The sequence below is a fragment of the Helianthus annuus genome, chromosome 9 (genome assembly GCF_002127325.2).
Source record: "Helianthus annuus cultivar XRQ/B chromosome 9, HanXRQr2.0-SUNRISE, whole genome shotgun sequence".
Lineage (NCBI taxonomy): Eukaryota > Viridiplantae > Streptophyta > Magnoliopsida > Asterales > Asteraceae > Helianthus > Helianthus annuus.
In genome coordinates, this window is record NC_035441.2 from 168,774,165 (window position 1) to 168,846,253 (window position 72,089).

The 72,089-nt window shown below is 35.5% G+C and overlaps 2 protein-coding genes across 4 annotated transcripts; both read right to left on the reverse strand.

The window, feature by feature from the left end:
* Window positions 1-10,405: 10,405 nt before the first annotated feature.
* Window positions 10,406-11,634, reverse strand: LOC118479240. Of its 3 annotated transcripts, none has more exons than XM_035977839.1 (5): window positions 11,404-11,634; window positions 11,233-11,305; window positions 11,040-11,105; window positions 10,868-10,954; window positions 10,406-10,754 (listed from the first exon to the last, which is right to left on the reverse strand). In XM_035977839.1, exons 2-5 carry the CDS (start codon window positions 11,287-11,289, stop codon window positions 10,512-10,514), a joined length of 453 nt encoding a protein of 150 aa, XP_035833732.1. In that variant the 5' UTR covers window positions 11,290-11,305; window positions 11,404-11,634; the 3' UTR covers window positions 10,406-10,511. The 3 variants fall into 3 exon arrangements, with proteins under 3 accessions (XP_035833732.1, XP_035833730.1, XP_035833731.1); XM_035977837.1 differs by having other exon boundaries at window positions 10,406-10,760; XM_035977838.1 differs by lacking the exon at window positions 11,404-11,634 and having other exon boundaries at window positions 10,406-10,760; window positions 11,233-11,394.
* Window positions 11,635-36,930: 25,296 nt separating this feature from the next.
* On the reverse strand, window positions 36,931-38,942 carry LOC110876727. The gene is made up of 3 exons (XM_022124889.1): window positions 38,207-38,942; window positions 37,844-38,079; window positions 36,931-37,254 (listed from the first exon to the last, which is right to left on the reverse strand). The coding sequence occupies exons 1-3, from the start codon at window positions 38,940-38,942 to the stop codon at window positions 36,931-36,933; spliced, it is 1,296 nt and encodes a 431-aa protein (XP_021980581.1).
* Window positions 38,943-72,089: the final 33,147 nt, after the last annotated feature.

Genomic DNA, 72,089 nt, shown 5'->3' on the forward strand with positions numbered 1-72,089 from the left:
GTAGAAGTTGGAGTCATATCGATTCTTGAAATAAAAGCTCTTTCTCCAACATGCGTACCCGTAATAATAACGCCCTCAATAACACGACGACTTATTTGAGTAACCACTAAACGGGTCCCATTACACAATCCTTTCTTGAGATTCAAGTTACGTAGCAGTATGATCGGTGCCCCAACCTTTAACTTTAATATGTGATTCGGTAAGCCAGAAAAATGTAAAGTATTAAGAAACTCCGTAGGATACATAGCCTGCATTTCTTCAATATTATTTGTACTTGCACAAATGGAATCGAGACTAAATAACTCATGATTGTCACCTGGCAACTTATCAAGAACATGTAGATTAATCGTATCAACCTCATTGTTAGTCGATGATAAAATACAGCGCTCCTGTAGGTAAGAAACATCAGTGAATCGTTCTTCTATATTAGGAAATGTATCTGAAACAACTGATTCAATAGGATTATCTGAAACAGGAATCAATAGATCGCGAGGTATATTAATCCAAGTTCTCTCATCTTCCCCGTCTAGCGAAATTGCAGGAAGACGACCAGACCCCATATCTAAAATCCACTTATTGAAATCTCGATGTTGTATTACAACATCGTCATTAACACTTGAACTATTCAACCGCATATTAATCGTTAAAGAAAACACCTTACACGAACCCCATATAGTCGATGACTTATTCACAACCGAAGCAACAATCTCACTACGCGGAGCAAGCGGAATAACAGGAAGAATTTGCCGAAAGTCTCCTCCAAGAGCGACACATTTCCCTCCAAATACTCGACGGTCTGCACCAGGTATATTATTTCGACAAATATCTCTAAAAGTACGGTCAACCGCTTCAAATGCATAACGATGTTGCAACGGTGCCTCATCCCATATTATAAGCGCGGCATCATTAATCAGCCCAGCAAGATCCGTCCCAACATCAATCGAGCAGCAAGAATCCTTATCAAGTTCAAAGGGAATCTTAAAACGCGAATGCGCTGTACGACCACCAGGTAGTAGAAGAGAGGCAATCCCAGAAGAAGCAACAGACAAGACGATTTGGCCACGTGAACGAAAACAGGAAATGAGAGTCTTCCATAAATACGTTTTTCCCGTCCCTCCACTACCAAAAACAAAAACAGCACCACCCGTCCGTCTATCAACACAATCACATACATAATCAAACACCTCCCTTTGTTCAACATTCAATCCACGAAATAAATCATGAAAAAGCGTCATTTCTTCTTCAATATTGAAGGTGCGCTCAGCCATAATCAACCGATTTTCCATAGTATCAACCAATTGACGATCAATTTGAGGCAAATTAGGAAAATCTAATAAACTTTTACCATGACCAATTAAAACTCTTTCAATCTCAATCAATGTATAATTGAGAATCTCTTCATCTGTGAATACCACATCATCATTCTGCAGCATTGTGCGTCGATTGTAAGCAATATCATCTGATAAGTAAGGTAGACAATCAAAAAATAACCGCCGTTGATTGCTAACCGTACAAAACAATAGAATGCAAACAAATAAATCACGAAGTTGATTCCCCAACTGCCATTGAGAAGCTTCACGTATTGAATCTACCCACTCAACATCATCTCCTAACAAACCCAACGCATTGCAAGCAGACATATAAGTTGGATGCTCAACACCATCAACCGTACGAATGTCTTTAAAGCTTAATGGCCCACGTTGAACATTTAATAACATACGGAGGTAATACTTTTCACCCATTGATGGGCTCACATAATAAATGCGGCCAATAGAAGTCACCCTATGTCGTGGCAACCACTCCTTCTCCTTTTCATGCCAAGTGAACTTTGTTGGAAATTCTACATATGTCAAAGAACGACCATGCGGAAACCTTTCATTTGCACGAAACCATTCAGTAAATTTTGACATGCTAGCCGTAGCACGTTGGGCAACTTCCTCAACCTCATCATTATCATGAAAATACACTCTATTACACCCTTCCTCATGAAAAGGTAACCGCTCAACAGCAACATCACGGTACTTCATTTCAAATTCAAAAATCTTCCAACATGCCTCAATAGAAGATATATACCGACAATTTAAATATTCCTCAATTTCATTTTCATTATGTAATAAGGACGCAAACGTTGTCCTATTTTGAGCACCTTCCAAAACCACAGTTGCACGATCTGGACCTTTGTTTATATAAGTAAAAAGATACTTGACTAACATCCCTTGGTTGCACCACTCCACATTAATGTGACAACCATATTTCACCAACAATTCACGGTTATACGGAACAACATACCGATTATCAAGCTTAATATCTTGAGAACCAACTTTAACAACTCTTGAATTATTGGGCCTCTTATAACACGGCCAACCATCATTTCGGATGAATGTCTCCTCACAATAATTCTTTGGGTACCCTTTACTACATACACCATTATGCATACAAGGGCTTGAAGGGTTGAGCAAACCACATGGACCATGCATCATTTGTGAACGAACAATAGCGAAAGCTATAGGGTCTTCCACCTCCGAAGGAAGCTCCGCAGATATATATTTATCGATATTGTCAACCGTATTTATCTTATCTTCAGGTTGTAAAAAAAGCAGAATATGAGAGTGTGGAAGTCCTCGTTTCTGAAACTCGATTGTATAGATAACTAAAAAAATGACCAAAACAAATATTACACATAGCTATAGAATAAAAAACAATCGTATAATATTTAGACAATGGAAATGCTAGTAACAAACCTGCTTTCGTGTGTCCAAAAATATTCCTTTTCCTTATGTCTTTGATAAGTTCATCAAGTTTAATTTTGAAAACACGGGCAACAATGTCAGGGCGGTCGGACGCACTCATACCAGGGGTTGTTGCTTGAATGTGTCGGGTAATTTCCGGCCATTTTGAATTGCATGTCATAGTAATAAAAAGGTCCGGAGCCCCAGCCCAACGACAAATAGCCATTGCATCCTGATACTGTTGAATCATATGTCTTGGCCCACCGGCAAATGTAGCTGGCAGGATAACACGTCGACCAACTGCTTCACAACTTGTTTCACCATCAGCGATACGATCACATAAACCATTATACAAATCCGAACGAATAGTGTTTTGGTTTTGTTTATACCAATTCATCTCATGTTCAAGGATAGCTGAATAACAGTCCACAACATACGTCTGAAATAAACGGCCAGATTTGGGTAATGTCTTACCTTCATTCCTCCTAAGTTGTAAACGGTAAGAATAATATTCTCTTAATGAAACCGATTGCCGCCTACTTGATGGAGATATATTACATAGAGGAATATTAAGATGGAATCCATCTTCTCCATACGGAAACAACAAAGGATACTGCAACGCCATAAAACTTGGGTGCAATTCAGATATACGCTTTGCACTACGACTACCACGTTCTTCAATAATAATATCACGTGAGTCCGTAGGATTTCCATCACCTGGAATCAGTGCAGCCACTTCAGGAACAGTAGGCAAAGAATATTGTCCTTCTCTTCTATTTCGCGTACCAAGCAAGCGAAGCGTAAGACGTTGCATTGAGTTGTCATTAAACCTTTCACGTGCCATCCTAAAAGCCTGCACTAATGCATTGTTCGCATCAAGCATCAACAGCAAGTCATTCACTAATGTGCGCAGGATGACTTGATCAGACGTTGGTGACACACAATTTCGCAAAGCATAAAAGCGATTATCAATCTCATTTTCCGTGTCATAAACGTACAATTGAGCAAATCTAGGGCGTCCATCAGGATGCATAGGCAACAATGATCCAATATTATGATGGTTGTGGCCATTCAAACGAAATGTATAAGGCCCACGACCATCATTTAAATCCGTAGATATTCTCCCACCGGTTGAGGTAAATGCAAACATCGCATTTAAAAGCTTTATGTTTTCTCTAAACACGCGAGATCGTGTTTCCCCATTGTAATCAAGAAGACGACCCAATGTTTGAGGAGGATGTCGAAGAAATGGCAAGCAAACCTTTCCTTCACTACAACATAATGAAAAACTTGGAACACGAGGAGTTAAACTTTTATAGTTCGTTCCTCATACCAAAGCATAGCTCCACAATGAACACAACTATGGTTTGCATCACCGATATCCCAATACGACGGACATCGCCCTAAAAAAGGTAAGTGAAGTGTAAGCAAACACTATCAATGTCATATAAGGTGTTCATATATACAAAGTGTCACAAGAAAAAAATGATGTTTACAATATCTATTTTCGTCTTGAAAGACACTTGCACGGGAAGGTACTTCAACTTGATTCGAATGTAGACATCCAGATGTTTGTGAAACCGTTGAACCTAATGAAGATTGTGCAGCTCCATTTGTTCTACTGGTATAATGCACAACACCTCTGTTGATACGATCAACTAAAAAAAGCAAAGATAACAATAAACCTATTCAATTTAAAAGGCTTAACCGACATAATATAAAATCATGGGTGCTATTGGGTGAAAACACATAACAAACACGAGAACTCAATCAAGCGTACCATTGCAACGTCTTTGAGTACTTGTAGCCTCACTTGTTAAATCAGAAGGGCGATCACGTAATCGAGGACGACCCATTTGGCCCGTCCGTCTACGCCCTACTTCAGTCGTTGCATTAGAAGATATATTTTCCTGAGTGGTACGTATAACCGCAAATGAATCCGAAACTGAAGGGATCGGAGAAGGTTGCACATTTTCATTTGACATACGCATATAGCGTACCACACTTCTGCTAGAACTACCAACTGCATACACAGCAACAGTAGCACTAACAGGTTTAAAGGGTTTACATGGTAAATATAAACATGCAAACCCCATAACAAACGGACAATAAGGGGTATTAGTATATGAACAAAATCATAAGAAATACAAGAACATAGATAACCACACCGTAAGAACACCGTTGAGAGGATGCAACATCAGGCGTCACAACAGGAAGTCGCTCCCGCAATCGAGGACGGCCCATACGTCCACGGCCCCTACGACATTCAACACGTGTAGATGCTGACGTCTCATGCGAAGGGACCGAAGAAATTGAATCGGAATCATTTGATATAGGTGCACTCATATCAACACCTTCAGATACATATATCTTTAGAAAAGCATGACAAGAGTCAATTATAATGCCACTCAAAACATAAAAAGCTAGAAACATATATAATATCTCAAGGACAACCAAAACTTTAAAAATTGCAACATCAAATTACCAAAATAGAAGCAACAACAAAAGTAACATTATGACAACTACAAGGTACCACTTAAACTCAAAGTTACGAAAATTACAAGATAAAACTTTCTCAAACTAATAATTCGGGGAAGCTATGGTCTCTGTGTAAACCGCACCATGCATTTGCCTATAGAAAAACATACGGCAGAAATAACCTAGATGATCCCGTTGCAAATCAATTTCAATCACTTGTCCAAAATTCGTTATCACAAGACATGTCCCTGGCAAATTGTAATATGTGAAAGAACACATAGTTGATAATGGCATCCACAACTTATCAGGATATGCAAAAACCTTCATCCAACTTTTATTTTTAAGCCTCCACAATACAATTTCTCGTCTATAGTCATAGTTTCCGATACAAACATACATATGAAGCTCCTCGTTTATGTTAACTAAACTTCCACTAACTTCATCGTCATATACATTGGGGAAACACAATTCAGAAAACGACTTTGAATTCACATCAAAACGAATAACCGACAATCCATCTGAACGACCACGACATTGGGTAACGACAAAATACAAACCACCACCACACAAAGTTGCTGGCGACCAAAGGTACGTATAATGGTGGTACGGACGGTGTTTTAGGAAGCGTACAGTACTCCATGAATTCAACTCCATCGAATAAATATAAACGGTCATTGTACCTCGTCTACGTTTAATATGTAAAATGTTGTAATCATCAGAAGAGTCAACAAAAAATCCTAGAGCATCTCTATCAACTTTGTAGAAACCTTGCGAATTAGAATTTGCCAACTTCTTGAACTTAGTCGTCAATGGATTCCAAACAACCAACTCACAAGTGTTTTGCAGACAAACACACAACATACCATCCAAACTTGCCAAAAAAAACATTCTAGAAGGATGAGCATAGAACGGGCGGGCAACACCTCTTGGTACAATAAATCCCGGGGACTTATAATTTAAGGAATGTACTTCGATAGTCTTCCAACCAACCATCAACAATTTTTGATCAGCCGATGCACGCATGTAATGACAATGAGCCCTTACAAACTTACGATCTAAAATGAAATCTAACCACTCCTTGCAGACAAGCTTACATTGAGCAACATTTTTTGGTGGAAGTCTTGCAATTATATCCAACATTACTACTAAAAATGGAAGGCACGACATACTGCTTTTATCTAAAAACACAATTTACAAAAAAATAAATAAATTAAATCATCGTAAGTTTCAAGCATAAACTACATACTAATAATAGGTCTTGAATATTCATATAAAATATAACTAACAAAAAAACATGTATTATCACAATATAGGATAATAAAAATATTAAAAATAAAAATAAAATCAACAAAAATATGTTAACTAATAACAATAAAACAATTATTACAAACTAAAGTATAAATTTGTATCAAAATGGGCCAGATATATCACATTAGCATTTTGGGCCAGGTTAACAAACTGGATGAGGTAAACATGAGACGGGCCGGTTTGGATACTGAATATGGACAATCCAAATTAGGAAACGGATACTACATAACGGCAGTTAACTCAACCCTAACCACATATGCGATGAATTCATCCCTCTTTCTGGTCCAAGTCGCTCCTCTCTGCATCCCGTATTCATCGAGACATCAACAGATTGCACGGCCATTCACCATGGTTATACTTGTGTACACTCCATTCTTCTCCGTCATACGTATCAGCAGTTCAATCGATTCAAAATTTCAAGGTATTTACCTCTATAAACCCTAGCATATTATACATCATACTATTTTGTTCGACTAGGGTTCTTCATATTCGATTAATACATTCTTTGATTATCGATTAGGGTTAATGAATGTGGATGTTCATATTTGATAAATAACCTCCGGATTTTAGGGTTTGAGTTATTCAAACATGTCAGAACTGTATTAAGGCAATTTTAGGGTTAACGGTTGTGGATTGATATTATTATGCTTATTCATATTCGATTAGAGATATTCGGAATTTAGGCCTTCAGTTATGCAAACATGCCAGATCTGTGTTTCGGTAGATTGATGGGCTTAGGATTTTTCGTTGTCCTCAATATGTTACAACCGAGTTAAAGACATGGCATAGATAAGCTCTAGAACATAAACAAATGGGGGCTGGGTTGGATCCAAAACTTGGCAGACACTTTGAAAGTTTTATTTGTTATGCTTATGACAACATCATTGAATCAGTAGTAAGGGTTTCTCTGTTTTAATGGGCTAACAGGAGGGATCATATGAAAGACAGAAGCTAGGCTTATCCCTGACAGTTTGAATCAGCTTACGGACATATTGTGAATCTTGCAACCCATGCTCTTAATAAAAAATTATGGCACTGTAAGTCTTTCTAACCACTGATTCATACTTCTTATTATGCCTATGTGTTTGCTTTAATAAAACATTGTTTAAATTTAAAGGTATAATTTGCACAATTTATGTTTTTCATATAAGTTATAGACTGCGTTTTAGATATAACACTTGAGAGTACTTAGCTTTGATCTGACACTGGTAGAATGTTCACATTTAATAAGAAATCGGTCTACATGTATTTGAACATATAGCAAACACCTAAATGGTTTTGATTCTATTGTTTAAACTAAAAAAGCAAACACACAATCAATTTGATTTGTAGAAAAAAGATGAATTAAAAAGATTAGGAAAACATACCTTAATTCTCCAACTGGCTCTCCAAAGCTACTCAATATGATGATTTTTATGGTAAACAAAATTCGAAGAAAGAAAGACACTGTAAGGTCATAGAACTACATTATATAGAGCTAATATCCGAATTTTTCTCATGGAAGTTAATATTAATTCAGACAGTTAATAAATAATGGGATAGTGGGAAAGTGGGCTAAACTGAAATATATTTAAAATAACTGCATAATCAGTTACTAAACCTATAAGTTTTATATACCAGCTAAATTTTCATTTGAATTTTTTATAAACAAAGCTGAACTTCTGTAAATGTATCAACAAAAATATCAAAATATTTGATAATTACACTAATGAAGACATATTTATTAAAAACTTTTATGTGTACTGACAATGGAATACAATAACAATAAAAAATATAATTTTATATTTATCTAAACATAATATATAAGCAATTCTTTATAAACAAATAATACACAAACACATAGTAGAGAAAAAAGCAAACATTAACTAAAAAAAGAACATTACATCCGATGAAGGAATTTTTCAAAATTCAACAAACATTTCGAAGCAAAAAAAAAAAGGATTACCAAACAACATGTATTACTGAAGACTTGCTGGCACAATAGTTTCCACATACATTGCTGTCCGTATAGCATGATTCCAATCGCTTGGTATGAAAAGGTCACACGTCTTCTTGTTCAAATCTATTTCATAAACCTCACCCCAATCTGTCATCACAAAACACTTTTCTTCTGAACTAACATGTGTAATTGAGCACCAAACTGGCGTTGGAATATAACTGATCTTCGGAAACAACATGACCTTCGACCAATGCTCATCTTCATAACGCCATAGATCCACAGCCATATCTATAAACCCATGACTAACAAACACGTGAAGTTTGTTATTCATATTAACCAAGTTCCCCTGACATGTTTCACCATTGCCAACATATGGAAACCCTATTTCTGAAAACGTCTCTGTATTCACATCAAATCGAATTATGACAATATCACCAGCAAGCCAAAACTGGAATACAGTAAAATATAAACCATCCTCACAAAAAGTCCCCCCCCGACCACACATAACCATTAGTATGGTAATGCCTTTTTTGTAAAAACGGTATTCTCTTCCAATGACTGGTCCTCCTTGAATAAGCCATAACATCAACTGTAAAACGACCACGTTTTATATGTAAAACTCTGTAATCATTAGAGGAATCGATGTATAGGCCAACAGCATCGGAATAGATTTTGAAAAAACCATAAGACTTAGAATCAGATATGTTGATGCAGCTACGGATCAACGGATTCCAAATAAGCATTTCAAACGTATTGCGTAAACAAACACATAAAAGCCCATTCAAGCTTGATAAAATCCACACATCAGAAGGGCGAACATGAAACGGTAGGGTAATCATGGTTTTCTCATCGACTAAATCAACAGTAGTGCTGGAAATAAAGCATGATTCCTGTCCAATACTAAGAATTTTTTGTCTAGACCCCTTACACATATGTCTACAGTGCATCATGACAAACTCCTTCGACGATATACATGACAACCATTCTTTACATACCTTCTTTGCACGACCTACACATTTTGCAGGAAGTCTTGGCAGTATCTCTGACATTATTAAGTCAGGACCAAGGTCAGGCAACTTAGTGTTCGACTCAGAGGCTGAGTAGAGGCACCCCTTCAACTTTTTCATAACTCAATAGTTTCTGATATTATATCTAGAAATACAGTAATACACGAATTTTAGGGATATTAGTGATATCTTATATAGAGCTACATGTCCGACTTTTAATGAAAACAGTTAATTTATTGAATAAAACATAGGTAGTTATTCAATCATGGGTTAGTGAGCAAGGATCATGACAAGTGGGTAAGTGGACTGACTTAGAAATAAACTTAACATAACCGAACGATTATATTAATTTCTAAAACCCTAAGTTAGTTACTTGATCATCGCTTAGTGGCCCGATGATCATGGTAACGTGACTAAGAAGGCTGACTTCAATATTAATTCAGTATAACCGACTATTTATATGTTTTTTTTCTTCAAAATATCTTATTCTTTTCCCCTTGTTATTTATATAACTGAATGCTATTTTGAATTTTCACTCTAAATAATACAAAACTTATTATTTTAAAAAAACCTATAAATGACTAAATACTTTTTAAAATACCTAAATAGGCCTCTTGTTTGAGAACACGGAATTTGTTAACATGAAACAGGATATTATTGGGTACTAAATTTTTTTAGATTGTTTTTCTATGACTTATGTGTAACTACTTATATAACTGTTGAAGTTATGCATATCTGGAATTTTATTTACGTATTTTGAAAGTAAAAGAAGATTTAACCTTTATAAACATACATACAAATTGGTGAAAACCACTACCTATATTTTCTTTTTTTTTCATAACAGAAATATTTATTATTAAATAAACAATTAATCATCAACATATATGTAATAAGTAATATAGTTAACAGATAAAACATAGAAAAATAAATTGAAAAAAGGAAACTACAATTAAACTAAAAATAGATGAACAAACAAACCTTAACAAACACTGACTTGAAAGGCAAAACATAAAAGATGACTATGACAAACAGGACTTAAACTGAGTAAACTTAAAATTCAACCCATCCAACATGATCGTTGCAATTTTTAGATATACGTGGAATCTTTGATCTTTTCAATGGACTATCCAAAGAGTCTGCTGTATCACTTAACTCAGACTCCAAATCATCTTGTTGTTTTGCCTTAGAATCATCTTTCTGACCATTCGAATCTTCACTTTGGGTAATATCAATGACCTCATCCCATTTCCAAGTTAGGAGCGCATGCTTTCTTTTAGCTTGCTTTTCTATGTTCTGAAACTACAAGAACTAAAAACATTAGTATAATACATTTTAAAAAAACATAAAGGTGTGAAACAATCATTATGCACTTATGCAATGAAAACTTTATTAAAAAAAAACACCACCTGTTCAATAACCTCCCTATGCATTTCAGATTTGAATGGACTAAAATACTGTCCATATGAAATGATCTCTACACTTCCACTGTCCGTCTGAAACAATAAATTGATAGAATTTAACAAATCAGACTAAATATCAAAACAAATTTTATACATTAGTTGTGACTTAAAACGTTACCTTCGGAGAATCTTTCATTGGGCTGCATATTTGATTCTTCTTCGGTGTCATTGCATCAAAACCCAGCTGAAAAAATTACAATTGCTACCATATATTAGAAGACTAAATATTTGGTGCAATTCACAAACAATTAGAAACCATCCACATGCTTTGCTAACTAATAATTAACATTCCAACTTACATTCCAACTTACTTTCTTTGCAGGCTGATCTTCTTCATAAATGTCCACGAAGTCATCCGAGATATCCATTGCTGCAGATGTGTTGCTGTATGAATACAGGAAGAGCGAAAAAAATTCAGAAGATTACACTACCTGAACTTGTATTATATAGGCACCAAAAAATGCAGTTAAGTGTCCACTAACCCACTAACTCCCTGAAAATAAGGAACACATTTTAAACCGCATTGCAACCTGCATTTCTGATTGGTACATCTTGATAAACTGCAGAAAACCGCAAGATCATGGGTGAGAGAGTGCTGAACTGCCGAGAACCGCTGCTTCTAGAAGGAATTTAGAGACTTTAAACGGCTGAGATTAAAAGTTGATGACTTTCTACGGCTGTAATTAGCCCAAAAGTTGGTTAGCATCAACGGGAACAATATAATATAGAATCAGTCCTAACAAATGAGACATTACATTGAATACGGTCTTCACGCGGGAAAATCAAATTCACTTATAAATAAGACATTTCATCAGTCCTAACAAATGACCCAACAAATTAATAACATTTTTAAAAAATGGTTTGTATTAGTGGTTTGTGTTTTCCCTTGGATCATGTTCAACCAACAAAAACATGACGAAATTGATGTTAACATTCTTCTGTCATTATAGGGGGCTGATTGAAACCGAAACTATTAGGGCTGACAATTCTGACACGAACACGATAACACGACACAAAAGTTAACAGGTTTCGTGCTTAACCTTAACAGGTTTCGTGCCTATAATAGGTCAACACAATAAGACCTGTTTAATTTCGTGTTGTGTTCGTGTTTACCTATTTCGTGTTCGTGTCTTACCTCTTCGTATCCTAACAGGTCGTGTTCGTGTCGACTTGTTAAGACTTAAGACCATTATACAATACCTGTTAATGGCTAAATATCAAACATATGTAGTAACAGGTCGTGTTCATGTCTTAACATGTCGTGTTCAGTCTTGACAGGTTGTATGATACGTTGGTAAATTCTTCATTTCTTAACAGGTCGTTTCATGTAACCTGTTTATTATTAGGTTCGTGATCATGTTTGAAAAATCTGACACGATAAGATTTCGTGTCGTGTTCGTGTTTGTGTTTACTTGTTTTGGGTTCGTGTCTTATCGTGTTCAGGTCTTAACAGGTCGGGTTGACACGATATTCCAACCTAGAAACCTTAATCACAAACCCTATGGATCAACAAAACGATTTGGTATAAACTTCCAAATCAAAATCCCCAAAAAGGTTCACATAATCACCTATGCAACAAACAAAATTCTAGGAATTAGATGGAGGGGAAGTAGAGATGTGCTAGGGAAAAGACTGTTCTTTTTCTTAATTACCCATCCTATGGACTTTTCTTTGGTACCCATCCTAACCCACCTGCTTTCTTTTTCAGTTTTAAATCAACCCATCATGACCCCATGAGAATTAAAGTTGACCAAAATAGCCCATAAGTTTCTATTTTAAGTCCAAAACAACCCAAACTTAAGTAGTTGGGTTATGATTGCCAGGTCTACTCACAAGTGCTTGTAGAATACAAATATGTTGGGCTTTCAATGAAATAAAAGAAACAGGATTAATTTCTATTGGGCTGCATGTTTGGGTTTTTTGGTGGATAAGGGCAACGCAAAAGAGGAGAGTTTGACAGCCGAATGAAAAAAAAAAAAACAATAATATAAAAGGAATCATCGCACAAGAACTTTAGGAGGGGACTCACAACAGACGACAATTTGGACGGCTGAATTCTAGTTGTAGGAATTTTTCTGAGACGGAATAATTAGAAACTATCATGTAACCATATATAGTAATCACATAACATCAATGTCTACGGTATATAGTAATCACATATCATCAATGTCTACAATCTACACGTAATATATCACGAGTGAATACATACTATCACCGTTTGAACATTTTATAATTGTGTGGTATCTTAATAAATTACACATATTGTGGCATAGATTCTTGGAGTTCGCATAGATTAATTATCTTGAGTTCTGACGTATAGGTTATTCGAGATCATAGATTGAAGCTATGATGATGAGCATGAGCGGCTAAACATCTCGTGACTTCCCCCGGATGATTGATTCCTAAGTTTTTACACTTTAAACTTTGTTTCTTATTCTTGTAACTGTTACTTTTAACCACTTGTGTTGATTTCTTGGTAAACATTTTTTATATTTGAATTGTTTGTCGTTTATCAAACGTATTGGCGATTTCCTTGCATCGTTAGCGGGTTAGTAAATTGGTGGGTAATTTGGTATAATTAAACGGGTTGTTAGTTGCTTATAGTTTATTTAAAAACGGTCCCTAATAATTAATCAAAGTCATTAATTCCAAGGTATGTCTATGTGGTGTTTTGAATCAGTAAACGAGTTTTTGTGTTAAAATGGGGAATCGGGATTCCGGGTGATTACTTTTTCTCATTGATAACACTTTTCGTGACAAATCGTGTTTTTTTTTTTAAAACAATCAAACCAACCCCCAATTAGATAGTTTTAGCTTCTAGTTACATTCTTTTACACTGACCACAAATTCCCTAAGAATACGACCTTACTTACCCGTATTGGTATTTTAGTTAAAAAAAAATACTTTTGATTAGCTAATGACAGCTACATCAGCTATGGTTGCTCAATCATACAAGAAAAGGATGATAATGAAGAAGTTGTTATTGGAACCACGAATCAGGAAAATAAGAAAGTTACAATATCGTTTGAAAGCAAGGTAAAAATCACTGCACATCCTTCTCTTCCATTCCCCTTAAGACTACGAAACATAAAGAGGGGAGAGATGGCAAATAGATTATCGAGGCATTCTGAAAGTTAGACAATAGACTACACTTAAAGTGTAAAGATGTAGTGCTAAACAAAAGTATTGATGAGCAATTTCGGTACAGTATTAGTACAATACGTGTGCTCGGTATAATTTGCGATACAAAAATACTTTATATTTAAATTTAACTATGTGTTTAAACTTTTTAAAAAACTAAACCAACATAATTTATTAGAGAAATTTCAACTTAAATGATAAATAAAATATTATCGAAACCAATCATTTTCGATTGTTTATTTGCAAAAGAAGATTGGGGTTCGTTATTGGTACCAAATATATGAAGGTCGAAACTGATACAGGTTAGGAAGTGCAAAAGCACTGAAAATACCAAAACATACTCGTATCTGTATTTCAATTAAAAAGAAGGCTACCTGGAAATGGAATTGTGGATGAGGTTTAATTGGTTGAACTTTGAAGTCCATTACAATTAAGGTGGGCTAGGGATTAGACCCAAAAAAGTCCATTATAATTAAGGGGCACGACTTTGACGACGGTTGAAACTGATCGAGGAGAAAGAAAGCAATTTGTTTTTGCATCATTGCATGGCGAGAAGAAAGCAACTAGATTTCTTTAATTCGAGTTCAATAACATTAATCTTTTTTTTTTTCGTAATTTTTTTATTTTTATGTTTTATTTCATATTTGTTTTGATTGATTTATTAAATCAATTTTTATTTTAACGCTAGGGTTTATTTTTTGGTTATGATCCGCAAATTCATGTGAAATGATTATGTGAGATCCAATCAATGGATAGCTTGTTCGAATAATCTCTTGTTTGAGTAAACTTTCGTTTTGCTCCCTGTGGTTTGGTCACTTTAACGGTTTTGCCCCAAACCTTTAAAAATAGCTATTTTACTCCCTAATGTTTTGGTTTTGTTGCCAGTTTGCTCCCTGTTGGGAGCAAAATGGAAAAACAAACAATTTGGATGGAGTTTGAGGCGGAGAGCAAACTGGCAAAAAACCGAAACATCAGGGAATAAAATGGCTATTTTTAAAGGTTTGGAGCAAAACCGTTAAAGTGACCAAACCACAGGGAGCAAAATAGAAGTTTACTTCTCTTGTTTTTTAAACGGGATCTAATACGAAAATATATAAGTAAATTAATGAACCTGGTCCCTTTATTTGTTTTTTAACATAGTTTTCTCGGATTTGAAACCCCCAATAAAATTTTGTTTCTCAATAATATGAACATTTCATGTTGGGCTAGCACGCGATGAGGTTACGCTGGTTTTGGGTCAGCACCCTAAATCACACACCTACATATACAACAGACAAAGAAGGGCTCATTTAAATGTCAGCACCTTGTCGTCTTAAGGCCACTTCACCTACACCCAAGCATGGTAGGGTTTAAGGGTCTAATCAAGGGACTGGAAAGTTACTACAGTTGAGACGCCAATGACCTAGGTCTTGATCGAATTCGGCTCGTCAGATTCACCATGCGCGTATCATACACGATAATCTTTCATAAATCCTTGTGAAGTTAGATGCAATCAACAACGCCTCTCGTCTTGTAGTAATGGGCTTTGCATGTACTACACAGACATCTAATTAGTAATTTTTGGACCCTATTTATAGTTTCCCTTCAATGTTATTTGCGTGTTTGTATGTAAAATCCAAAAAATAATATTGAAAAGGAAAATTTATAGTACTGTCTTTATTGGTTCTCATCCAGTTCATCCACTCTCTATCCGACGACATTTTTTATCAATCTATAACTAAAAGCACAATGGTCAGCATTTTAAAGTCCAAAGCCACCACATACAGACAGAAGAAAAAAAGTTCACTAATGACTACTAATGAACATGCTATTTCTAAGCTTTTACAATTGTAGACTATTCTAATCATCTTAATTCTCAAACCACCAAATGGGCCAGGTAGATAATATTCAACTAAATTACCAGCAGTGACAGATCTAGAAAATTCTTAAAAGGGCAACATTTCAAAAAGAAAAGAGGTAACATAATAAAAAAAACGTAAAATTATTTCAAAATTTACACTATTGCCGGAGCGTCAAGTGGTAGCGAGGGCTACCCCTATTAACAAGCTAGGTCTGCCCCTGATCAACAGGTCAAATGGGCTAAATAGATTAACAATTCTATATCCCAATACGCCAAATACAAACAAGGCAAAAAAGATGTAACTATTAGCTATATTGATCAACATGCTATTTCTAAGATTTATTTAATTCAGAATATTGATTTTGGACATTAATGCACAAAGCCAGATACCTAATAGAGCCTAGTACTCAACAAAGTATAAAGATTAGTTGGAAATAATATATTAAGAAAGCTTTATTAAACGACTGGTATATATGTTATAATATATAAACATTAAAGTAATTTAAATAACAATTTTGAAGTGAACCTAGTAATTTCCAACATATAAACAACTAGAGAACTTGATAAAGAAATCATATTCGAACCTAATGCAGCTTTGGTGTCTAATTTTCGCGGAGTGGTCCAAATAATACAACCCTTGAAGTGTCAAAATTCCATAAACACCAAAAAAGAAGTTGTAAGCAAATAATAATAATAATAATAATAATAATAATAATAATAATAATAATAATAATAATAATAATAATAATAATAATAATAATAATAATAATAATAATAATAATAAACTTTAGTGTTATTGTCATACTAAATGCTTGAGATAAAATTGAGCAGGAATATAAAAGATGAAATACAAGTACTTGTTGTAAATGAGCGCCGACTACAAACACCAACTCCAAGCCTAACGATGGATGGAAACCACAATTCCGAGCCCAGGTGATTCGAATTTTAGAGAGGGTTAATGGTAATAGAACGATTAAGAGGGGGAATAGATGATCAACACCTAATATGGTATAACAACATATAATATGGTGTAGTATAGTATAATACCATATCGTGTCCTATAGTATAGGTATATTATAGACATAGTATAGTACAATATCATATCGTATAGTATATATAGGTAGGTATTAATATAGGTATATTATATACATAGTAGTATACTATAGTATCGTATAGTATAATATCATGTTGTATCGTATAGGTAAATTATATGCAGTGTATAGTATCATGTACCGTATGGTATAACACAGCACAACACATCACAGTACAGTATAGTATAGTATATAGTATCATATCAAATGGTAGGGTATGATATCGTGTTGTATAGCACAATATTGTATATATATAGTATCATGTATGTATAATATAGGTGTAGTATCGTATAATATAGTACAGGTATTAGTGTAGATATATTTAGGCATAATATAGTAGGGGAAGGTTCATTTGAGAAAAAAATTTAATTGAGAAGAAAAAGAACAAAGGGTAATTTTGTAAAATATTAAATAGTTTTTCACTTATCTCATTTATTATCATTTTTGACTAATTAATTAGTCATAAAGACTATTATCCTTCACATTAACTTTTTTTGCCTACACACATCAAAAAGTTATTCTACATATTTCAAAATTCATCCTACACGTTGAAATTTATCTTACACAACTCGTAATTTATCCTACACAACTTCTAATTTATCATACACTTTAAATTATTTTATTTAATTTTTTTGAAAAAATATATATTTTGAAGATAAGTTACAAAAAATTTAATGTATTAGCTATTAAAGAGGAAGACTACAAATTAATGACCTATGTAGATTTACCAATGTACCCTTATAGTAACATTAAATACTTATATTAAATGAAGTAAAATAAAGCATTCTTATTGGTTGAAATTTGTTCTTTTTTCTTCTTACAAAAAATTTTTCTCATTTGAACTCTCCACTAATATAGTATAGTACTATATATATATATATATATATATCGGCATAGTATAGTATAGTATTAAATCATATCGTATTGTATAATATAGTATCGGTGTAGTATAATATAGCATAGTATAGTATGGTATGGTATATCATAGTATATAATAGTATAGTAATAGTAGGCTAGGAGTTGGCTACAAAGTCTAAATTTCCTAAAAAGTGTAAAAAGTCATAAAGCACCAAAAAAATCAACCATAAAACACACCCAAAACCTACAAATTACAAAATGAAATTTACTAGAACATCATATATGTGGGTTGTTTTTTGTGTTTTGGATGATAAGGCTCTAATTATTAAATGACAAACATTATTGTGTTTTACGTTGATTAGCATGTTGTGTTTTATATGCTAGGAGTTGGTTTCAAAGTCCAAATTTCCCAAAAAGTGTAAAAAGTCATAACACATCATAATGTCAACCATAAAACACATTAAAAACCCACAATTAACATAATGAAGATTAATAAAAACCATGTATGTGGGTTTTGTGTTGTGTTTTGGATGATAAGGCTTTAATTATTGAATGATAAATATTGTTTTATGTTGATTAGCATTTTGTGTTTTATATTCATAGTTCTACGACGGTGTGTTTGAAGTTTTTATGGATTAATAGGGTTTGAAAATAGTGTTTTAATAATCTTCAATCCATTATATCCATTATTTGTGGGTTTTAGGTGTGTTTTATGGCTGAAACTATAATGTTTTATAACTTTTTACACTTTTTAGGAAATTTTGACTTTTTAGCCAAACCTCACCCGTGTTTTATATTCCTAGTTCTACAATTGTGTGTTTGAAGTTTTATGGACTATTATGATTTGAATATGGTGTTTTAGTAGTTTTTACTCTGTTATTTGTAGGTTTTAGATGTGTTTTATAGCTATTATAGTTTTTATAACTTTTTACACTTTTTAGTAAATTTAGACTTTATAGCAGAACCCCACCCTAGTATATATAGTATATACTATACTATACGTACACAAACACACATCTACGCCAACTTCAACGTTTAAGTTATTTGATATATTTGTTAAACTAAACTATCAAATAACAAAATAAATAATGAAACTATGGTTTTATTTTGTTGGAAATCTGTATCAACTTGTTACAAAATTAGTTTTATTTTTTTTTTCAATTGTTTATTTTACTAAATTAAGAAATAACAAATAAAATAAAATTTTTTGTTGGACAACTGTAATAAACGGGATCAATTTGCTACAAATTTCTAACAAATTTAAAATGTTAATTTTTAAACTAATTATTTTACTAAAACTAACACACTTATAAAATATAGACGTCACTTGTGGTTGGCGGAAAGACCATAATCATTTTGGGAATCCCAACCAATCCCAATCAGAACATAGCGTCGTTGTTAGCGTCGTTGCTGTTAGCTTGAGAACAGTAGCCGGAAAGGCTCCACCTGAAAAGTTGTCGGCAATGGCTGTGCTCCTACCTTCTCTCACTCTCCGACAACCTTTTGTAGAATGGGATATGTAATGGAAAAGAACACACATTGCACAACACGTGTAATGCTAGAAAGGAAACAACACACAAACCCTCTTATGCTGTTTTTACCACATTACCCCTCAACTGTTCATTCCTTGATCTCCTATTAACAGATATCAATTGAGAAATAACAAATAAAATAACTTTTTTCGGAAACCTGTAGCAAACGGGTCCATTTGCTATAAATTTCTGATAAATTTAACATTTTATTTTTTTAGTTTATTTTTTTTACTAAAATTAAGAAATAACAAAGAAAAAAACTTTCTTTTATAAAAAAACTGTAGCAAACGGTGTCAATTTGCTACAAATAAAATAACTTTGTTTGTTGGAAAACTGTAGCAAACGAGGTCAATTTGCTACAAATTTAACATTTTATTATTTTAATTCATTTAATTTACTATTTAAGAATTAACAAATAAAATAACTTACAATTATTGCAGATTTGTAGCTAGTTGCTATAAATTTCCGACAAATTTAGAAATTTTATTTTTTGAATTATTTATTTTGCTTTAGTAACAAATAATATAAAATTTTAATTTATTTTGTCGGAGTTTTGTTGCAAAGGTCATAACTTTTGCAACAAAATGCTACAAATGCTTATTGTGTGGCAATTTTGTCAGAGAATTGAGAACTGTTGAAAATCTTGGTTTTTTGTTTTTCTTTTTTGTCGGAAAATTGTAGGAAATTTGTAGCGAAATTTGAGTTGTGGGAAATTTGTGAGAAACTTTTATAGAAAAATATGTAGTTTTCTAGTAGTGACGTCGTTGGATCGAGGCTAAGGATATCGCTTTGGCTACGAGTTGTTTGGATACTGTTGAGTAAGATTGCCTTTAGATTCGGCTTAACGTTGGAGTAGGGTTATGCCCACATTCTATCAACGTGTAGGTGAAAAATGTTCTTGGAAGATATCAAATTTTAGGAAGGTTTATGTATCTACAAATAAAGTGCACACATTTTGAGAGATGCTATGTCATTGCGTCGAACCGCGATGAGGGTTTACTCGAGGATTGAGCACTTGCCGCGCCACATACCAAGTTTCAAGCACTGCACCACAGTCGTTTGATAATGTTGCGGCTTGGAGGATTTTGAGAAACCGGCTTGGATAAATTTAAATTTCATACCTTTAGTTTTAATACTTAAAATTTTAGTAGTTTATGTTTGCAACTCTCTCGTTTTAATATTTAAATATTACGTTTTTACGTAACTCTTTTATTTAGTTTAAATTGTATTCTTTTTTAAATGTAATGTTTTTTTTTATTTTTTATTTATTTAAATGATATAAATATAAAAAAAATAAAAAACTAAATAAATGATAAAGTAGTGATTGAGGAGGCTTTATCTTATTAATTGAGGGTTGTTGGAATAAGGGAATAAAGCCCTCTTACTGGCGTGACGTTGAGGTGGCTGAAGTTTTATTACATACCCAGTAATCTTATAGAATGTAGATGATATCTAAGCTATATCAAAAAAAAAAAAAAAAAAAAAAACATGAGGATAACCTATACAGTTTACTGAAATAAAAAAGTAATATGATGACGAAAAAAGGAAGGTAGGGGCCAAAAGGCCAAAAACCCATTTCTCTTACGTACTTTAAGTAGAGGTAGTATAGCTCCAAGTTGTAGAGTTGGCCCTCGACCCTAGTGATAATTACTAACTAGTTGGAAAGTGTAAAAGGCTGTTTGTTTTTGCTTAAAACGTCTGTAAGAAGTTTATGTCTGCAGGCAGACAGACATAAGTTCTTGAAAACTGTTTGTTTTTTTTTTTAAATAAGATCTGAAAAGTGCTTTTATTAACTTAAAAAAGAAGCCCATATCTAAAATCTTCAAGACCCATCAGATCTTCAAACTTATCAGTCTCCAAACATATCTTCCTCCTCTCTCTCTCCCTTTTTAAAACCCAACACCACTTCCACCTCCACCTTCAACCCACCTCCACCGTCACCTTCAACCACCACCACCACCACATATACAATGCGTGAACTTCTCTCGCAACCGTCTCCGCCGTTTCACAGTCGTACCAAAACTGGCTTAGCCAACAGTCTTCCGTCACAAACGCCACCTCTTTCTCCTCCGTCGCCAGAGTGTCGTCGTCATCGGCGCCGGCGATAGTGTTGTGATTAATCTCGCCTTCCATTTGCTAGGGTTTGCTGAATACGGTAGTCTGCTACCGGCGGTTTGACAGAATTCTAAAAAGGGTTAGACGAGTACACTTTAATTTTCTTTTTCTTTTTTCACTCTTGTAGCCCAGTGGTTCAGGTTTACCCACCCCTATTCTATCCAACCCTGAGGGGAAAACTCACCCGAGCCCACTATAGGTGGAACTTAAATACCCGTGGCCACCACTAGAGCTGTAGTGATGGTTTTCAAGGAGATGAGCTACCAACTATTTATGAACTTCGATTACTTAAACATTATTACATATATAAATTAGCAACTTTCTTGTGCATCATAACTTGTACTCCATGCTTAGGGTCTTTTTCAAAAAAAAAAAAAAAAAACTTTATTTTTCACTTTCAACCTTAAAGTTTTTACTTTTACATTTTAACCCATTTGAAATTGAAATTTTTACTTTTAACTCAAACTTTTTCATCTTTTATAATTTAACACAACACTTTATTATTTACAACTTTGGTCCCCGATACTTTTTTGTCTTTCGTAAGTTTTTCGTTTTACGTTTCGTTCTAAGTTTTACGTTTCGTTCTAAATTTTGCTCTATTTTTTCATATTTGACAGACACGTCGCAACATGTTCATTTTTTCCGTTTTAAAAACTTCCCTGCAACGGGCGGGTCCTAGATCAACTAAGTTATTATTTTGTACGTTTTACGTTTCTGGTTAATCTCTTCGCATTAAGACACTGTAACGGGTGTGCGTGGTTCGACGATTTTAGTCTCCTTTTCGTTCAGTGTAATTTTTACCATTTTATCTATTTTATTTTTACGATGTTGAGAGTCGATGTCGTTGTGGCATTAGTGCTACTTGACACGATTTTACGAGCGTTTTTAACCTATTATTTTTTTACTAATATTTTTTTTCGGTTTACCCCTATACTTCCTTTACATAAAAACTAATTTTTATGTGCATATTTTATGTACGGGTTTGTATAAATATGATTTATTCTACATTCCGATGTAAACTTTTTTTATAGACGAGTAAGGTCAAATATAATACGTTTTCGTTTAAAGAAACCATTTTTACGTCCATATTTTTATGTACGTTTTGGTATAAATTCAAGTTGTTCTACGTTTCGGCGTAAATTTTTTTGGGAAATGATTCAGGTCAAATATAATATGTTTTCGTATTTATTTTATGTATGTTTCGTAAAGTTTTTTCGAACTGAGTGGAGTCAAATTATGGTTTCTTTTTCTCTCATTTTTTTCGAAAGCTCTAATTAATCCCTTTCGATTACATGTACATATTTTCCTTCATACCCGTTACGTTTTTTATGTATGAGTTGGAACACATATAATATATTATGATTGTTCGATATGAATTCCATTTACTTTACGTTTAATCCAATCACAATGCTTATACAGGTTACACTGAGCTCAACTGGATACGTCGAAATGTGTGTTTTCATATGGTTAATGCATCATATAACGTTTGGACTAATCCATTCAATGTTTACGATGTACCCGCGCCGTAACGCGGACGGGTCTTAACCCTAGTTTAATACTAATGCGCAAATATTGGTGTTTTTTCATACATGCATATTGCATTCATGTACACATGCCCCATACTATCAGGGTGCAACATATTTTTTTTTACTCAAACGAGTATACCCTAGTTTCGCATTGATTACTAATTAATAGATAATGAGTGTATTTAGAAACAAGAAAATGGTTACTTCTCATTTCGTAGGGAAAAAAATCATTATGAAAGGAGAAATTACAAAAGATAAATTATATATATATCTATGAAACCCATTAAGTCTAACCGCCTCTCAAATCCATCTCCACCGTCGGATCATGCTGAGATTAAAATCTCAGCCCGTTTAAACTCACAAAAATAACCGCTCTAATGACGGTTCAGGACGGTTGTTTGCGGTTTCTCAAGTAGATGGTTACCTCCACATTTTTCTGCCCATTATCTCCACAACTTTGGTGGTTAATTCCTAAATTTCCCGCCCATTATTATACTTTTGTTCCCAGCTCATTAACTCCCATTTTTGACAAGAAAAAAAAAACTGTTTTTGAGATGATACCGTCCCTCCATTTAAGGTAGTTATTTATGAGGTTTAATCTCAATAACCCAAAAATTTGACAGTTTTTTTACGTGCAGGAGTTGGGCAGTTCCCCTGTTTTCTCGCCACTTTCCCACAACTATTGCAGTGGTTGTCTTTCTCTCATACGCTCCCCTCTCTGTGTATAAAACTACCACCAAGACATCCTCTCGAATTTTCTCTGCTCCTCTCTCTCCCCAATAAAGTGCTAAAGGTGTTTTCTGTATCCAAAGCCTCTTAAAACACTGAGTTACAATCAATTGAGGGGCAGATGATGGCAAAAGCATCTGATATTGATGAAACAAGATTAGAAATCGATTATACGTGATGTGGTGGGTTCACCGGATGTACCATTTTTACAACCAAGTTCATGTTTTAGGTAATGTCGACTGTATTTGCCCTAATTTATGCTAATTTGCATTTTCTTTATGCAGATCGATATTTACATGCTAGCACAAGCTCTATTTCTTGGTCTCCATTACCGTCGTGCTTTCCACCTTCTCAGTGCATCTCAGATTGTGCTCAGTGATCTTCGATTTTGTTATCTGTCTCATCAGTATCATTCTTCTTGCCCTAATTTGTATCATCTTCTTGCCCTAATCTGTCTTAACAATCATCTAAACAATTCAAAGGTACCGTTTCAAACCCCAAAACACGTCTTTCTTAATCCTTTTTTTTTTAAACAGGACTTGGATTTCTTCTTTTTGATCATCTTCATCTCCTCTTCGTCGTTGGAGTTGTTGAGATCTCAAATTCTACACTGTGTTACATTTTGGTGTGTTAATCCACCTATTCTACTCACTACTGCAATTATCAATGGGTCAATTTATGTTTATGTTGATTTCGTTGTTTTGATGTTTCAATTCTGAGCATATGATTTGGAATTATTGATTTTCAATCAGATACATGTTGGATAACTGTTTTCTGTTAATTCCATTTAGTGTTACAATGTGTTCATGAATTAGGTCAATTTTGTGAACATAAGGATGCGATTTACGATTTAATTTTAAATTTGATTTTAGAAGAGTATTGTTGCACGTTGTAGATGATGACACCCATGAACACCCGCTGGAGTGAAGCCCTGCTGCAATCACTGTTGTCGCCATCATGGTCTCCTTTTGTTGAGATTCATATTTGATTAAAGGTATCAGGAAAATTTTTGTTTTGTAAGATCTAGGGTGCGATTGTGCACTAGAATCTTTACTTCTTCGTCTGATCTTCTCCACCACCAAATTTTTAGATTGTTATTTTTTTTTCAAATATTGTTTCTAATGTTTACTTGCTTGGTTTTAGAGACATTGTTAATGGGTTCTTTTTTGTGCCGAATCATTCAGGCCTTTTAGTTCAAGCATGGAAAGGCTAATCTCTTCAGTAAGGCTGATGTGAATTTATCTTATTAATCCACAATAATTTCTTCATCACTAAAGAGCTGGTGAAATAGAGAGTGTTGTTGAGTTGTTTGAACAAATGCCAGATATCTATATGGATACCCAGTCATGAAATTCGATAATTGGGGTACTCAAAATGGGATGTTTTCGGAAGCTATTTGACGCCACCCTTACACGGGCAAAGTTTGAAGAACTATACTCAGATCTTCTTCTTCTGGATAGGTACTTATCTTTTCGTAACACCAAAGTGGTTATTTTCGTTTAATAGCTAAGTATTAATTAAAAAGTAAAGATGTTGGGTTCGGTGAAGGGAGAGGAAGGTGGAATTGAGAGGAAGGTGGTGTGAGGTGGAGGATGGGGTGATCGGTGGGCAAGCAACCACACCCCATAGCCTAATTGTACATTATTTGAGCCATTTCATAGGTTTGTTCAGTTTTCTTTCTAATAACAATTTTGCAGGCAGCAGTGGGCTAAAGTTTCTGCTCTTGAACCTGGGATCGTCATTGAAATGCGGGACCTTCAATACGAAAAACGCAGGCTAAAAGCCGCCTGTGAAAAGAATAATGCTTGAGTAAGAATTATGAATTTCGATTACACTTAATACAGGTTAGCTTACTGAATTTTTGAACTTTTTTAAGTTTCATACTAGCATGTTGCTGATTTAAGCTATGCACAAAGCTAAGAATATGCTTTTTATGGCTTAAGAAATTTTGATTCTCTCTTGCTTCATGGATCCCATGAAAATATCAGCTATTTACGGGACAATAGCTTATGGGAAATGTTTGATTACTGGGTAATTTATTAGATGCGGATCAACAAACAAGATAAGTGAGCTTTGCATTTAGAGATGATCTGTTTACCAGTTTGACGGGTTAATATTTTTTTAATCTCAAACGGGTCAACTAAAAGAGAGTGTTGGCCACTTACCATTGTCTTTTTTCACTTGAGTAGAAACATAATCCTTGATTCATCTCACAACAGTTTGGACAATCCGAAATCAACAACCTCTGCATTAAAATGATCATCTAGCAAAATATTATTTGATTTCGTGTCCCTGTGGATATTTTCATTTCATTTACCTCTGTCTATATTTGCATATTTAATATCACAAACACCTAGACTTGAAGTCCTTGAGGGGGGACAGTGCCTCGGAATCTATCAAAATATCAAATCTCAAAACTGTCACTGAGTTATAACTGACAAGAGCAAATCCAACCAATTGTTTTTGTTTAATTTCAGGTATATGTCAACTATGTCAAGAAATAACCTATGTGGGCCGGTTCAAAATCTGCAATGAATGAACTCACTCTTTTATATGTAAGTTGGTTCAATTTTTAGTTGGTATTTTCATTTTCCACGTTCTGACATCACATACCTAATCACTTGCAGGGACATGAGCAACAATAGTTTTGTTAACCGATATCCATACATGGTTTACACATTTATTATTGAACACAATATAATGGTTCTTTCTATATAATTTGTCTACATCGATGACTAATAGACGTGGCAATTTTAAGCCATTTACTTATGAACGGGTCGGTTTGTGCTTTGTCACACATCCAAGCTTAAAGATTGGCTAAAAGTATTATATATATATATATATATAGGGAGGAGCTCATGCGAGAACCACCCTTATTGTGAGAACCTTGAGAACCAATGTGAACACAACCTAAAATAGCTAAAAAATCTAAAAAAAAACCTAAAAAAACCTAACCCCCAACCCCCCCCCCCCCAAAAACCTAAACCCCCCACCTCCCCCCCCCCCACCCAAAAAAAACCTAACCCCCCCCCCCCCCCAAAAAACCTAACCCCCCCCCCCCCCCCCAAGCTAAAAAACCTAAAAAAAACCTAAAAAAACCTAAAAAAACCTAAAAAAACCTAAAAAAACCTAACCCCCCCCCCCCCCCCAAAAACCTAAACCCCCCCCAAGCTAAAAAAAACCTAAAAAAACCTAAAAAAAACTAAAAAAAACCTAACCCCCACCCCCCAAAAACCTAACCCCCCCCCCACCCAAGCTAAAATGCTAAAAACTAAACCCCAAAAAACCTAAAAAAATCTAAAAAAAATCTAAAAAAATCAAAAAAAAATCTAAAAAATTTTTTTTGATTTTTTTAATATTTTTTAGGTTAAAATCGCTACTTTTCGAAGCAAAAAAAAAAAAATTTTTTTTTTTTAAAAAAAAAATTTTTTTTTTTTTAAAAAAAAAAAATTAAAAAAAAAAAATTTTTTTTTTTTTTTTTGCTTCGAAAAGTAGCGATTTTAACCTAAAAAATATTAAAAAAATCAAAAAAAAATTTTTTATGTGATTTTTAGCTATTTTTAGGCATTTTTGGTGTGTTCACATTGGTTCTCGCGGTTCTCACAATAAGAGGTGGTTCTCGCATGATCTTCTCCCTATATATATATATATATATATATATATATATATATATATGTTAAATTGGATGGGAAGTGAATAGTGATTTTACTCTTTTGCATAAATTATTATATTTTTAACATATTGTCAAATATAAAGATTTCATGTCATCAAACTGCCACTCTGTTCTGTCTTTTTTGCATGTCTGAATCTTCAAATTGTGCGCCTAATGCGCGAGGCGCACAAGCTGACCAGGAAAGCACCTCAGGGCCTTGAGTCATCGCCCATGCACTCGTATACATGAAGTTCTCGCCTCACGCATTGCGCCTCCTCTTTCATGGCCCGAACGCCGCGGAGTGCTTCACGTTTTTCTTTTAAACTAAGGTATGAATTTTGTTGAGAGGACTAAATTTTTAGGTGTTTCTTAATCTGGACTTAGCTACTTGATTTGCCATTTAAATACGAGTCAAAGCAATCGGGTCAAGTTGACCCGTTAAAGATGTGTTAAGTTGCAAGTTTTTCACATTTTTTTCCACGTGATTTCTTATTTTTCGCAATTGATATTTTGAAATTGTCAGGTGGTTGGGAAGTTTGGATTGTTCACACCCTGATGTTGTTGCTTATGTATAAGAAGCAGGTTCAAACCAGTAAGTAATTTTATTCTAAATTTAAATGGGTCAAATATAGAAGCTTAGACAAAAATGAAATGGGTCCATGAGTTGTAACAGATTAAATGGTTCAAAAGTCGAGCTAACATGTGTACAACTGGATGTGTTGTGTAGATTTTGGTTGGGGGTCAATTGTCGAGCAAAAAGATCCAATAAAAGGGATTGCAGAACTATTTGGAAAAGATCCTCACAAATGTGCATAACTCGGTTGTTAAAACGGGCAACATGCAGGTTCATTGGAGATAGACAATTATGCCCACTTGGTAAATGAGATCAAAGGAGGATTAAGCAGGTTCTTGATCATTGGTCATATATCAAAATGTGCGATTTGACATTATCAGTTAACATATGGTTCAAAACTCAAGTTTTATACAATGTATGAAATTGGCATTTCATTTGTCGCGATAACAATATATGCATACAATTACTTCTTTTTTTTTTACATTTTGGTAAGTTTTAGTTTTATTAATTTGGAAAATTTGGACCGGCGGCACACATAGCTATTTTGGTGTACACCATGAATTTGTTTTGCCTACAGTTTGCAATTAAAATGACACCATTTCATGTTTTAGTAATCAATTTTTTTCTATCTTTTTGTGGTTGTAAACTATTAATGATCCTTTTCCTTTTATAAATTAAAGAATGACACTTTTGTTTGTCATGTTTAATTTTTGAGTACACTTAATAAAGGTTAATTTTGTTTGTCATGTTCTTTTAATTTTGTGTAATCTTACTCTATTTTATTTCTTTGTGTTCATATGTTTATTCATGTTATTACTATATTATACATCAACGTAACCCCGGCCAACGGCCGGGTATTAAACTAGTTTCATATGGTTTGTAAAAGGGTACAAAAATTGGTCCATGCTTTCAGTAACTACCCTGCACATGCTTGTGTTTTATAATTATTATGAATATGAATTTCATCCCTGTCGTGATGGTCGTTATGGAGACTTCTAAACTATTTTACATGCTAGACATGAGTTGGCATTTGTGCACTTTTTACTCATGAAGTAAAAGAAGAAGAACCCAATTCTTTGAAAATCGATTATCAATGTGTGAAGACATAAATATATGAATAATAACAGTGCCATAAAGCGAGCAAAAAAGGAACGAAAAATACATATGATTTGTGTAGTCTGTCCTACTTGTGTGACCGCTTACACTAGAGTTTTTCTTATTGATCATGAATTAGATTTTATAATTACAGTAAGTCAAAAATTATAAGATCTGACATGTATCTAAAGTTATACATAATCGATTGTGGACCATAATTCTAACTTATGTTTGTGGACCGATTGCGAACACTTGGTACACGAGTATAGTTAAAAATCGATCTCAACAACAATACATTTCACATTTAAGGGTACAACAGTATAGAAAAGAAAGGACAAAAAAACTGAAGGACCATACCTCTTGCTCATCGAACACGTATTAGTTATGTATTAATGCTTATTATTTCTGGTCCATTATATCTTCTTGTGACTTTCTGGTCCACTATATCTCCTTGTGACTTAAACTTTCAACATCCTTGCATCGATCTTTGATGGCTCAATTTTGTAACGAGAATTGATCTCGCTGAGTTGCGGTGTCCGGGGGCGGCCTCTTTAAAAATTTAAATTTAGTGTATTTTGTAGGGCAAAATACCGATCACCCCCTTAAAAGTTCGATTAAACCCCAAAGCGTCTCCCAAAAAATAAATCTTGGATCCGCCAAGCACTAGGTTATCTATATATCAGATGATCTATTCTTTTTTTTCCTGTGCTGGGTAACATAATAAACATTGTGTAGTGACAAACCTCACGAACGCACGAGATCATGTATCATGATTCATGTACATAGTAATTGATAACTCGGTTGATGTAATATTATCTTTATTGTTAGTGACGGATCTAACATATATTTTTTACCGCTTATCTTAATAGTTTGGTAACAAGCGAATGAACCAACCAAGAATAAACAAACATGTTATATGAAAACATCGAGTCATTATCTAAACATACTAAACCATTTGAAAGCTAAACCAGTGTACATAGAAAATAGAAATATTTGTTTTTATCTTTTGCAGTTGCTATACTGTGTTTTGGTACTGTACCTATATCGTAATCTACCGACTTGCTACTGACCAAATTGCCATTGCAAGTTACAGAGAAATTCCACTAGCTTTAGATGGATAAACTTGATGAGTAAATGGTTTTTAGTAAAGGTGTTAAATATTTGTACAACACTCGTAAATTATTAAATTCGGTTCCAATTGGAACTGCAATCTCAAGCTACGTTTTCTAGGTTCCGAATTGAATTAGAGGAAAATGAAGTTCTAGAAGAAACTCCAGTACCGAACAAACATGAGATCTTAATAAATCAAGTATAAAATAGTGAAATGTGGAACCGAAGTGAAATACGTATTGACAATATATTCGCATATACCATGGCTGCACATGTAATCAATGCAACTTTTTACGTATCCAAAACTCTAAAAGAGCATATGTATATAAATGATTGCCCAAAATGGCAAGACGCATTAAAGGCCGAGTTAAATTCACTTGAACAGTTCATATCGTTACGGACTTGTAGTATGACCCCTTATGCATATCAACTAATAGGCTATAAATGATTGTTCACGGTAAAAAAAGTAACGAAAAGAATGAGATTATGTTGTATAAGGCACGACTTGTAGCCCAAGAGTTTTCCTAAATCTCAAGAGTTGATTATGGATAAACATATTCATCTTTTTTAAATGCAATGACCCTTAGATTTCTAATTGGCCTTGCGAGAAAATTTTAGAGCAAGACTAATGAATGTCATGTCCGCATAATTGTACATGACACTAGCAAGATACAATTTGAACCCAACATCGAGACACTAGAGTGGAATAAAGCACATATTTCAGTATATTTTCAAGTTGCGAGACTAGAAAAATGAAGAGTCCCAAGCTGTTGGGTGTGTTGATGTCATATATCTATCTAATCAACAAAAAGCACCGTCTTAGATAGGTCAGGCATTCACATATGGTAGCAAATCGATTTCTTGTAGGTCGATAAAGCAATCAACATTACCAAATCATGTCGAACTAGTAACGATATACTATGCCGATCGAGAATGCGTGTTATTGAGATTGATGATCAATCACATTCAATGAACATGCGGTTCAGAACCAATCAAGGACATGACGATTATTTACAAAGACTATTCAACTTACATAGTTCATATTAGAGAAGGCAACGTAAAACCTGACAAAACATTGCACATCTCACAAAAATTCCTATCAACTTTTGACCTACAGAAATTATGGGAAAATTAATCGATGTTCGTGAGATAAAGTCAAACAAATATACATCTGACATGTGCACAAATTCTCTAGCTAGGAGAAGTTTTGAGCAACTCTAACAGAAGATCATACTACATTGAAGTATGTAGTCAATAGTTTATAATAAGCAATGATATGTTGGAGGAACAGTGATACTACAATTGTTTCCATGTGTTGTCACATTTATCTCATTCACACACAATTATGTCTTAGTGAAAGATACGATGAGTAAGTTCTTGAGCATTCTTTTTTGTTGTCACATTTAAAAACGAACTTAACGTGTTGTCATATAATATTTATAGAAACAAAATTAATAACATATTACTAAGATGACGTTAAGTTGAGATGAGTAAAATTAACTAGTAGCTACTAACATATTTATTTTAAATTCTCAAGACTACAAAGAGGATAGCAATTAAAAATTGAAAATATTCAAAACATACATATAGTAGATATAAACTTTTTTGTAAGTTTGTGAAAGAACAAGAAAAGTAGAAAACAAAATAGACAAGGGGCAATCGTTAACGTCGTGGGTAGCTCACATGAGCCGAAGCGGCGCTGATTCCGGCGATTCCTTCATGTCGTTCTTGTCTTCTCCTCCACAGTTTTTTAAACCGGAGAGAGAGACTCTAACCTCACCAATAACCATAAAGAAACTAATATTCTTCTGAATATTATACCACTCATGCAATATAATATATTGCAGTAATTGCTAAAGACAAAAGCTTAGAATAATTCAATTCAAGGCTTATTCACACGCGAATGCCCGATTTCTATCTTTATTTGATTTAAAATCTTTTAATATGCATTTTAACTTTATTATATTCTTATCTTTATATTTCATTTTTCCTTAGTTTCAGTTTTTTTTTAATTGTTAACTTAGAAATCAATTAAATGAAAAAATAGTTAATATGATGGACATATATACAGCTTTTATTTAAAAAACGAAGTTCATTTATAAATTTTACATCTCTCTGTTTTTTTTCCTTCCCAAATTCCTTTTTTTTTTCACCCTTTTCAAATATGTTCAGGATAACCAAATTTAACCAGTTATGTTGAATAAAAGAAGCAAATTGAAAATATTGTAAATTTTTAAATCAAAGTATTTTTGCTTGTTTACTTTTAACAAATGATTTAATAGGTGTCTAAGAATATAAGCTTTAAAGCTTGACTTTTTATTCTTTTAACAGCGAGCTCGATTTGTTTATTATTTTACGTACTTAGTTATTTTATTTATTCTCATATGAATTTATCACTATAATGGGTATATTTGGTAAAAGTAGCTGGTGGCTGATAGCTGAAAGCTGGTAGCTGGTAGCTGGTGGCTGTAAGCTGGTAGCTGTAGCTGGTAGCTAGTAGTTGTAGCTTTTTAGATATATTTGGTGTTTGGTAGAGTAGCTGGAGCTTTTAATAAAATGTACAAAATTACCAAAATAGACATAACTAAAAATTTAGAAAGTTGGTGTATTAAAAAGTTCCTTATTTTGAGAGGTTAAAATAGTCATTTTTCCATAAAAGCTTGTAGCTACTTCTAAACGCTACTACTAGTAGCGTTCAACCAAAAGCTTCAAGCTCCTAACCTAAAAGCTTAAAGCTCCTTCAATCAAACAAGACTTTTTATTAAGTATGAGTTTTTTCTTAAAAACTTAAAGCTAGAAGCTCCTAAAAGCTGCTAAAAGCTCCATGCCAAACATACCCAATATGTTATCTAATTAAAAATATATTATTTATTGATTGTTATCATACTATGTAATTACGTATTGGTAATACAGAAAACAATATATATATATATAGAGTGTGTGTTAGAATTGTGTAAGAAACATTATTATTTTGAAGCAAACATTTTTCCTAAGCAAAACTGCAAAAAAAAAAAAAAAAAAAAAAAAAAAAAAAAAAAACCCTTGAGGATGAGATAAGACTTAGGGACCTTTAGATCATGGGTTCGATTTTCACAAGGAATGTTTTTCCCAGATTTATTGGGTTTCCTCCTAAATTGGCGTATAGGCATTGTTGCCTGGTGGAGTTAGATATGATCGTGTGGTCCTGCTGGTGGCACGATAATTCTCCAGTGGTCAATCTGTTATCCAAATTTGTTATTCAAAAAAAAAAACGTAAAAAAATGCATTTTTTTGGGAAAAATAAAAGATTTTTCTGTGGGTTTTTTTTGTTGGATATATACATATATGTATAGTCGATAATACAAATGTGTATATTTCTAATCTTGAACAATACATATATGTATATACATGTTTAAAATTGAAACATAGAGATTGTATATTATGTTTGAAAATATACATTCACGTATAGATGTGTATAAATAATTGTAGATATATGTATATAAAGGAAGATTATAGTTCTAAATATGTTTTTCTACTGTACATATGTGTAAAGGAAGATTATGGTTCTAAATATCACATATGTTTCATGCTAAACGCGTGGAGAGATAGAAAGAAAACTCATATAAGTTATAAAAACTCCGAAAACCTCATCTCCATCATCCATTTAAAAAAAAATCAAAGGTTGAGATTGATTCTATTACACTTTTTGCTTTTCAAAAAAAAAAAAAAAAAAACAAACTGAAAGTCTGCAAAAGCTGTTACATGTTACACGTGGCAGTCTCTGACTAAAAAGTGTAATACGTGGCAAAAAGAGTTCCATTCAGTGTGTTTCATAGTTTTTGTAACTAACATGGATTTTTTTCTCTATAATTGCCCTACTATACATATATTTATAGTTTAAGAATTGACAATATACATATATGTATATATTAAAAATAAAAAACTCTTTAAACTGTGATTAGAAGTAAAAAATATATTTATTTGTGTGGTTCAGAATGTTTCTTAATTAGCAAGTACTTCTCTTAAGATCTATATATATATATATATATATATATATATATATATAGGGTCAGAATTTAGAGAGAACGGTGAAAAGTGTGAGAACGGTGAGAACAATTTTGGTGGTAACATGTGGCATTAATGTTAAATTATACTAAGTGGTAATATTGTCAAAAAATTCAGTCACGTGAATTGGGTGTTCAAATAAAACGCCATAACAAAAAAAAACTATTTTTTTGAGCTATAATTTACAACAGCTCAAAAAACTTTTTTTTAAGCTAAAAAAAGGCCATAAACTCGCGGCAAGAAAAAGCTATTTTTTTGAGCTATTATTTACAATAGTTAAAAAAAAATCCATTTTTTTAGCCATATAGCTTCCATTAAAACGCCCTAACAAAAAAGCTATTTTTTAAACTATAATTTACAACAACTGAAAAAAACCATTTTTTTAGCCGTAAAGCTCACAGCCAAAAAAAAACTATTTTTTTGAGCTATACTTTACAACAGCTCAAAAAAATGGACAACAGCTCAAAAAAAACTATTTTTTTGAGCTAGCTCATTAAAACGCCATAACAAAAAACAAAAAAGAAAAAACTAAAAACTAAAACAAAAAAGAGCTATTTTTTTGAGCTATAATTTACAACACTAAAAAAAAAAATTTTTTTTAGCCATATAGCTCAAAAAAACGCCAAAAACCATTTTTTAGCCATATAGCTGAAAAAAAACGCCATAAACTCCCAGTTAAAAAAAAGCTATTTTTTGAGCTATAATTTACAACTTCAAAAAAACCATTTTTTGAGCCATATAGCTCAAAAAAACATTTTTTTTGTGTCTAATTGCCTAAATTAATATCTTTTGAGCTCAGAAAAATCATAATTTGTACTGTAAGAAACGCCATAAAACACCTAGTTCAGAAAAACGCCATGAAAAAACTCAGTTGAAAAAGCCATAAAACACTTAGTTCAGAAAAACGCCATGAAAATAACTAGTTAAAACGCCATAAAAACACCTAGTTCAGAAAAACGCCATGAAAATAACTAGTCTAAAACGCCATAAAACACCTAGTTCAGAAAAACGCCATAAAACCCAGTTAATTTTTTTTCAAAAAGTATATCAATAGTATACTCGTTGGAAATAAAAAAAAAAACACTGAGTTTTATGGTGTAATTTTTTTCGAAAAATAATCACGTATAAAAAAGTTATTGTCGTTTAAATATGATGGGGAAAAATGGCTTGTGAATTGATGTCTGTCGTTAGTGACATGCAAAAACCGAAATAAACTAGTATCTAGAGAAAGTCGGATATCGAACCAGAGGAGGATTGTGGAAAGTGTTATTGTGCTAAGTGTTAATTAACTAACGCTAAAAAGTAAAAATCAATTGAGAGTTTCATTGTTTAAGAGAATTGTCTAAGTTAACGAATAAAAACTAAGGTTTAAATCAATAGAAGAGAAAATGGCTCATGTGATGTAGCCGACTCCCAGATGATGAACGATCTGAATGATGATGATGAATTGATGTCTTTTTTTTTTTATAAGTTTTAGTCTTCAGCCGGCCTTCTCATGACTATCATTCGGTCGTATACTCCGGTGAACTTGCAAGAAAGCTCACCTCCTCTGGTATCGGGTTAAGGTCATCACCGTCCAAGTACGGTTTCAATCAGTGACCATTCACCACTTGTCTCCTTTGGTCCTTCGGGTCTTCAATCTCCACGTCCCCGAATTTCCCCACTCGTGTGATAACAAACGGACCAGTCCATTTGCTTCTCAGTTTTCCTAGAAATAACTTAAGACGTGAGTTAAAAAGCCATACCCATTGACCTACCGCAAAAACCAGACGCCTTAATTTCGCGTCATGCACCGCCTTCATCTTGTCTTTATATGCGGCAGCGGTATCATATGCCTCATTGCGTAATTCTTCAAGCTCACTTAGCTTCAACAACCTGTGGGCACCTGCATCAGAATAATCAGTATTGACTTGTTTAACAACCCACCATGCATGATGTGCGATTTCCATGGCCTGACAACCCTTCCCATACACCATACGATAAGGTGTAGTGCCAATAGGAGTTTTATAGGCGGTGCGATATGCCCATAAGACGTCATCCAATTTGGTCGACCAATCCTTACGGTCAGTTCGCACCGTCTTTTGCAAAATTTCTTTTATCTGCCTATTCGACACTTCAACCTGTCCACTCGTTTGTGGATGATATGGTGTAGCAATTCGATGGTCCACGCCATACCGTTTCAGCAGTCTGCCAAAGTTAAAGTTTTTAAAGTGAGACCCCCTTTCACTAATGATTACCCGGGGAGTCCCAAACCTAGCAAAAATGTTTGATTGGACAAACTTGCGAACAACGGCATGGTCGTTCGTCTTAGTGGCAATTGCTTTAATCCACTTTGAAACATAATCGACTGCCACTAAGATGTACAGATTACCATTAGAATTGGGGAATGGTCCCATGAAATCGATTCCCCACACATCAAATATGTCGACAACCAAGATTGGTTGCATCGGCATCTCATCCCTTTTAGATATCCCACCCATCTTTTGGCAATTAACACAATGTTTAGCGAATTCAAAAGCATCTTTAAATAAAGTTGGCCAATAAAGACCACTTTCAAGCACTTTGTGGTCCGTCTTTTGGCCGCTAAAGTGACCACCAAATGCAGATGAGTGAGCGTGCTGTAACACATCCAAAAACTCTGTCTCGGGAACACATCGTCGGATGATTTGATCAGCCCCAATCCTAAACAAATCTGGCTCATCCTAGATATAGTTCTTCACTTGCGTTAGGAATTGTTGCTTCCTCCGCTCGTTCCATGCATCTGGCACCGTACCCGAAACAAGATAATTTGCAAAGTTAGCATACCATGGTCCAGATTTAACAGACATTATAAACTCATCTGGGAACTGTTCATTGATCTCCGGTGTGACATCCTCTATTCCAGCCAGTAGTTGTGACAGGTGGTCAGCGACTACATTCTCACACCCTTTCTTGTCTCTGATTTCTAGATCAAACTCTTGCAATAAAAGGACCCACCGAATCAGCCTCGGTTTGGCATCCTTTTCTCCATTAAATACCTGACTGCACTATGATCAGAGTAAATGATTACTTTGCTTCCAAAAATATAAGATCGGAATTTATCTAAGGCATAGACAACGGTAAGCAACTCTTTCTCCATTGTGGTATAATTCAATTGGGCATCGGAGAGAGTTTTGCTTGCGTAGTAGATAATGACCGGTTTCTTATCTACCCGTTGGCCAAGTACAGCCCAATAGCAAAATCGCTTGCATCACACATGATTTCAAAGGGTTTCGTCCAATCAGGTGATTGCAAGATTGGGGCTTGTACTAGTTGTTCCTTTAGCACATTAAACGCATTTAAACATTTGTCATCGAATTCAAATGGAACATCTTTCAATAATAGGTTACATAAAGGTTTCGTTATGACACTAAAGCCCTTAATAAACCTACGGTAAAATCCGGCGTGTCCTAAAAAGGAACGAACGCCCTTCACATTGGTCGGGGGAGGTAAAGTAGAAATGACTCTCACTTTTGCTCTATCAACTTCTATCCCCTTACTTGACACGACATGTCCTAACACTATACCCTCTTGAACCATAAAATGGCTCTTTTCCCAACTGAGCACTAGATTCGTTTGGACACATCTCTCTAATACCCTAGATAATTCATCTAAATATGTATCAAAGGATGACCCAAAGACCAAAAAATCATCCACAAATATCTCTAGGGCGTCCACGACCATATCCAAGAATATGCTCATCATACACCTTTGAAAGGTAGCCGGGGCATTGCACAACCCAAATGGCGTTCGCCTAAATGCGAATGTGCCACAGGGGCATGTGAAGGTGGTCTTTTCTTGGTCATCGGGGTGGATAGCAATCTGATTGTACCCTGAATAACCATCAAGAAAATAGTAATATTTCTGACCTGATAGTTTTTCGACGATCTGGTCAATAAAGGGCAAAGGAAAGTGATCCTTTGATGTGGCAGCGTTCAACTTTTGGTAGTCAATACATACCCGCCACCGGCCAGGTGGCTATCTGCTCACCATTATCACCCTTGATAATTTGAATGCCTGCTTTCTTCGGCACCGTTTGGGTTGGACTTACCCATGCACTATCTGAAATGGGATATATGATCCCATGGTCCAACCACTTGATTACCTCCTTCTTTACTACTTCTCGCATGTTAGGATTAAGCCTCCTTTGTGTATCCCGTATAGGCTTCGCATCTGCATCAGTAATAATTTTATGCATACAAACAGAAGGAGTTATACCTTTTAAATCAGCGAGAGTCCACCCGATCGCTGCTCGATGGGTCTTCAGCACCTTCAGTAGTGCTTCTTCTTGTTCTTTCTCCAAATTAGCTGCAATAATTATCGGGAGAGTCTGATCCTCTCCTAAGAACGCATACTTTAGATGCGCGGGCAGCTCTTTCAACTCTACCTTTGGTGGGCTGATTAGTGATGGTTTCAACCCTGAAGAAATCTCAGCTGGAAGGCCCTCCACTTGATGGGACCATGGAGGCCTTCTCTCTTGCACCGCTTGTGCCTCCAACTTCTGAACTTCCTCTTCCAAATCACACATGTGATTTTCTTGTACCCTGTCACAAAAAAAACAACACTCGGGCATCTCATCCTCGACATGAGGATCACATCCATCTATAATATCTGCCATGAAACATTCATCACTTTGAAACATGTCAGAAACATTAGAAAACACATTCAATCGGACCTTTCTATTGTCGAATGTCATGTCGACTGTGCCGGTGTGACAATCAATCTGAGCATGTGCAGTGGCTAAGAAAGGTCGCCCAAGATAACATTTGGTTGATTGACTTTATCAGCAGAGACATAGTCAAGCACCAAAAAGTCAACAGGGAAGACGAACTCTTCAACCTTAACTATCACGTCACGAACTATCCCTCGAGGAAGCTTAGGGGTCAAATCTGCCAACACAACAGTTGTGTCGGCACGACGTAGTGGACAAAATCATATTTGTCGTACAATCTTCCCGGAAGGATACTCACGCTAGCTCCGAGATCCAACAACGCCCTACTCATTTTAAAATCGCCAACTTGTATAGAAATTAAAGGCGTCCCGGGATCTCGTAGCTTGGGTGGAAGGACCCCATTCAATACAACACTAATTGTATCAGTGAGATCAACTTTTTTAGGGTCTTTGTGCTACCGTTTTTGAGTGCACAAGTCCTTTAGATACTTAGCATAAGCCGGAACCTGTTTAATAACGTCAATTAAGGGTAAGTTGATTTTTACTTGTTTAAATACCTCTAAAATTTCCTCCGGTTGAGGTCCCCTTTTATTGATTATTTTTGTATTACCCGGATCCTTCAAGGCTTCGGGAAACGGAGGTAGAATCGGTTTGTGACAACCTGAATATTTAAGGTAAGCACTACTTAAACTCCACAACCTTTGGCGTGTGTCTTTACATTTAATTGCTTTTATATCACGATCATACAAGACTTAGTAGGTTAAACTCGTTCTTCGCTAAATGTTATATGTGTATGTTAACTATACGTGAAACCGTTAAACGTGTTATATGTTCTTGACTACTTATGACGCAATGGAGTATTCGTACGTGCGTAGTAGAGTAAGAAACTGTAGTGGGCTTCGTTTAATTACATAATTTGGGCCGGAGACCATGCGCCCCACTTGAAACCTCCCCTCACACTTAACCCGCTTATGCATCCTTTTAATAGCCCAAGAGCTGGCCCAGTTTCCCTTATAATCAGCCCAAGGTTAGCCCCGGTAGTGTTGGGGCTCATATATTCGATTGGGGGGGGGGGTGCATGGCCATAAAAGATATCACACAACTATTACATAAACTAACCCTAGACACTGATTTCCTTCCCCTCGAGTGTGCTACGGCAGCAGAATTGATCGCAGGTCCCTTTCATTTCGCTTGCTCGTGTCTCTATTGCAGTCAGTATGTCATCATGACTTTCGTTAATGTTATACTTGATATTATGTGCCGTCGGATGTTGTGCTTAGACATTAGAGCAGGGACTTTTGTAGGAAGTATGGTTAGATTTGTGAACATACTGATTGTTATAATATTCTTGTGTGAAGATGGTTTTAATTAATGGTGATAGTGTGATGACAATAAATTAGGGCTGCATAGTTAGGAATATATGTGGGCTTTATATCGTTGTGTGTGCATGTAGTCAATGTGGGATCCATAATTAACTGTGATGTAACAGTAGTGGATATCCTAATCAATTATGATGCTAATTAGTTCTAACGGCCCAATAGAATGGAAGGTACATGGTTGGATAAAGCTTGATAACTTTGAATAAGGAAAATGGCGGCCATGTGTGGTAGTCTTGACCTAATCAAACAAAGTGGGTATCCTAATAATATTGTCAATGCTTTGATGTTATGTGATGCCGATAGCTGTTGGGATGACATAATAAACATAGAATTTTAATATAATTGGTAGCAAGCTTTAGTCCATGGGTTAGTTATACATGATAATGAACAATTATTGAAAGTATTATGTTATTTGATTTGATTGATATTAATTTTGATGATAATTGATTGTATGTTAATATTTAGTGGGCCGAATAAGCTGGTAGCCGCCCACTCGATGTGGGCCACCCTCTAATGGGCTGCACATTTCCTTCGGACCCTAAAGGGCCGGGTAATTTACGAACCGCACATTTCATGGTTGCGTCCGGTCGCACAATAGACCGCACACCTGGAACGTAGTCGCACACTTGAATGTTTGACGTACTGACTATTAAGTTGTTACATGTATGTGAACTTGCATGATTACTTGAATGTAAACCAAACTGCTTGATATGCGCCATTGTGAAATACGAACTTGTGACGTGAGTAAACTTATGGCTCGATCACTTGCTGTAACTTGAGTGAGGATATGTGCCTTACTTGTTCGCTACTTGTATAATGTGTACGAAGAATATGTGATTTATGTGTATACAGAACTGACTGTCATTGGTAACCATACTAGGACGTGTTTGATCAACTGTTAAACGAGTAACTAATCTTACCGAGCAAAACAAAGGTGAGTTCACTGCTCTTTTTCCAAGCATGCGTCCCGGGTTGGGACATCTGGTAAACGTTCCGGGGAGGAATGTCGGGTAATGGGTTTGACTGGAATGTTAAACCTGGGTTGTTGGTTAATACACGTCTATATCTATCATTCAAGTCCCTCCTACCGATTGTTGCTTGTAGGGTAACGGGGTATTAGTTAATAGCGCTACTTAGGTTTGGCACCCTCACACCGCACCGGGGAGGTCGGTGATGAACTAATGACCCCCATCTTGACCATTGCTTTGATAGAGGCAATGGGGTTTAGGGCAAATAATCTGGAGCCATCTGCGGTAAGCGTGTGATTAACAACATCAAATCTGTGAAACGTTTTAATCTGGTAACTGGTAACTAAACGCGTTAACAAAACTTTGAACTCACCAGCGTCGTCTGACACACTTGTCTGCATGCTTGCAGGTCTATAGGTTTATATCATTGGGACTTACTGTCTGGGATGCTGGAGTGGTCATGGGTCGAGATTCATGGAATCGCAATACAAGCCCAATGGTTTATGTACACATGGTTTATAAAACACTTAACAAATGAGTTATGCTTCTGCTGTATACAATGAATGATATGTAACATTTTGTAATACTTTATGTTAATGAATGAAAGCTTTATTTAAATATATGTATGAGTTCAATGTGATTGGTGGCTAAGATCCTGGTACGTCACACGCCCACGGTGTTTCCGCAAGGGGTATTTTGGGGGTGAGACAGTTGGTATCAGAGCCACTGGTTATAGTGAACTTGGTTTTAAAAACGTTTTTATAAAACCAAACTATAACCGAACAGTTTCGAATACGTGAATACGACCATGACACTCAGCTCCAGATTGCAAGGTTCGTCTCTCGTTTACTCATTGTACTGCATAACTAGTGAACACTTACATATGATATTGCATGTGATTGCACGTTTAGCACAACAGTATGGATTCATGTGTTACTTGCATGTGTTAAGTGGTTGATAGTGTGGTGTTACCTTAGACATTCGTGACTCATGTTTTGAGATGCTCTATGTTTGCTATTCGAGTCTGAGGTACCATTTGACATGAGTTAGGAGGAACTGAGATGAGCATGCAAATCGCAATATTATTGTGGGTGCACAGATAATAATAATGTGGGGTGCATGCGAGTCCCAGTGAGGCTTAACAAGTGAAAAAGGGGTTCTGTTCCGTTATTTGATCAATGTGAAACGTAACGAGTCTATAGGGATCATAGGAGTGAATGTCTCCTACCTGAATGTGACCTTTTCACCTCTCTGAATTCTTACTAATCTTGATGCTATCAAGTATTACCTGAACACCCATCTGAACGCCTAGCGAACTGTGTAGAATGTTAGGTGCTTGTACGAACATCCCTGAGTTGGATGTTGCAGCGTCGAACGATTGGTCGATACCTTCTCACTCCTTTCATTGGTTGGAACTCTGTGTATTGACGCCTTAGATTCCGTAAGTGCGATCGTTTCTGCAACACCCTAGCAACGTACTGTGTATTACTCGACCAACTTGCAAGTTTGAGGGGCAAGAGGATGATCGGAGTATCTCACCGACCTCGGTATTAGAACGGCCTTGGTTTCTGGCAACGAACATCAGCAATTTGACTTCAAAAATCCTTAACACTAGACAGCGACTTATGGCGGTTAATTCTTATGAATTAATCGGGACATAAACGATGACCATGGACTATGGTATGGAATGTGTAGCTGCCAACACAATGAGTAACGCCTTAGGACGTGACACGGAAATGTGACAAGATGGACCCAGTTGGTGAAAGATGGTAAGGCTCCAACTCAAGCAATGACGGTAGAGGCAACGTCACGGCAACATCAAGGAACTCGTAATCATAGCCTACAGTATGGAAATGAAGATGACTATGACATGGGCTGGCCGTTGTTAGGATCAAGACGACAACAACCAAGGGAACGACGACAACAACAACACTGGAAATGATGCTCGTGGTAGGGCATTTAGGATTTGCGTGAGCGACGCCAAGAAGAATAGCAACATGCTAGCTAGTATGAGTAGCTAATCGCTTCGTATCTGTTTTGTTTAACCCTGATGCTTCTTGAATCTGAACCTGTGGTGGGATCGGCTGATGGCAAGACAATTGAAACTTCCTATGCTTGTTGGGATGCAAACTCGACCTTGTGGGACAAGTGTTCGAAATTGACCTTTCTTCTACTACCCTTGATGCTTTCAATGTAGTAGTTTGTGTGGATTGGTTATCCAGAGATCGCGAAGATATACCCTGTGAGAAGAAAATTTTGCGTATCCTTCTCCCTAGTGGAGAATTGTTATCTGTTCTAAAGCGTCAGAGTGGTGCAAAGGTTAGCGCCATGTCAGCAATGAAAGTCCAGAAGTATTCACGGAAGGATTACCCCGCTATGTTAGCACTCGTTACTGATATTAAGATTAAGGAAGAGAGGATCGAGGATCCACCAATTGTTCATGATTTCTCCCTGTGTGCTACCTGAAGAACTCTCAGGTTTACCTTCACATCGTCAGGTGGAATATCAGATCGGTATCCTGTCAGAAGCAGCTCTTATTACTAGTACCCCTTATTGTCTCACATCAGGAAGGTTGCAGGAACTGACTAATCTACTTCAGGAACTGTTGGATAGGAGTTTTATCGGACTTAGTTTTTCGCTCTGGGGAGCCCCAGTTATATCCGTGAAGATGAGCCTTTTCGTATATGTACTAACTATTGAGAATTCAGCAAAGTGACAGTCAAGAATCATTCGCCTCGACCATGTATTGACAACATGTTGACTAGTTGCAAGGGTTAAGCTCCTATTCGAGGATTGATGAACGAGCGAACTATTATCTGATGGAAGTCCAAGGGGAGAATGTTCCTAGAACGACATATTGAACGCAATACGGCCATTGCGACTTTGTTCACCATGACCATTGAGTTAATTAGCACGCCAGCAGCATTATAGATCACATGAATCGACCGTGTTCCTTGATGATGTTTTGAATCACCTCCAGGAGAAAGGAACACCATGGGTGGCATATGCATCTTATCGTAGAACTCCTGAGGGAGGAGCAACTCCATACGAAATCTACCTAAGTGTGACTTCAGGATCCGAGAAGTACACTTTCTTGGTCGTGTAAAACAAGAAGTGGGGTTACATGCAGATCTCGCTAAAGATCTATTTCATTAAATATTGATCGACACCAAATAGTGCATCGGGGATAAAACAATTCCTTGGTTTCACTAGATACTATCGCAGATTCATCGAGGGATTTTCGGAAATTGCGCCGCTGTAACCTCTTTAGCACAGCAGGGTGCTGTGTTAGTGGAAGACAAAACAGGAGGACGTCTTTCCAGCTTTTGAATTCCAACTCTGCAATACACTGAGCATAGTCTTTACCCGAGGGTGCGGGTGATTTAGTGGTATATCATGATGGTTCGAATCAGAGTCCCAATTACACATCGATGCAACACGAGAAGGAGATGGCCTACGTGGTGGGTTTACAAGAAGAATTGCACGACTCACAACCTGGGGTGGAAACCATGGTCTTGGATTTAAGTAGGAGGCATTACTTGGACGGTACCAAATGTACTGCTTAGACCGATCACAAGAGCCTCCCGTGTACTCTGACTTTGAAAGAGCTAAATCAGGTAATGGCATCGCTGGATGGGACTTTTGGATGATTATGACTGTGAACTTGAATGTGCACGAGCTTTGCAGCTCACTATCGACTCTAACCTACCGGATCAGACTCGATCTATTCAAACTGGAGAACTGAAGGAAGAAGATTTCAAGTTGAACTCATGCGGGGCATGGAGAAGCAACCTTTGGCGAGTCGGACGATATTCGCTACCTTGCGGAACGAATGTGGATATCACTATGTAGCAACCGTAGGGAGCTTGTATTGAGCAAAGCACACTAGCCTCAATGCTCTAGCAGACTAGGGTTTTGATAGGAGATATTAGGATTTATAAGCCTTGTACTGTTAACCGAGCATGAAGATTGAGCCTTACGTTTTGATGCCCTTGCGGTTCTTTCTAAATATTCCCAATCATCCTCTTCATAATTCGTTCCAAAAGTACCATTGGATATTGAATTTACATCCCTTGCATCTTCATTTGTTAGGCCTTCGTGGAATGTATTCATAAGGTCCCACAGATATATCCCATGACGTGGACAGTTCTTGAGCATCTTTTTGAAACGATTGAACGCTTCGTGAAATAACTCACCGGGCTGTTGTCAAAAACCACAAATATCCTTCCTTGCATTGTTAGTACGCAAATGAGTATAGAAATCATCTAAAAATTGTTGCTTCATTTCACCCCATGTGAAGATCGAAGCTGATGGTAACGAATGATACCATTGCTGCGCTTTGTCTTCAAGTGTGAATTTGAAAAGTACCAATTTCACATCATCAACTGAGAAACCTTGGCTGCTGATTGTGTTGCAACATGCATCATATGCAGCAATGTGCAGATATGGTTCTTCATGTGCGTGACCCTGAAACTTGGGCAGACTGGATATTGATTATGTTCGTACTTCGAATGACCGCCCTCCTTGTAGCTGTGGAATCACAACCGGTGATGGGTTGTTAGCTATAGCAGGTCTGAAGTGGCTCTCTATACCTCAAACTGGACCTCGATTATTTCGTCGTGGAATTCCTTCGGGTAAAATCGCCGGTCGATGTAAGTTTCGTGGCAGCGGTCTTGCCTGACCCTGCATCTGAGGTACCGGTGGTGGTAATGGAATATCCACCACCGGCCTTCTCGGAATAGGCTGCTGATTGATTGGGTCAGGTTGATTATATTGCTGCTGCATCGGTATCGGTTGCACCTGCGGTTGTTGATATGGAACTTGTTGTTGCTGTACAAACGTCTGATAACCCAAATTCACTTGATTAATTCCTTCGAATCCACCTGCCCCAACTGTTTGCCTCTCATAGATACCCGTATTGACCACTTGTCTCTCGTTTTGACCCACGTAGTTATCATATTTCTCATAGCCATCGTCGAAATCCCCTGAATTATTTCCTTGATCATAAATGGTCGATCTATAAAGATTTGGCATTGGCTGACTTTGCTGTGAAATGACTGGTAGGGCGGCTGGCGGAATTGATGTTGCATTAGGTGCTTGAGTTTGACTTGGTAATGGAGTGTCATCAGGAATGATCCTAACCTAAGGAGACGACTGCTGTAAATTATCAGTCTGGGTCGTAGTTGGGTGTTGAAGAGATGTTGCTTGGGTAGAAGTTGGTTGAATGTTATCAAGGTTTGGGAAAAAGGTTGAGAATGATGGTACTGGAGATGTAGAAGTAGGTTGTGGAGACTGTGGTGGTGGTATGGTAGTGTTTGGTGAAGGTTGGGTAGGTGTTGGTGAGAATTGTTGCGGTTGTGAAGTTGCGGGTTGTTTCTCCGGTGTTACTAAGTTCTCCATTGTTTTAGATGTTGGTATAGATGATTGTAGAATCTTGTTCTCACGATGTAGTACTCGCTTTGTATGCTTTACTGTTCTCTCGATCTCTGGGTCGAACACTAATGGTGATGACTTCCCGGAATTTCGAGTATGATGCATACACTTCCTAAATCACCTGCACAAACAAAAACAAGAAAACCTCGCGTAAATCCGAACAAAATAAAAAGACACTATTTTTGGATTTTTGTATATTTAACTAAAACTAGAACTTAACACTAAACACTTTGCGCACGCCTCCCCGGCAACGGCGCCATTTTGATGTCTATCGTTATGGACATGCAAAAACCTATTTAAACTATTAGTATAGAATAAGCAGGGTATCGAACCAAGGGAGGCTTGTGGAAAGTGTCAAAATGTTAAGGGTTGATTATCTATTGCGTAAAAGTAAATCTTGATTGTGGATTTGTGAAATTGCTGAAGTAAACGAATTAAATTGAGGTTTTAATCAATAGGAAGAACAATGGTTCCTCCGGAATTCATATTTCCAGTTAGATTCGATTATGTGTTTTATCATAACACTCACATAGACATAAGTGTTTGACCTAATCAATTGATTGTGATATTCAACGACTAAGTATTCCGATCAATACATAATGGGAGGTTATCAAATGAATATCAATCGCAATTACCATCCCTAATCCCGCCTCAAATATATCCCGATTACTAGAACTCTCGGGAATTGAATAATTAAAGATTAACGATTAAATAAAATGTAATTGTTTACAATCAACCAATCAAATCATAGGTGAAAAGCATTAAATGCTTAGATCACCGAGTTAATAAATCTCAAAAACACATAAAGTCACCTAACATACGAAAATCATCCATCCGGAGGAAACCATGAAGGAATTAGCCGCTCATGCTTATGAATTGATCTTCAATCTTGATGTTGGAAGGCATGATTGATGATGGAATGATGATTAGATGATGTGGAATGGTGGGAAAAACTCAAGAGAAACCCTAAAATTCGTCCCTTTAGTCGTGCCTCCCAGCTGGAATTAATAAGATATCGAAACCCCTATGTTTTAACATATTTTACTCAATTTTCGTAACCCAGCACCGTAGCTTACACCAGAACAGACTGAAGCCGTAACCTACTGCTAACAGATTCTTCACAACCCTGTTTTCTTCGTAACTTCTTCGTTTAAAGTCCGTTTTCCTCCCCGTTTGCGGCCACGTCTTCATAATTCAGCCCTCTATCATACCATATCCCAAGATCTTCAATTCCACTCCACTTATTTTCCTCGAAACACGTCCAATCTTCGTGTTTAACCTACAAAACATCAACTTCTCGTATTTATTCAATTCCAAACATTTAAACATTTAAACACATAAAAACTCATAAAGTTAATCATTTAAACATGTTAAACACCATTCCAAACCCATTCCATCATGAATGGCATGTGCACCTTTGTTTGGATCTTCCTATTTTACCCCTCCTGGAAGTTCCAAGGCCCCTATTGTTTACAAAAATGCCATCGTATCAATCTCAGCCACAAACCACTAAGATCTTGTGGCTGAGAATCGTTCTCACCGTTCTCACACTTTGAGGGGTTCTCTCCTGATCCTGTTCCTATATATATATATATATATATATATATATATATATATATATATATATATATATATATAGGGGATGGATCATGAGAAAACTAGTTTAAATGAGAAAACCAAAAAACTAACTAAAAAAACCTAAAAAAACCTAAAAAAATACCAAATTTTTTTTACAATTTTTTAAAGAAAAATCGCTACTATTTATGTATGGAAAAAAATTTCAAAAAAAAAAATTGTTGTACTGCACATGTGCACTAATACGGAAAGTCTAAACCACTTAACCCACCACCACCCACCCCCCCCCACCCCCAAAAACCTAAATTCACCCTCCTACCAAAAGCCTAACCGCCCCACCCCCCAAAAACCTAAAACTAAACCCTAAACATAAACCCGAAAAAAACCTAAACCCCCCACCCACCCCCCCCCCCAAAAAAAAAAAACCTAAACCCCCCTCCCCCCACCCCCAAAAACCTAAACCCCCCCCACCCCCAAAAACCTAAAACTAAACCCTAAACATAAACCCGAAAAAAACCTAAACCCCCCACCCCACCTCCCCCCCCCCCCCAAAAAAAAAAAAGCTAAACCCCCCCCTCCCCCCACACCCAAAAACCTAATCCTAATCCTAAACCTCCAAAAAAACTAACCTAAAAAGCTAAACTAGACTCAAAAAGCTAATTTTAAGCATGTAATGCAATTATAGTACATGTTATATTGCACATGTGCACTACTATAATAATAGTGTTGAAAACAAGACGACACCATAAATCTTTTTTTATGTCATAAAAAATATGCTCGAATATACTTGAATGAAAGATAAGAAAATTTGTGATCTTATGGTGCCATTTTTGTTTTAAAATGATAACGTATGGAGAAATGGGAAATGTTTGAAAAGTTATATATTTTTTTTTCCAATTTTACCCCTCCTTCATTAAAAGTCCCCTCTCCTTCATTAAAAGTCTCCCTCCCCCTCCTTTTTAGTGGATTTTAGTTAGTTTTCTAGTTTTCTCATTTATATTTAGTTTTCTCATGATCCTCTCCCTATATATATATATATATATATATATATATATATAGGGGGCTGCTAGAATGAGAACCACCCCGAGTTGTAAGAACCGCGAGAACTACACCCCACGGAGCGCCGTTCGCCATGATTTTTTTTTACAAGTAGATGTGTGTATTATAAACACAGCCGTAAAAAATCATGGCGAACGGCGCTCCGTGGGGTGTAGTTTTTTACACCACAAGTTTGGTGTTTTTTAATTTTTTTTCTTTTTTCTTTTTTTTTTCACCAAACTTGTGGTGTAAAAAACTACACCCCACGGAGCGCCGTTCGCCATGATTTTTTTACGGCTGTGTTTATAATATACACATCTACTGGTAAAAAAAATCATGGCGAACGGCGCTCCATAGGGTGTAGTTCTCGCGGTTCTTACAACTCGGGGTGGTTCTCATTCTAGCGGCTCCCTATATATATATATATATATATATATATATATATATATATATATATATATATATATATATATATATATAGGGTTAGGTTCATTTGTGAAAAACCCCTTAATTCTGAAAACTAGTGAACTAATCTTAGCCCTTAATTGTCAATACACAATTGTAAATCAACGGCCAGGATTTGATGATGAAGAATACTAGTGAATTTTACGATTTGATGATGTAAATCAATAGTCAGGATTTGATGATAAAAGTACACTAGTGTATTTTACGATTTGATGATGTAGCTCTATTGTTAGGATTTGTGCACTAAGTTCACAAATACACTACTGTTCACTCTAGAACCTCACCTGATATATATATATATATATATATATATATATATATATATATATACGGGAGGGTTATCTTGAGAACGCTAAATATTGCGAGAACCGTGAGAACGAATGAAAAAACCAATCAAAACCAATTTGTTAATACAAACCTCATTGTAATTAAGATACAACATCAAAAAAAGAATTTACAACATCAAATAATTCATTTCTACTTTCAAAATCACTCTTTTTAGATTTTTTACACATGTGTAAATATAACAGATTTACACATGTGTAAATGGCAAACTTATACATGTGTAAATTTTCTTTATTTACGAATTCACGTAAATTTAAAGTGTAAATTAAATTTCTAACATTGTATTTGAATAATAATGATAAGTGCATAATTTTTTTTTAATTTGAATTGTTTTTGACCAAGTTCTCGCGGTTTTTTCATTTGTTCTCACGGTTCTCACAATATTTAGTGTTCTCATTTAAACCTCCCCCTATATATATATATATATGTATATATATATATATGGGTTATTGGAATTTATTACCCCCAACTATTGGCTATTGACCGCTGCCACCTACAGCTATCACTTTGACGACCATCACCCCCAACTTAACAATTATTGTGTTCTGTCACCCCGTTGTTAACTGATCACTAACTTTTGATCCTGTTACTATACTTTTTTGGGGTGTCATAGGGATCTTAGGAAGGTTCTAGGGTTCTTAGGATACCCCCAAAAGCATAGTAACAAAATCAAAAGTTAGTGATCTGGTGACAGAACATACTAAATGTTAAGCTGGGGGTGGCGGACGTCAAAATAATAGTTGAGGGTGGCAGCGGCCAATGGCTAATAGTTAAGGGTGATAAAATCCAATAACCCTATATGTGTATATATATATAGGGTAAGGTTCATTTGAGAACCACCTTTATTGTGAGAACCGCGAGAACAAATATCAACACAAAATAAAATCTAAAAATCAAAAAAGCACTCAAACACAAAATACACTACCTTTTACATTACCAATATTCAAAATGCACATGTGCATCATTATGTATAACCATGATATAACGTGTTTTGGTACAAAAAGTTTGTGATTTTGAATGGAAAAGTAGGCCCAAATACATGTTTTTTGGTTAGTTATATCTAGTGGTTGATGGTTTGGTTATAGCTGTCAATTTATGACGTAATATGTTGATTGGATGGTATAAATGGTATTTATATACATGTAATAAACTGAAAATATTGGTAATGTTATTGTATTATGGATGGTAGGAGGTAATAGTATTGTATTATGGATAGTAGGAGGTAATGGTAGTGTATTATAGATGGTATGATAGATGAAAGGGAAAGTGTATTCAAAGAAGTGTACCAAAACACCTTATTTCATGTTGATACATATAGATCCATATGTGCATTTCTAATATTGGTACTGTAAAAATTAGTGTATTACATATGGTAGTGTAAATGAAAGTGCATTTGTCTAATATTTATTATGAATTACGGAATTTGTCAAAGAAATGACAAAAATGCACATGTGCATGTTTGTGTATTATGGAAGGAATGATAGATGAAAGAGAAAGTGTATTCAAAGTAGTGTACCAAAACACCTAATTTCATGTTGATACATATAGATACATATGTGCATTTCTAATATCGTTAACGTAAAAAGTAGTGTAATACACATGGTAGTGTAAATGAAAGTACAATTGTCTAATAGTTGTAATGAATTACAGAATTTGTCAAAAAATGATACATATACACATGTGCATGGATAAATGTTACTTGAAATTTTTTTTATTATTGATGAAATATAATGATTTTTCCAAAAAAATAGTAAAAAAAAATTGGGTGTTTTTTTAGATATTTTTAGGTATTACTGTTTGTGTTCACACTGGTTCTCGCGGTTCTCACAATAAATGGTGATTACTAACGGATCATTATCCTATATATATAGGGAGGGGCTCATGCGGGAACTCCATTTATTGTGAGAACCGCGAGAACCAATGTGAACACAACCTAAAATAGCTAAAAAAAACCCTAAAAAAACCTAACCCCCACCCCCCCCCCCCAAAAAAAAACCTAAACACCCCCCCCCCCAAAAAAAAACCTAACCCCCCCCCCCCCCCCAAGCTAAATGCTAAAAACTAAAACCCCCAAAAAACCTAAAAAAAAAACTAACCCCCCCCCCACAAAAAAAAAAAAAAAACCTAAACCCCCCTCCCCCACCCCCCAAAAACCTAAACCCCCCCCCCCCCCCCCCCCCCCCGCAAAGCTAAAATGCTAAAAACTAAACCCTCAAAAACCATAATAAATCTAAAAACATCAAAAAAAAAAAAGATCTAAAATTTTTTTTTAATATTTTTTATGCTCAAATCGCTACTTTTAGTGGGCAAAAAAAAATTAAAAAAAATTAATTTTTTTTACTTCGAAAAGTAGCGATTTTTTTTATAAAAAATATTAAAAAAAATTGTGTGACTTTTAGCTATTTTTAGGCATTTTTAGTTGTGTTCACGTTGGTTCTCGCGGTTCTCGCAATAAGAGGTGGTTCTCGCATGATCTTCTCCCTATATATATATATATATATATATATATATATATAAATGAGAAAACTAGATATAAATGAGATAACTAAAAAATTACCAAAAAAGCCTAAAAACACACCAAAATTTTTTATTTTTTATAAAATTCGTTTTTTAAATGTATAAGAAAAACTTGTTTTTTCAAAAAAAAATATTACTGCACGTGTGCTTATTTTAGGAATTGGTGGGTTTAGGTTTTTGGGGGCTAGGGGTTTAGGTTTTTGGGGGTGGCGGTGCGTGGATGGGTTAGGGGGTTTACGTTTTTTCGTATTAATGCACCTGTGTAGTACTTATGTTTTTGTTAATTAAAAATAGGGAATTTTAGGAAAAACATTTGATGTGTTTTTTAGGCTTTTTAGGTAGTTTTTTGGTTTTCTTATTTCTACTAGTTTTCTCATGATCTATCACAAACACACATATATATACACCCAATCAAGCCAAAACCATCCCGAATTGTGAGAACTTAGAAAATTCTGTCTTCCCATGCGAGTTTTTGCCACATTTTTTTGCACAAACGTAGATGAACATATTATAAACATACCAGTAAAAGAAATTCGAACAACATTTTAAGTTTTTTTACAACACTGTAAAAAACTGTTAGATTTTAAAGAAATTCGAACAACATTATAAAAGTAGTGATTTTTTCACAAAAAGTATTAAATCCTTTTATGTGTGTTTTTTAGATTTTAAAGATTTTTTAGGTGTTTTGGGGGGTTTAGTTTTTAGTATTTAGCTCGGGTGTGGGTGGAGGGGGGGGGTTAGTTTTTTTAGGTTTTGGTGGTGTAGTGGGTTTATTTTGTTGTGTTAACATTGGTTCTCGCAGTTCTCGTAATAAAGGTGGTTCTCGCATGAACTTTACCCTACATATATATATATATATATATATATATATATATATATATAGGGGAAGGTTCTATGCAGAACACTAAATATTGCGAGAACACGCAGAACACAATGAATCACCCATATTTTCTGTCCTAAAAATCCAAAAAGTAAATGAAAATATTACAAATATAAGATTTATTGTTTCTTACACTAGAACTCAAAACAAAACATGGAGAATTTTCACTTTTTGTATAACCTACACATATGTAGTTTATGTGTAGGTTAAATTACCAACATGTCTGTAGACTATGTGTAGGTTAAAATCTTTGGTTTTTTTATGTATATATAATACATATATGAATGTAAGAAACATAAAATTTTTAAAAAATGTGCTTTAAATCCCAAAATTTAGTGTTTTAGAGTTGTTCTTTTTGTTCTCGCAATAGTTAGTGTTCTGTAATGATCCTCATCCTATATATATATATATATATATATAGGTAAAGAGTAAAATACAAATGCGCTTATCGTACGATACGTACGCGATCATCCCAGCCGTTCGATCACGCGTAGATCTGGTGCGAATTCAATACATATCGCATGTGAAAAAATGGTTAGCATGGGGTAGTGTGAAAAATGACATGGGGTGTGTAGATGGACAAAATCGCATGTGGAAGATTTGAATATCGCATGTGAAAAAATGGCATGGGGTAATGTGAAAAATGGCATGGGGTGTGTAGAATCGCATCTGGAAGATTGAATATCGCATGTGAAAAAATGGCTAGCATGGGGTAATGTGAAAAATGGCATGGGGTGTGTAGAATCGCATGTGGAAAATTGAATATCGCATGTGAAAAAATGGCATGGGGTAATGTGAAAAATGGCATGAGGTGTGTAGAATCGCATGTGGAAAATTGAATATCGCATGTGAAAAAATGGCTAGCATGGGGTAGTGTGAAAAATGGCATGGGGTGTGTAGAATCGCATGTGGAAAATTGAATTCGCACAGCTCGTACAGTTCGCATGGAGGTATTAAATCGCATGGGAGATGAAGATCTGACGGCTAGGGTTATCGCGTACGTAATGTACGATAAGCCCTATTGTACGTTAACCGGCCTATATATATATATATATATATATATATATATATATATATATATATATATATATATATATACACACACATATAGGGTGAGGATTTAGAGAGAACGGTGAAAAGTGTGAGAACGGTGAGAACGATTTTGGTGGTGACATGTGACATTGATGCTAAATTACACTAAGGGGTAATATTGTTAAAAAACTCACTCACATGAACTGGGTGTTCAAATAAAACGCCATAAAAATACCCAATTCAGAAAAACACCATAAAAATACCCAGTTAAAAACGCTATAAAACACCAAGTTCAGAAAAACGCCATGGAAAAACTTAGTTGAAAATGCTATAAAACACTCAATTCAGAAAAACGCCATGAAAACACCTAGTTAAAACGCCATAAAAACACCTAGTTCAGAAAAACGCCATGAAAATACCTAGTATAAAACGCCATAAAATACCCGGTTTAGAAAAACGCCATAAAACCCAGTTAATTTTTTTTCGAAAAGTATATCAATAGTATACTCATTGGAAAGATAAAAAAACGCTGAGTTTTATGGTGTAATTTTTTTGAAAAATAATCACGTATAAAAAGTTATTGTCGTTTAAATATGATGGGGGAAAATGACATGTGATTAACATGTGCACCTTTGTTTGGATCTTCCTATTTACCCCTCCTTGTAGTTCCAAGACCCCTATTATATACAAAAATGTCACCGCATCAATCTCAACCACAAACCACTAAGATCTTGTGGTGAGAATCGTTCTCACCGTTCTCACACTTTGATGCGTTCTCTCCTGATCCTGTTCCTATATATATATATATATATATATATATATATATATATATATGACTTAATTGATTAGGTTCGTGAATCTAGTCAAACTATGTATGTGAAGGTCGGGCTCGCTCGAGCTTAGCTTATTAAATGAGCTATACTTTAGATTCAAGCTCAAGCTTGTTTAACTTTGACTTGTTTCGGGTTTACGTGAATCAATCTTGAGTAATCATGAGTGGCTTGCTAGCTGTTATACCACTATCTCCAACTGAAGTACTTAAGTAATTTGGCCTATCTCCATCACATCATCACGTCCCGATAAACCCTCACATACCTTCCCCTCTCACATTCTCCCCTTTTACCATCCATTGTCATTCGTAGGGCAAACTTTTGCTTTGGAATCACATAGGGGCATCCTTTGCTTCCAACTCAACCCACATACGTCCGAGGCTTCCAACTCAGCCGACTAACGTACAAAACACATTAAACTTGATTGCCATTTTGTATGTGAAAAACTGCAAGAAGGATTGATTAATCTGTCACATAGTCAAACTGCTAATCAACTAGCTGATTTGTTCACTAAGAGTTTGGCTCCTCCTGTTCAAAACAATCTTAAAGACAAGTTGGGACTTCATCAGCCTCCAAGTTAAGGGGGTCTTAGTTTCGTTTTTTTTATTCATGTTATTTTTGTTAGCTCAGTTAGTTCAGTTAGCAGTGTCAGTTAGAGGTTGTTATTTTTTCGTTTGTTAGTTAAGGGTAGTTAGTTGAGCTTAATATGTATTTAAACAAGTTTTGTAGTTATGCATTAATCAATTAGTTTAATCTTTCACATTTTCAACACTAAGACACAACTGTATTTCTTTCTATCCAAGACTATGTCTTTAGAACACTACATACGAGTTATTAAACGACCCACATGTCCCCCTTAATTTTTGTAGGTCGTTTAATGTGTTGGTGCATACATCTGTCGACTTCGTCTTGTATCGAGTCTTGCATTACAAGTGGCATGAAGATCGAGGAATCAAGTCATAAAGTAATTCCGCATGAAGACCTAATTCCGCATGAAGTGTTACTAGGTAATTCCGTACGGAATTACAATGAAATTCCATGTGAGTCTTAATTCCGCATGAATGTAATCTCGTGTGAAGCTTGTTTCATACGGAATTAGGTGGTCTATAAATAGGTCTGATTTCGTGTCATTTTGTACGAAATTACTTTGAGATTTTCCGACCGCAAAGCTCTGTCGAAGTGTCGTCTTGCTGTAGTTGTGTTCCAGATCAATACAAACGACAATTTAAGTGAAGATCTTGCTGAATTCATGCATTATGTCTGTTTCCGCCTTTCATAGTGTATAGAACACCTCTGATTGACTCAATTCGGGTCCGCAAACGATCCTACATCTGGTATCAGAGCTCAGGAGGAGGAGTTCTGCAAAATTCAGCCTGATTTCATCTCAATTTCTTACCTCTACACCTTCTTTTATCAATTGAACAACTTTTAACGGTTAAAAAGTTCTGAATTTCACACATCTTAATCGGAATCATGTTTTAACAAAGCCTTGAGAAAATTGGACCAAAATTCAATCAAAATCTGATAAAACAAGTATTTTCGTTTCAAACATGCTGACATCATCATTAATTCCGTTTGAAAGAGCTATATAATTTCGCACGGAATTAACACTAGTGCCTAATTCCGCTTGAGATTGTTGTTTAATTCCGCATGGAATTAAGTGTGAAGTTAATTTCGTTTAAATCAAAAACTAATTCCGCACAGAATTAGTTATTCCATTTGAAACTCTGTTCAGTTCAAACGAAATTAAGTTTTTTCGTTTGAAAGTTCTAATTTCGTTTGAAAACTTAATCCCGTTTGAAGTTGTGTGCAAGTTAATTCCGTTTGACAGAGTAATCTCGTTTGGAGTAATACCCTTTGAACATTAATTCCGTTTGAAAATGTCCGACGAAGATTTTTACAACGCGTTTGCCACATCACCGACTACTCCGGCTGCTATTGCTCAAAGCATGAATATGGAAAATGAAACCGGAACTTTGCAAAAGCCCCCAAAGCTTATGGGCATTGAGGAATATTATGGATGGAAAGATCGATTCGAAAACTGGGTACAAGCTAATCACTTGAGGTCTTGGGAATGCATTGAGAAAAAGATGTTAGACCACGTACTGAGTTGTGAGTCACAAAAGCTATTTCTGAATTGAATGACAAAGAGAGAGACATGTATAAAGCAGAAAAGATGATGATTAGTCTTCTACAGCAAGCTGTGAAGGAAGTCATTTTTATCTTGCTTCAACATGATAACCCTGCGCGTTCAATCTGGTATGCTTTGAAGGTTAAATTCGAGGGTAGTGAGAAAATGACTAAAAGCAAGAAAGCACTGCGAAAGAAAGAATTCGATTTGTTTTCAAGTTTAGCAGGAGAAACATCAAAGAAGCTAATTGAAAGATATTGCCACTTAGTTCGATCTATGTATTTGTTGGGAATAGAGAAAACTCAAGATGAGTGGGTCGACAAGTTAGCTGACGCTTTACCTCAAAAAGAGTGGGGTACATTTTTGATGATCTTGAAGAACACTGGGGAATATGATGGATTGACTATTTCACAGTTCATTGAAAAGATTGAAAGTCAAGATCTTGAACAACAAAAGATTGCGAGGATGAATAATCCGAGTAATCAACAAGATGTAAGAATGTATTACAAAGGTAGTGTTCAAGAGGTTGAAATGAGTCCTAAAATTCAAACCGCTTTTAGTGCTGGAAATTCATCTGATTCAGTAAATCAAAGTCCAAACAGCGGTAGTGGAATCTCTTCATATCCAAATGTGAATCCAAAGAGTTCAACTACAAGCTTTCAGCACCAAAGTTCAAAAACTGGAAATGGTTGTGTGATACAGTGCAACATTGCATTGAATCTCCTGAATGGTCAGAGTATTTCTGAAGAAGTTGCAAAAGATCACATGACACTACTTGCTACAGTTTTGGAGACCTATGAGGGACTGGTAGCTGGAAGGATCGGAAACCCTATGTTGACGAAAGAGGATTACGATCAGATAGACGCTCAAGAGATGGAGCTCATGGACATCAAATGGTGTCTAGCTAGTGTCTTGAGGAGAGCAGAAAAGTTTAAAATGATTACAGGGAGAAATGATTTTCCGGATGTACATGTTTCTACTTTGGGTTTTGATAAATCTAAAGTTATGTGTTTTCGTTGCAGGGAGAAAGGTCATTTCAAAAGAGAATGCAAAAATCAAGAAGCAAGTGAAGCAAAGAATCCATTTGGAAAGGATGACTACTATCGGAAAGCCATATATCAACAAGTTGCTCATCAATCACAACAACAACAAAAAGAGCCACAAACTGCTCATGCTAGAATGATCAAAGATGTAAACAAGAAAGCGTATTATGGCATCATTGATCAAGATGATCATTGATCAAGATGATGAAAAAGTGGTAGAAGGCTTCAGCTGGGATAAATACATTCCACCTGATTCAAATGTTGTTGCTCTCGTTGCAAAAGCCATTCAAGAACCTGATTTGTTTACAGAGTGGATGAAAGTGTTTTCTAATGATGATAAAAGTCAAGAAGGAGAGTCTGTTTCATCAGATGAAAGTTCAGAAAGAACAACAGTTTTTGATCAAACACCATCTGAATCTGGTTTTTCAGATGATAGTACAGAAAAGACAATAGAGTTTGATCAATCACCAATAGAAACTGATGACAGTAGTGATGATGAAGAAGAACAAATTAATATTTCAAAAACTCAACTATCTCCTGAAAGTTTTCAATTTTATTTTGCAGATCGCTTGGAGAAGTTGAAGAAGAAACGAGCAGCAAAAGAGTTGAAAAAGGAGAAAGTTGATGAAAAGTTGGGTAAAGAAGAAAAGGTGGTTGAAGTTGATAAAGCTGTTGAAGTCGAGAAGATCATTGAAGTAGAGAAGAAATGTGAAAGTGATGATCAAGAAAGAAATTCTGAACATAGTGACAAAGTTCAATTTGCTAAAGAAGTGTTTCAAGTGATAAAAAATGTGGTTGAAGCCAATGAAAAAGTTGTTGAAGTTGAAAAAATTGTGGAAGTCATCAAGCCTTGCTTAAAGTGTTAGAACCTTGCAAGCAGTGTCTAGAAAAGGATGAGAAACTAAGTGAGAACGACAAGATGATAGAAAAGTTACTGTTTGATCTTAACTACGTGAAAGAATCTTACGATGTGTTGAACAGAACGGTAACTGGTCTGCAAAAGACTAATTCTGAAAGAGAAGATGCTTTGACAATGCTGAATGTTGTGATGATGTCGAAGCAGAAAGCTATCAATTTCTACATTAAAGAAAGTGTGAAGTAGAAGCAAGAGTTGGAAACTGAAAAGATAGAAAATGAGAGAATCAGACGATTATTACAGAGTTATTCTAGTTCTGATTATCTTATTGACTGAATTTATCCAACTGTTGCAGGTATGGAAGCATTTAAAGATGAAAAGCCAAAGAAAAAGGATACTGGTAAGAAACAGAGTGTTAGTTATAACAAGTGTCCGCCTCCGATCTGGGAAGGTTATTCTCCCAGAAAACTAAATGAGGAGCAAGTTCAAAAAGCAGTCAATATAAAACCGAAGTCTGATATAACTGATGAGTTACCAGAAAACATTGACATCACTTTTACATCGTCTGACACTGATCATGAGTCGGAGTTGATAAAAAAGGTGGTCGATCAGGTGTTGGATAAAGATGAGGAGTCTGATTCTGGAAATTCAAGTTCGTCAGTCAACAGTCCAAAGACGTCGGTTAAACAGGCTTACATAAAGAGTTTTTATTATCAAAATCGAATTTGGATGATGAAACATTTGAAGTCGCATATACTTTGAATGATTCTGACAAATTATATTTTGACAAAGAATTTCCAATAAGAAGTATTAAATTTGAAATGATCAAAAAGGTTTTCAAAATGCAGAAATTAATATTTCTGAAATAAAAGATTTAAATCTTACTGAAAAAACCTAAAAAATACACTTCAAGAGTTCAACAACGATTAAACAAGAAAAAAAGGTTACAATTCTGGTTCTGGTTTTCAAAAGAAACCAAACCATAATGGTAATTTCAAAAAGAAAGGTCTAGGTTTTATTACACCGGACAATTATAAAAATGATAAAATTTCTAAAACAAACACAAAATTTGTTTCAGGAGGAAGTGCTGAAGAAGAACAGAAGAAACCCTTCTGGAGACAATCAAACCAGGAGTTCCTTGCTGAGAAAAAGAGAATAGGAACTGGAGTTTTTCACAGAAAGGATACTCGAACCTGTTTCAAGTGCAATGAAGCTGGTCACATTGCATTGAATTGTCAGTTGGATACAAAGACAAAACAGGGAGTTTCTGAAAAACTTAAAGAAAAAGTTGTTGTGAAAAACGAACCACCAACTGAAAAAATCAAAATTTTTGAAAATTCTACTTATGAAGTTGGTGAGTGTTCAAAGAAAAATTTTTACAAAATGAGAGCCAAAGACAACCAAATGTGGGTTGTTAAGAAGTCTGATATAAAAACTGGTGATGATTCTGGTTCCACAAAGCCAGAAGAGCCACAAGTTGAGTTTAAAAAGGAGAAATCAGTGTCTTCAGTGAATGTTGATAATCTTCCATCATTGAAGGATAAAAATGTTAAACAAAAAGTTGGTAAGGTTGAGATCTCGAATCAATTCTATTCTGAAAAGAAAGAATTTGATGTCGAGAAAGTATTTAATGGCAATGTGAAAAAGATTTTTCGAAAAATGATTGAGGGAAAAGTTCAAGGGGTTAAAGATTTTTATGCAACAAAGAAGACAACTTATTACCCTACTGAACAAGAGTTAAAATCACCCAAGGTTAGTAAGACTTGGGTGGAAATTTTGTTTCCTTAAAAATCTGACTTGCTGGAGCTCCCAAGTTTGTAATCGCGGAGCAGGAATCGGCATCATTCTTGTTAAAAATTGATTTTGTGAATGAATTTTAATGTTGATAAATTTTACAGGTTGTGACTTGCCGGAACTTCCAGGTTGGTAAGTGTGAAGCAGGAATCGGCATTTTTATTGGTAAAATGAATTTATGTAGATGTTTTATTCCTACAACTGGTCATCTACAAATGGTACAGAAGTTTGATCTTATTAGTGATTAATCAAGGTCATTAATTTGAACTTGATGTAATCTTTATTCAAATGGTTAAAAATGGGGATCAATTCATTATAAAGAGGAAAGAAACAAAGTGATGATCTTACCCTAAACCTACAAGTGGTTTTAACTAAACTAATTTTCTGGAAAAACCATTTTGATTAAAACAAACTTAAGTGTTTTGAAATCAAAATGAGAAAATAGTTTGTTGTAAGGGGGAGTTCTGATTGTTTATGCCAAATGGATGGCGAATTGAAGTGATTCACATCATGTTGTCATTTTGCTTGTACAGTTTGTTTTCAAGTTTTCTTTAAATGTGTTTGCATTTTAGGGAGAGTAAAAATTTTAGAAAATCCAAAAACATTAGAAAATTTTGAAAAAGTAAAAAACACGATAAAATCAAAAATGAGTTTTTGTTGTAAAAAGAGGAAATGATAGTACATCAGTGGACTATCACAACATGCTAAAGAAATGGAAAGTAAAAATGTGATAAACAATCTCACTGCGGACGTGCCAGTAGGTTTTTTCACATTTAGTAAATTGTGACGAGATATAAACCTAAATATTCAAACTTGCTTATATCGTGGGGAACATTTCTTGGATATATGGGTAACCCCCGAAATCTTGTTTGAAAGGTCCCTCTTTCTGATATACTAGGTCTTTATACTCAGTGATATCTGGGGTATTATACCGGGACTTCTGATTTTGCAGAAGCAATGGCCTAGTCCCCGTATAATACTTTGCAAATTTGCTTGAAATATAGCATCACCCTCAGTACAAAAAATGATGAAACATTGAAAAATGCTAATCATGTGCTGTTGAAGAAAAGATTCTCTAAGGGAACACACCAAAAGTCGAGCCGTCATCTCTCTGCTGAACAGAAGTTCTGACCTGAGCTCTCACGGTTTTGCATTTAACCCTTTTACAGATATCATCTAGGTATACTCACCTGTAAGACTGAATATTGGGATCTGGATACGGGAGTATATTCAAGTGGTGGGACACGTGAATAAGTTTAAGTCTATTAAAACATTAATCTCGTATCTCGAAACAGTTGAACTTTGTGTGAAAATTTAAGTGGACCAATATACTGATAATCTAGGTGAATTATTTAGAACTTAAAATGAAATAAAGCTTAACGGTGTTGGTGATTTGTCTCATAAACTGATATGATTCTCTTACACAAACTCACAAAAATATTGTCTGTAAATATCTCTTTGCTGCATTTCTTTATCAAAAATCTCAAAAAGATTTTGAGTGTGTTTTAGCGTAAATTTTTGAAAAAAAACCAAAAAGATTTTCGACAACTGGTGTTGAGTAGCTGATTTTCAAAATTTCAAGTGCTGAACATGATGATCATTTTGACGGGGAGTCTATTGAAATCAAATTGAAATCAAAATGTTTAAATACCTTTTCTACAAGTGGTTCATCAGAAAGAGATCTACAAGTGGTGTCTGTGATTGTCAAATCTTAAAATCATAAACTTATGTTTGTGGTAGAGACAATGCAGGTTTGATACTTGAGGACTCTATTGTCAGAGAAAGCCAGGTTCCGATACCTGAAGATTCTGGAAGCCAGGTGATGATCCTGATGTCGAGCATAACTCGAGGGGGAGCCTGTAATTGCAAAGAGCCAGATTCTGATCCAGTGAGTCAGATTTCGATTCTGGAACTAAAAGATCACGCAAGCTGAGGATGCTGATGAACTTAAGGAATCAAGAGATCTGATCAAGAGAATTGGAGAGAAGATAGAGCAATGTTCTGATCCTGATTCTGAAAAAGGAATGTTGAGAGGGAGTGTCTGGTTGGTGCTGATAGAAAAGAGAGCAGACAGACTGATAAAGACTGAAGATGCGAAGACTCGACACACAGTAGACTCGTCAACATCTGAGGGGGAGTCTATTGGTGCATACATCTGTCGACTTCGTCTTGTATCGAATCTTGCATTACACGTGGTACGAAGATCGAGGAATCAAGTCATAAAGTAATTCCGCATGAAGACCTAATTCCGCATGAAGTGTTACTTGGTAATTCCGTACGGAATTACAATGAAATTCCGTGTGAGTCTTAATTCCGCATGAATGTAATCTCGTGTGAAGCTTGTTTCATACGGAATTAGGTGGTCTATAAATAGGTCTGATTTCGTGTCATTTTGTACGAAATTACTTTGAGATTTTCCGACGGCGAAGCTCTGTCGAAGTGTCGTCTTGCTGTAATTGTGTTCCAGATCAATACAAACGACAATTTAGGTGAAGATCTTGCTCAATTCATGCATTATGTCTGTTTCCGCCTTTTATAGTGTATAGAACACCTCTGAGTGACTCAATTCGGGTCCGCAAATGATCCTACATAATGAAATAAAGTGAGATGCGCATATTGAAATGCATAAAAGCATACCAAATCTTAATTAGTTTTTTTTAAGAGTAAACTTTCGTTTTGCTCCTGGTGGTTTGGTTGTTTTAATGGTTTTGCCCCAGTCATTTAAAAATAGCTATTTTACTCCAATCGTTTACTATGTTTTTCCCATTTTGCTCCATGTCCTTAACTCTATCCATAATGTCTATTAACTAGCAGGACATTTTAGTAATTTCAAGAATAAAAGTAAGGGCATTTTGGTAATTTACTTGTAAATGAAGATATTATGACTCTAATCTCCTATCTCTCTATTTCTATACACATAGATCCTGTCCCTCTCCCTTCTTCATAACCATTGACCAACCATCGCTGGCCGCCACCGGCCACCACCCTCCCTTGATCAGTATCCTAACCATCATCCCCCTTCTCCCTTGACCTAAAACCTCCACCATCACCCCCCCTCTCCTTCCCCACAACCTTTCGAGGCATTATACGGTAGAAAATGTAGATCGCCTGTTTGTTGGGCGGAAGTAGGAGAGGTCCAATTATCAGGACCAGAGATTGTTATCCAGACAACGGACAAGATTGTCCAGATTCGGGAACGTCTCAAGGCTGCCAGAGATAGGCAGAAAAGTTACGCTGATCCAAAGCGTAAGGATTTTCACTTCGAAGTAGGTGAAAAGTGTTGCTTAAAGTATCACCCTGGAAGGGGGTGATGCGTTTCGGCAAGAAGGGCAAGCTGAGTCCGAGGTACATAGGACCTTTTGAGGTCATTGAACGTGTCGGGTCAGTTGCCTATAAGTTGAACTTGCCTGAAGAGCTCAATGGAATTCACAATGTGTTCCACATCTGCAATCTCAAAAAGTGCTTCGCCGATGAATCATTGGTGATTCCACACACAGATGTGCATATAGATGAGAGCTTAAAGTTTGTAGAAAAACCTTTGTCGATTGAAGATCGACAGGTGAAGAAGCTTCGGAGAAAGCACGTACCGATTGTAAAGGTCAAATGGGATGCTCGTAGAGGTCCCGAATATACGTGGGAAGTCGAAGCCACAATGAAAGAAAAGTACCCCTATTTATTTGAGTAAATCTCGGGTCGAGATTTATTTTAAGGGGGTGAGGATGTAACACCTCGAATTTTTGTGTCCAATGATGTGTTAACACGTGTCATTTGATTACACGTGGCATTGATATTAAATAAAGGACTAATTTTGACAAACCTTGAATGTATGTAAATTCGAGGGTTATAGATGTCAAACAAGGGTAAATATACTGTATGGTAACCCTAGATGGTGCTTGTACATTCAAACGAATAAATCATGGATCGTACGGAAGCGAAACGCGGAAGAAAGTGAGAGATTACAAGCTACAGGGGTTAACTGTGTCAACATGTTTAATTATACCTCTGAGTGACCCTTTAACGTTCCCAAGGCTTTGTAACAGTATAATACGCTCACTAGAATGCAATATATAAATTTCGTGAAGTTCCGTTTTAAAACGAGAAAGTTATGATCGAATTCGTATGAGAAGGGTTAAAAGCGTCAACAATGAAAGTTAAGGCTTTCAGAATAATTAAATAAACTAACCAGGGACTTAACTAAGCGGGTAAATAACACGAGGTCCTTAGTTGTAATTTACCGATGGCCAAACCGCAAAGTTACCCCTTCAAACCCGAAAGGTCAGGTTAATAATTACGAATGATTTCGTTATTAATTACCAGATTCTGTTCATGATTATAAAAGATTTTAAAAACCTGAAAATCTACCCACTCGCGGGCCGCATTAGAGTTTGGGTTAAGTGAAAGCGGGCCGCGAGCCACCTAATATACGCGCCTGAAGTTTGAGTCTCAGGCGGCCCGCGTACAAAACATGCATGGATCCTCCATGCGGGCCGCGTGAGACACCCAGATGCAGAAAGTTTGTAATTGCATGCCTTTTGAGCTTGTGAACGATCAAACATCAATAAATGAGGCATGGGCACCCTATACTCGACCCATAGCTCTATGGGACACCTGCCCATCATCCATGATCAGTTGTAGGGGTTGTGTGATGATCTTAGGTGCCTTGTTTCACTATAAATAGCCACATTTGGTTCATAACTATCACACAACTCAAATACACTCAACTGATCATTCTAAGAAGCTCTCAAGCATTCTTCTCTGCTCCCTAAGCAAGACACAACTTCTGTAAGTCGTTCACATCCATTGTGGTCTTGTATTTCCATAGATTTAGCTTATAAACCCAACCGTCGTAACTAACGGTTGTCATAGCGATAATTCACAAATGGTCCAGTGAATTGTCGGATCAAAAGTAGTTATGAGTTGGTATTTATGTGGGTAATAAACCCCTAAAAGGGTTCCCTCTGATCACCACTCTAACTATGTCAAATGTCGAGTCAAACGTGCACTTAAAAAGTCAACAGAAAGCTATTTTGCCGTTTTATACATAATCTGTAATGTATAAACTATGAAAGCTGTTTTGACACTCATAAAACATGATATTAAGTATATAAACTTGCTTACGCTCGTTTGAGTCGACCATTTGCTATATCGACCCGTTTCGGAGCCGAATGTCGCAAAAGTTTGACTTTTGCTTTGACTTCAGTTCTGACCCGTTTTAGTGAGGTATAGATATGCCTTAGGACTCTCTTAAAACCAGGTTACATGATGGTATAACCCTCTGTGATCGGTTCATGATTTGTCCGAGTCTTTTACGCATTTCCGTTAATCGCCTAAAAGTTGACCGTAACGACCTTTTAGAAATAAAACGAGTGTTTCGGACACGTGAACGGACCATAACCTTGATTATTAAATTATAAGCATGTCCTTAAAGTTTCACGACAATCCGAGGTCTAGAATGAGAGTTATGCTAAATGGCGCATTTATAAGAAACTTTTGTAATAAACGGCGCAATTAGCATAACCCCTATCTAAACCAAGTTTCCGTCACCAAAACTTTTACCCACTGTTATAAAATAATATTTTTGGAATTTTAAAGATTTTTAATAATTTTTACCTTGCTCATAACCTGCGGTTATGGCTACGGTTCGGTAAATACCGAATATGCCCTTTTCGGCCAAAACGTGAGTTCTACAAGGTCTTTTGACCCGATTCCAGTTGCCACTGATTTTAAATAATAAGTAAAGTATTTTAGACTTTATAAACTGTTCGAGAAACTCAGATTTCCTATAGAACTCGAAAAGCTCTTTAAAAGTCTTTAAAATGACCGAAAAGCCCATACGGGGCGTAATATTAACTTAAACTCGTTACGGGTATCACGGAAGGTATCCTACTGATACCACAACCTCTTTAAGGCATATTGACTTAGGAAATAAGCGTAAGACTCTCATGGTTAACCGTTTCGCCTATTGCGCGCACGGTTCGACTTATGAAACTAGTTTTCGTAAATTAGCCGATACGGGTCAAACTATATTATTTTGACCCCAAAATACAGAGTGTGAACGTTGAACCCATATAAAACAAGTCTCTGAACTTGTTTGGGGCAGAATCACATTCCAATCTCGGTTTTCGCCTTTCACGCGATTAAACCATATCTATATATATCGGAACCAACCGGTCTAGGCTACGGCTAATATAAAGACCCGTTAGGATTCTAAGAAGTTAATTAAAACCTTCGTTCCAGATTAAGAGCCCCAGTAAAAGCTATCGGTGATTTAATCAAATTAAGGAATATACTTGCAAAGGTAAATACTTTTAACTTATTTCCCCTATATGGGCTTGGGATACGGTATAATATTTACCGCTTGATTGAGCATCATACCTTCCATCGCTTAGGTGGTTAATTAAATATTATGATCAGCTCATTTAAACAGTTTTGTTTCTTGAAAGCCTTTGGGGGGTTAATGACCGTTGTCCCGGATATCCTTGGCATCATTTTACGAAATGGCCACAACCTCGACATCCCGGTGTAGGCGTACACCCGGTATATATTGTCGACATATAATTTAAAAGACGTAGCCGTTGGTTTCTATACTACGGTTTTACGCAATGTGGTGTGTCTATTAATCATTAACCCGGCACGATCCGGGCTACTGAACGCATAAAAGAACATGTAATACGTTCACAAGATTTTAATAATTTTCCCAAGTTATAAAAGAATTTGTGCCTTGTGCATTCAAATCAATTTTTAATAAACATTCTCAAATGTGTCAGTTGAATGTATTTACCAGTGTAAACTGACGTATTTTCCCCAAAAAGATTAAGTGCAGGTACTATACGAAATTGGCTGGTATTAGCTTCCTAAGCATCACGAATAGTCTCGCAAACTCGATGCCGTATCTGAATGAACAATATTTTATTATTATTTTGATCCGCTGTGGATACATTCGACTTCTGTAATATATTTGATATTACCACCAGAGGTTGAAGTATATATTTATCTTTAAAGCTTCCGCTGTGCATTTATATAATTGTGTGGTTTGACTATATTGTTGCCAACTATGTCACGGTAATCCCCCACCGGGCCCACCGGTGATACACGTGGAAATCGGGGTGTGACAAACCATTTCCACAATCTTCAACTTCACAAAACCAGATCTGAACTCGGAGGTCTTGTCAGAGACGTAGAGAAACAGGGATGGTCGTGGTTGTTGTCGATATCGAAGAGACACAAATATGGTGGGGGTTGTTAGAGACGACGTCTAGCCATTGTTGCCAAACAAGATCTGAGCAAGATTGTGGTGGTGGTCAGATCTGTGGAGTTTGCGATGGTGGCAGGAGGATCATCGGGAGTTAATGGAAAACCTAGAAATTAGAGAGAGTGTAGTTAGTGGAAAACCCAAATCTGTGGATGGTGGTGGAAGGTGGTAGTTGTGGTGGTGGTGGTTGTAGGTGGTGATTGTGGTGGTGGTGGTTAGTTCGGAACTTCGGATGACTGCGGTGTTGGTTAGTTCGGATGACGGTGTTGGTGGTGAGGTCCAGCGGCGATGGTGATGAACCTTTAGCAATAAAAATAAAAATAAATAAATGGTGGAGGATGGTGGTTTCGAACTGGTGGTGATGGCGGTGGCGGTGGCGGGCTGGTGGTAATGGTGATGGCGGTTTGGTGGTAATGCCAGGTAGTGGTGGCAGGATGGTGGTGATAGTTGATTTGTAGCGTCAGAGGGAGGGGAGAGGTTGCTGGTGATGAATGGTGATGTACTGGTGGTTTGATTTTCTTTTTGATGATACATAATAGACAAAAATAGATTTATCAATAAACAAATTGATTTTAGAAATTAATAACAAATAATTTAATAATTACATTTATAAAATTATTGAAATTCCCTTTTACTTAATGAATATTTTGGATGGAGTTAGAGACAGAGAGCAAAATGGGAAAAACAAAGTAAATTATTGAAGGAAAATAACCGTTTTTAAATAATTAAGACAAAACTGTTAAAATACCAAACTATAATTTTTTTTTAATCATTCATGCTTGCGTGAATTCATTCTAATTTGATTATTTCTTCTTTTAAGTGGTGGGATGCGTGTGTGTGTGTGTGTGTGTGTTTGGTGGGGGATAGGGTTAGGAGTAAAAAAATGAAGTTAAGGGTAGTGGTGGTAGGAAGGACTACTAAGTATGGGTAGGGGATGTGTGATACGACAAACGCAGGGAATATATCCCCGAGGCATTTAGAACTAGCTACAATACATAGAAGGCAAGCCAGAGAGACACGGTTAATCAGCCGATCACCCACTTTAAACAATTGTTTTTTATTTATTATGCCTCTAAACAATATTTTATTTATCAAATTAAATGTAATTATTCTCCTGAGTTGTTTTATAATAAACAGAACAATTTATATTTTGGTGAAAAACAAATATTGAATTTAACATGAAAATATTGGTTGAAAACTATTCATAACATTCATTTCGATCGCCAGGTTTAATTCACTATCTCGTTGTTACAAATATTAGGCCTGTAAACGAACCGAACGAACACGAACATAGGCATGTTCATGTTCGTTCATTTAACTTTAACCGAACACGAACACGAATATGAACATATAAGCGAACAAATTTTTGTGTTCATGTTCGTTTATTAAGAAATCGGGCATGTTCGTGTTCGTTTATGTTCGTTCGTTTAAAGCCTAAACGAACAGTTCACGAACATAAACGAACACAAACGAACATAAAAAAATTAACTGAACATATTTGAATAAACATAAATTAACATGATTGAAGAAACAAGTCTAATATATTACATTTCATCCGAAAACACATCTATATAAGGGTTCATAGATATACTAATTAGTTATATTTATATAAGTAGTTAGAAAACCTAATATTTATATAAATATAACTATTTATGTATTTATTAAAATTTAAACGAACATAAACGAACGTTCACGAACATAAATGAACGAACATAAAAGAATGTTCATGAACATAAATGAACGAACACAAGGTGTGTTCATGTTCGTTCATTTAATTAAACGAACAATTTTTTTTTGTTCGTGTTCGTTCGTTTATTAAATAAACGAACATAAACGAACTTCCCGCCGAACAAGTTCATGAACAGTTCATGAACGTTCGGTTCGTTTACAGGCCTAACAAATATTGCTGCATTTTTTCTAATAATAACTTTATATTTTGAATAGTGTAATATTCAGAAGAAACAAAAGAAATATAACAAAGAAGATAAAGATACAATAAAATATACCTTACAAAGTCGAACTGTAGATTGAATAGAAGAAGAAGCCAGATTTGAGTCCGTTTCCCGGAGAATCTAGAGCGCATCAGCCGCTGACCATTGCTTTCGTTTAATATTAAACTAATGATATATATTTTGATTAAATTACACAAATTGTCCCTTTAGTATGCACAGATTTGATTTGATTTCCTATTATTTTATTTTATTTTATACCCTTATAATCGTATATCATATTCTAAAGCGAACTCCTAGACCATGGGGACTTGAGCTTTATTTCGAGCTAACATTTACTGCTAAACACCTTAAGACTATTTTTTTTTTTTTTTTTTTTTGAACGGCACCTTAAGACTAAATTGCTTGTTTATCTTTTGAAGGTAAAGCAATGATAATTAAATGATTTATAAAAGTTGATGCTTTTTAATATATAGTTTTGCTGTTCCCCCCTTTACTAAAAAAATTGGATAACGTACTAATATATGGAACTGATTTATATTATAATGCGGTTTTGTAATATTAAAAAAACATGGAGTTTGAAAGAGTAACAAAACAGAAAATGAAATTTTGAAAGAAAAAAAAGATTAAAAGGTCAAATTCCGGTTAGCATTTAGTTTCAGTCCGACCAACTGGTCCGTTTCTAAGAACATTGATTATGACAACTCACGTAGTAAGAATTATTTATTAGCAACTTTAATAATTTTTTACAGTTTGTTAGATCCATATAAAAGTTTCTAGGATTTTATCATAGTTGTTTGCTACACACCAACATAGTACGAACTATTTATTATATTTTATCATTGTTGTTTGCTACATAAAGTCTTTTTGTTATAAAACATTACCTTATGTAGTCTGAAATATCTAAAACATTTAACACTCGGTCGTCCTACATAGTACATATGATACATGTTATGAATCTGCTTGTTTGCATTTATGTATTAGTTGCTTTTTATTTTAGTTTCTTTTCATCGGAAAATTAGAAAAATTTAATACTAGTTAAGCATCTAAACTATTGGTTAATGACTTCACTATAAATAATAAAAAAGAATACTTTAGCCAAAGTTATTACTATTAGCAATTTACCTTTATAACACACATATGTACATAAAACCGTCCTTATTAGTTTTTTAAAGCATAAAATAGTAAAATTTGAAATATAGAGAATTTTTTTAGGGATGGAAAGAGTATAAAATATGTCATGGGGAGAGCAAATAAGAAGAAAATTACAAGAGAAGAGAACAAAAAGAACAACCTATCACCTAGACAAGGTCATGCCCACAAGTCACGTGAGTTAACCATGTTATACGGTGAGGAAAAATAGGGTGAATTAATTTAGTGTTTTTGGTTAATATATATCGTTGAGCGAGGACTTCGAAAGGTTGGTTGGGTTGGGGTAGGTTTTAAGTTTCAATGGCATTTAATTTAGTATATTAGTCATAGTACGAATAATAGAAGGTGGGTATAATTAGACACGGAGAGGGAATATTGGTGTTGGGAAAATCAAATCTGCTCGGTTTTGAATGGGACCTTCACCTACGGAAATGGCAATACGTCACGTATTTCTACTCTTGCGTTTTACGATGGATATAAGCTGTCACAATGCTTATCTTGTAGTAGTATTTGTTAAGAAAGAAACGTTCATC

Bases quoted from the DNA above. Each gene is read 5' to 3' on its own strand.
- LOC110876727 (XM_022124889.1), bottom strand. From the start codon at position 38,942: ATGACATTCGACAATAGAAAGGTCCGATTGAATGTGTTTTCTAATGTT. The intron at 38,080-38,206 runs GTATGTATTGAC...ATGGTTATTCAG, and splicing joins AGCCACCTGGCCGGTGGCGG to GGTACAATCAGATTGCTATC. The intron at 37,255-37,843 runs GTATTAGAGAGA...CTCTGATCATAG, and splicing joins ATTTAGATGAATTATCTAGG to TGCAGTCAGGTATTTAATGG.
- LOC118479240 (XM_035977837.1), bottom strand. From the start codon at position 11,289: ATGGATATCTCGGATGACTTCGTGGACATTTATGAAGAAGATCAGCCT. The intron at 10,955-11,039 runs GTAACGTTTTAA...TTATTGTTTCAG, and splicing joins CAATGAAAGATTCTCCGAAG to ACGGACAGTGGAAGTGTAGA. The intron at 10,761-10,867 runs GTGGTGTTTTTT...TAGTTCTTGTAG, and splicing joins ATAGGGAGGTTATTGAACAG to TTTCAGAACATAGAAAAGCA.